The sequence below is a fragment of the Canis lupus genome, chromosome 10 (assembly GCF_048164855.1).
Source record: "Canis lupus baileyi chromosome 10, mCanLup2.hap1, whole genome shotgun sequence".
Classification (NCBI taxonomy): Eukaryota; Metazoa; Chordata; class Mammalia; order Carnivora; family Canidae; genus Canis; species Canis lupus.
The window spans coordinates 875,314-947,402 of NC_132847.1; the positions used below are offsets into that span (position 1 = coordinate 875,314).

The window sequence follows — 72,089 nt, forward strand, 5'->3', positions numbered from 1 at the left end:
CATAACCCTAACCCCAACTCCTAACCTCCTGCCCTAATCCCTAAAGCCTAAACCCTAACCCTAACTCTAAATCCTGTCCCTAACCCTAACCTCTTTCCCTAATCCCTAACCCCCATCCTAACTCCTAACCACTGACCTTTACCCTTATCCCTCACCCTAACCTCTAATCTGTAACCATAAGCCTAATCACTAACCCCTAACATCTAACTTAACCCTAACCACTAACTGCCTCCCCTCCCCTGACCCTACCATTCATTCTACCCATTCACTTACCCTGTGGTTCTGAGTAGTCCCTTCTGATATGGACGTGGCCCCCAACGGCGCCTCCAGAGTCCTCCAGGGGGTCCTGAGGAAGCCGGGCTCCTGTGAGTGCGGACGCGGCCCCATGTGTTCCTGAGTCATAGTCAGCGGGTCCTGAGGACGCTGGGTCTCCTGTCACTGTGGACTATGCCTCACATCCTCTGGAAGCCTCACAGCAGGTCCTCAGGAGGCCGGGGGCTCCTGTCAGCCTGGACATGGCCCCACGTCCCCCTGAAAACTCACTGCGGGTCCTGAGGAGGCTGTAGGCTCCTGTCAGCATAGACGCAGCCCCATATGTCCCGAAGCCAAGTGCATGTCCTGAGGAGGACGGGGGTCCTGTCAGTGTTGACGTGGCCCCACATTTTCCTCAAGCCTCACCATAAGACCTGAGGAGGTTGGGGGCTCCTGTCAGCATGGGCGTGGCCCCAAATCTCCCCAAAACTTCAGAGTGGGTCCTGAGGAGGCCGGAGACCTGTCAGTGTGGATGCGGTCCCCACATCTTTCTTAGGCCTCACCACAGGCCCTGACAAGGCTGGGGTCTTCTGTCCGCATGGACACATCCCCATATTTCCCGAAGTCTACACCGGGGGTCCTGAGGAGGTCAGCGTCCTGTCAGTGTGGACGTGGCCCCACATCCTCCCGAAGCCTCACCGCGGGTTCTGAGGAGGCCGGGGCTCCTGTCACCATGGATGCGGCCCCCATCTTCCAGAAGCCTCAACTTGGGTCCTGAAGAGCCCGGGAGCTCATGCCAGAGTGGACGCAGTGCCACATCTTCCTGAAGCCTCCCCGCGGGTCCTGAGGAGGCCCATGGCCTCCTGTCAGCGTGGATGCGGGCCCACATCTTCCTGAAGCCTTACTCAGGACCTGAGGAGGCCCAGGGACTCCTGTCTGCATGGATGCGGGCCCACAGCTTCCTGAAGCCTCACCGTGGGTCCTGAGGAGACCGGGACTACTGACAGTGTGAACGCGGCCCAATGTCCTACTGAAGCCTCACCGCGGGTCCTGAGGAGGCTGGGGCTCATCAGCGTGGACGCGACCCCACGTCCTCCTCAGGCCTCCCAAGCACAGGTGGGCTCCTGTTACTGCAGGCGGAGGAGGCTTACTGCGCATGCGCGCTCCTTGGGCGGGGCCTGGAGTCGGGCGCCATCTGCGGGACACTTACGCACTGCAGGAGGCCGTGCAGGAGGCGGCGTCCCTGTCCCTGGGGCCGCACCTGCCTCCTTCCAGGCTCTAGCTGAGGCCTGTGAGCTTTGGAAACGTCTCACTGAAACGGAGCCCAACACCCGGCCAGAGTCACCAGGTCCGGGTGAGGACCAAGCAAGGACCAGATTCACCAGGTCCAAGTGAGGTCCACGTGGGGACCTAAGTCACCAGGTATGGGTGAGGCTCCGGTGGGGATCAGAATCACCAGGTCCAGGTGAGGTGCAGGTGGCAACCACACTCACCAGGTCCCGGTGAGGCCCAGGTGGGGACCAGAATCACCAGGTACAGAGGAGGCCCTTGAAAGAACCAGAGTCAACAGTTCAAGGTGAGGCGCAGGTGGCAACCAGAGTCAGCAGGTCCAAGTCAGGCCAAAGTGGGGTTCACAGTCAGCAGGTCCAAGTCAGGCCAAAGTGGGGTTCACAGTCACCAGGTGAGACCCAGAGGGGGACCAGAGTCACCTGGTCCAGGTGAGGTCCAGTTGTGGAACAGTCACCGGGTCCCAATTATGCCCAGTTGAGGACCATGGTCAACAGGGCCAGGTGAGGCCCAGATGGGGATCAGAGTCACCAAGTCCAAGTGAGGCCCAGGTGGGGACCACAGTCACCAGATCCAGGGTAGTCTCAGGTGCAGACCAGAATCACCAGGTCCAGGTGAGGCCCAGGTAAGGACCAGAGTTACCAGGTCGAGGTGAGTCCCAAGTGGGGAACACAATAACCATGTCCCAATGATATCCACCTCAGGACCAGAGTCACCAGGTCCACTTGAGGACCAAGTGGGGACCAGATTCACCAGGTCCAGGTGAGGCCCAGGTGGAGACCAGAGTTACCAGTTAAAGGTGAGTCTAGAAGGACAGCATGGTCACCAGGTCTAGGTGTGGTCCATGTGAGAACCAGATCACCAGGTACAGGTGAGGCACAGGTGGGAACCAGAGTCAGCAGGTCCGGGTGAGGCCAAGGTGGGGACCACAGTCACCAGGTCCAGAGGAAACCAAGCTGAGGACCAGAGTCACCAAATCCAGGTGAGGCCCGGGGGGAGGGGGACTGGAGTCACCAGGTACAGGTGAGGCTAGAAGAACAGCAGAGACACCAGGTCCAGGTGAGGTTCATGTGGGAAACAGAGTCACCAGGTCCAGGTGAGGCCCAGGTGAGGACCAAAGTTAACTGTTCCAGAGTCTCACTTGGGAAACAGACTAAACATATCCCGATGATGCCCAGGTGGGTACAAGAGTCACCAGGTCCAGGTGAGGCACACGTGAGGACCAGAGTCACCAGGTCCTGCTGATACCCAGGAGGGGACCAGATTCACCAGGTCCAGGTAAGGCCCAGGTGGATCTCAGTCACCTGATCTGGGTGAGGCCCAGGTGGGGACAAAAGTCATAAGACCAGTTGAGGCCCAGGTGGGAACACAGTCACCAGGTCCAGGTGAGGCCAAACTAAGTACCAGAGGCACCAGGTCCAGCTGAGGCCCAGTTGGGGACTGGAGTGACCAAGTATAGGTTAGGTTAGAAGGACACCACAGTCATAAAAACGCAGCTAGTTGAAACCTGGCTTCTAGGGATGCTTTCTTGTGAGAGCTGAGCTCAGGGCAGGACCCTCCCGCATCCTGACTGCCTGTAGACATAGCTCCTATCATCCTTAAGTGAGGTGCTGGAAGAGGTTGTGTGAAAAGCATGTGGAAGTGTCAGGCCTGTACTCACGTGTATCTGAGTTCAATACAGGGATTTCCAACAGCCTTGTTCAATTAGAGTCGTGCTAGGTTTTAACTCCCATAAATGAGTGGCAAGCAGACATCTGCCTGCAAGGCATACACATTTCTGAGAGTTGAGCTTATGGCCTGAACCTCCCACATACTGCCTGCAGGTACACTTCGCTCCTAACAGGCCTAGGTTCCATGCGTGACAGAAGTGTTGTGAGAGGTAAGTGGAAGGTGCAGGCCCAAAAGACTAGTCTCTCCAAGCTCAACCCAGTGATTTCCAAGGACTTCCTGTCATAGATTGGTGCTACATATTAAGTTCCATACATGAGAAGCTATTTGAACGCAGTGTCCAAAGGGAACTTGCTTCTGAGAGTGAGCTCACACCCAGTCCTTCACAGTTCGACACTGCCTGCAGATGGAGTTTCGAACATCCTCACTAGAGATGTTTGCCAGAAGCTCGTGGGACACAAGAAACAAGCTGCAGGCTTCAATGGTTATGTCTCCAAGTGCAGTAGAGCGGTATTCATGTAATCTCCTGACTTACAATGATGCTACGTTCTCACGGCCATAAAAACGCAGTTAGTAGAAACCTGGCTTCGAGGCATGCTTCCTTGTGAGAGCTGAGGTCAGGGCAGGACCCTCCAGCATCCTGACTGCCTGTAGACATAGGTCCTGGCATCCTTATGTTAGGTGCTGGAAGAGGTTGTGTGAAAAGCCTGTCGAAGTGACAGGCCTGTACTCACGTGTATCTCAGGTCAATACAGCGATTTCCAACATCCTTGTTCAATTAGAGTGTAGCTTGGTTCTAGCTCCCTTGAATAAGTGTCTAGCAGACATCTGCCTGCAAAGCAGACACACTTCTGAGAGTTGAGCTTATGGCCTTTACCTCCGCCATCCTGACTGCCTGTACGGTCTGCTTCCACAGAATTTCGTTGTATGCGGGACAGTAGCGAAGTGAGAACCAAGTGTCTGCCTTGTCAGTTTCACGCCTAGCAGACGGCTACCTCCAAGGCATGCACACTCCTTTGGATTGAGTTTGCGGCGTTTGCCTCTCACATGCTGACCGCCTGTATGCTTCGCTTCCAAAGGATTTCATTCGATACGGGATGCAAGTTTTGTGAGAGGCAAGTGTCTCTTAGCTCAATCCAGCGACTTCTGAGGAATTTCTCCCTCAGAAGGGAGCTACATACTAACTTCCAAACCTGAGTACCTAGTTTAAAGCTGTCTCCCTGGGGAACTTCCTTCTGCGAGGTGAGCCGACACGTAATCCTTCCCAGATCCACATGGCCTGCACATGGATTTACGAACATCCTCACTAGACATGTTTGTCAGAAGCTCATGGGATGCAAGGGCCAGCTGCAGGCTTCAATTGTTGTGTCTCCATGTGCGGTAGAGCGGTGTACATGGAACCTCCTGACTTACAATGGTGCTACGTTCTCATGGCCATAAAAATGCAGCTAGTGGAAAGCTGGCTTCGAGGCATGCTTCCTTTTGAGAGCTGAGCTCAGGGCAGGACCCACCCGCATCCTGCATGCCTGTAGACTTGCTGCTAACTTCCTGATGTTAGGTGCTTTGAGGTTGTGAGAAAAGCATGTGGAAGTGTCAGGCCTATACTCCCATGGATCTGAGTTGAATACAGCGATTTCCAACGGCCTTCTTCAATCAGAGTGTAGCTAGGTTCTAACTCCCATGTAGGAGTGGGTAGCAGACATCTGCCTCCCAAGACTGATAAATCATGTTGATAGTATCTATCCTTTATATGATATAATAAAAATGGCAGTATATCTCTGTATATGATTCACAATCACAGTTCAATCATGAGATAAACAGACATGTCCCACCTGAGGGAAATTTTACAAAATACTCTACTTCTCAAAGTGTTCCAGTTCAACAACAACAAGGAAAGGCTGAAAAACTGTCACAATCCAGAGGAGCCTAAGAATACATGAGGACAAGTGTAATGTGATGTGAGGGATGGTAACTTAGCAAAAACTAAGGACATCTGAATAAAGTATGGTTTTTGGTTAATGTGAATATTTTAATGTTGATTCATTAGCTAATATTTGTACTGTACTAATATAAGATATCGATAATTGGAGAAATTGAGTCCGAGTCCATGAGAATTCTCTGTACTATCTTCTCAATTTCCCTATAAATCTTTGTGTGTTTTTTTCTAATAAATAAGATTTATTTTGAAAATTGACTTAAATGAATCAGGTCCAAGTGTGAACACATTTTGAGAATAGTTTAATTTTTGCCTTATTCTTAAAGAGTTCCTTCGATGACAACAAAGTAAGAATTTTATATCAGAAGGAAAGAAAAACACTTATGAACACGTATAATGCCTCCTCCACCTGAAAAGCAGGAAAGGATAATAAATAGCAAATATCAGATAAAAATACTTCTTTTATATTAGACACCATATTACAAGTGCATTTAAAATTAGCAATGCATAACATTTATTTCCTGGACATTTGTCTTCCAAAGAGTTCACAGTGTTTCAATGTCAGTTAAAACAGGGGAAGAATCTCAGGGAAGAATCCTTCACATAATAATATGATCATTGGTAATAATGTGTCTCAGTTCTTTCCAAATCCATACAGCTGCATTTCTTGATGAGTGACTGAGCTGTGAAGAAAGAGATGAGAAACCCTCATCCCTCTGAATTACTTGTGTCAGAATATTTTAACCAGAGTACTACGGATAGTAAATTATCCTTATTAACAGGAAATACGTCTCACATTGGAATCTGAGCAATCAGATGGGCAGAGAAAAAATGCTTTGACTGGCTCTTCATCTTCTAAAGACAAAGGAGAGCTTTTCTATGTACAAAGTCAGTTGTCAAGATAGCCTTAGGGAATAAGAGTCTGCAGCATCAAATCCCACTGCACAGCCAGCCAGGACGTCAGCGCTCCAGGTCTTCTTGATCCCAAATCCCTGGGCCTGTCCCCCAACACAGGCTACCACCAGAGGTCATTTGCAATTGCTCTCTTAGGAGCTCTGGGGAAAGGGGAAGGAGCTAGATAGGATGGGACACGTGGAGGCCAAGAAAATTAAGGCCATTCCACTTTAAGTTCAGCGTTAGCACATGTCCAGCCATCCCAGGCCCTTGTGAATAAGAGCTGAAATTTACATTACTTCAGTTACAGGAAAAAAAACAAAAGTTTACAGCTTAATGTACTAGAAAGCCCCACATTACAATAAAAACTGAGCCCAAGCCAAGGGCAGGAAGCCCCTATTAGAATAAGAACAGAACTCAATGCCCTCCAAGGCCCCATATCAAAATGTAAACAGAACTTGAGGAATTGCTCCAGCCCTTCTGGAGGTCCCTGAGACCAGCCCTTAAAACTAAGCTAAAAAAAAAAAAAAAAAAAAAAAAAAACTAAGCTAAAACCCACCTCAGGGTCTAAGTCCCTGCTCCACCCTGTCGGGTATACTTGGACGCAAGCTGGAGTTGGTAAATCAACCCTAGTGTGTTTGCATGGGTGTCGGCTCCTTAGTGGTTTCTGGGATTCACAATCTTGAGCACAACACCCCCATGTCCCCTCCCCACCTGGGCTGACCCCCTGTCCCCTCCCACCCAGGCTGACCCTCAGTCACCTCCCCGCCCACAACAGCTGGGCACAGACCCTCACACAGGTCCCAGGGGCATGGTGGGCACTGCTGCTGTCCCCGGCCTCCCAGGGGAAGGAAGGAGGTTTTGGCAGGACACACTCCCATGGTGGCCCCAGGGCTCCCTGTCCAGGACGGCAGCTGGTGACAGGTCGAGGTCTGTGTCCCTGATGCCGGCTCCTCCTCCCCGGTTTTCCCACAGGAAATGAAGGAGGAGGCCCTGGTCTCCTCCGGGGACATCACACAGATAGGCCTGGACGTCAACAAGACGTTTGGCAGCCACACCATGTTTTGGGACTGCTACGGGATCGGGTGAGGCTGCTGGGCCGGGGGGGGGGGGGGGGGGGGCAGGGGAGCCCCGGGGGCTTCTGGGTAGGAAACACAGGGCTTCTGAGGCCGGGGGGAGCAACAGCAGCCAACAACACACGGCTGCATGGTAGGGTGCTGGGGATGACCCCCGTGCCCCCATCCCCGGGGTTCGGGGATAGGGGGCCACTAGGATGGGACCTCCAGGGGCTGCCATGTGAGCTGAACTCCAAAGGGTTGAGGGACGGCCCCCTGAAAAGCAGGGGGCTGGGGTGGGGGCCGTGGGAGGCAATAAGGGGACTTGGGGGCCAGGCGGCATGGCCGTGGCTGGAGCTCTATTTTTAACTTCTAATTTTTCCTTATGATAGTCACAGAGAGAGAGGCAGACACACAGGCAGAGGTAGAAGCAGGCTCCATGCACCGGGAGCCCGACGTGGGATTCGACCCCGGGTCTCTCGGATCACGCCCTGGGCCAAAGGCAGGCGCCAAACCATTGCGCCACCCAGGGATCCCCTATTTTTAACTTCTCGAGGACCCTCCAGACTGTTTTGCACGGTGGCTGCACCTTTATTTATGTATTCATGAGAGACACATAGAGGCAGATTTATAGGCAGAGGGAAAATGAGGCTCCATGCGGGGAGCCTGATGTGGGACGTGATCCCCCACGACCCCAGAATCATGACCTGAGCCAAAGCAGATGCTCAACCACTGAGGAACCCAGGTGCCTTGCTGATTCAATTTCTTTGCTAGTTATGGGTCTGTTCATATTTTCTATTTCTTCCTATTTCAGTTTTGCTCGTTTGCACATTTCTAGGGATTTGTCCATTTATTCCAGGTCTCCCAGTTTGTTAGCGTATAATCTTTCATAGTATTCCCTTATAATTGTCTTATTTTTCTGGTGTTGATTGTGATCTCTCTTCTCTCATTTGTGATTTTATTTATTTAGGTTTTCTCTTTTCTCGTTGATAAGGCTGGCTAGGGCTTGATCCATTTTATTAATTATTATGAAGAACCAGCTCTTAGTTTCATTATTCCATTCTACTGTTTTGTTTTTTCTGCATTCTTTATTTCTGCTCTCATCTTTATTTTTTCCCTTCTTCTTAGGCTTTAGGCTTTGTTTGCTATTCCTTTTCCAGCTTCTTTAGGTATAGGGTTAGGTTGTGTATTGGAGACTTCTTGTTTCTTGAGGTAGGCCTCTATTGCTATGTACTTCCCTCTTAGGATTGCCTTTGCTACATCCCAGAGGTTTGGAGAAACATGTTTTCATCTTCATTTGTTTTAAATTTCCTCTTTAATTTCCTGGTTGCTCCATTCATTCTCTAGTAGGATGTTCATAATCACCACGTATTTTTGGTCTGTAAAATTTTTTTCTTACTGTCGACTCGAGTTTCATAGCATCGTGGTAAAAAATGTACAGGGTGTGATATCAAGCTTCTTGTACCTGTTGTACCTGTTGAGGGCTGGTTTGTGACCCATGATATGATCTGTTCTAGAGAATGTCCCATGTGCAATTGAAAGAAATGTGTATTCTGCTTTAGGTTGAAATGTTCAGACTATATCTGTTGAGTCCCTGTGGTCCAGTGTGTCAAGGCTATTGTTCCCCTGTTGATTTTCTGCATAGACGATCGGTTCATTGCCATAAGTGGGTGTTAAAATCCCCTGTCATTGTATTATTATCAGTGAGTTCCTGTACGTTTGTTGTTAATTGGTTTCTATATTTAGGTACTCCCATGTTGGCAGCATAAATATTTAGTTATTTGAACTTTTTTTTAAAATAAATTTATTTTTTATTGGTGTTCAATTGACCAACAAACAGAATAACACCCAGTGTTCATCCCGGCAAGTGCCCCCCTCAGTGCCCGTCACCCATTCACCCGCACCTCCTGCCCTCTTCCCCTTCCAGCTCCCTTGTTCCTTTGTCAGAGTTAGGAGTCTTTAATTTCTGTCTCCCCTTCGGATATTTCCCACACATTTCTTCTCCATTCCCTTATATTCCCTTTCACTATTATTTATATTAACCAACTGAATGAGAACACACGTTTGTCCTTCTCCGATTGACTTACTTCACTCAGCATAATACCCTCCAGTTCCATCCATGTTGAAGCAAATGGAGAGTATTTGTCGTTTCTAATGGCTGAGTAATATTCCATTGTATACATAAACCACATCTTCTTTATCCATTCATCTTTCAATGGACACCATGGCTCCGTCCACAGTTTTGCTATTGTGGACATTCCTGCTAAAAACATCGGGGTGCAGGTGTTCCGGCGTTTCATTGCATCTGAATCTTTGGAGTAAATCCCCAACAGTGCAATTGCTGGGTCGTAGGGCAGGTCTATTTTTAACTCTTTGAGGAACCTCCACATAGTTTTCCAGAGTGGCTGCAACAGTTTACATTCCCACCAACAGTGTAAGAGGGTTCCCTTTTCTCCGCATCCTCTCCAACATTTGTGGTTTCCTGCCTTGTTAATTTTCCCCATCCTCACCGGTGTGAGGTGGTATCTCATTGTAGTTTTGATTTGTATATCCCTGAGGCACCTGATGCAGAGCATTTTCTCATGTGCATGTTGGCCATGCCTATGTCTTCCTCTGTGAGATTTCTCTTCATGTCTTTTGCCCATTTCATGATTGGATGGTTTGTTTCTTTGGTGTTGAGTTTAAGAAGTTCTTTATAGATCTTGGAAACTAGCCCTTTATCTGATATGTCTTTTGCAAATATCTTCTCCCATTCTGTAGGTTGTCTTTTAGTTTTGTTGACTGTATTCTTTGCTGTGCAAAGCTTCTTATCTTGATGAAGTCACAATAGTTCATTTTTGCTTTTGTTTCTTTTGCCTTCATGGATGAATCTTGCAAGAAGTTACTGTGGCCGAGTTCAAAATGGGTGTTGCCTGTGTTCTCCTCTAGGATTTTGATGGACTCCTGTCTCACATTTAGATCTTTCATCCATTTTGAGTTTATCTTCGTGTACGGTGCAAGAGAGTGGTCTAGTTTCATTCTTCTGCATGTGGATGTCCAATTTTCCCACCACCATCTATTGAAGAGACTTTCTTCCAATGGATAGTCTTTCCCCCTTTATCGAATATTAGTTGACCATAAAGTTCTGGGTCTCTATTCTGTTCCATTGATCTATGTGTCTGTTTTTGTGCCAGTACCACACTGTCTTGATGACCACAGCTTTGTAGTACAACCTGAAATCTGGCATTGTGATGCCTTGAGAAATCGTTTTCTTTTTAAAATTCCCCTTGGCTATTCGGGATCTTTCCTGATTTCACACAAATCCAAAAAAATAATTTGTTCTAACTCTCTGAAGAAAGTGCATGGTATTTTGATAGGGATTGCATTAAACGTGTACATTGTCCTTGGTAACATTGGCATTTTCAGAATATTAATTCTACCAATCCATGAGCATGGAATATTTTTCCATCTCTTTCTGTCTTCCTTAATATCTTTCAGAAGTGTTCTATAATATTTAGGGTATAGATGCTTCACCTCTTTGGTTAGGTTTATTCCTAGGTATCTTATGCTTTTGGGTGCAATTGTAAATGGGATTGACTCCTTAATTTCTCTTTCTTCAGTCTCATTGTTAGTGTATAGAAATGCCATTGATTTCTGGGCATTGATTTTGTATCCTCCAATGCTACCAAATTGCTGTATGAGTTCTAGCAATCTTGGGGGGGAGGCTTTTGGTTTTTCTAGGTAGAGTATCATGTAATCAGCGAAGAGGGAGAGTTTGACTTCTTTGCCAATTTGAATGCCTTTAATGTCTTTTTGTTGTCTGATTGCTGAGGCGAGAACTTCCAGTACTATGTTGAATTGCTGTGGTGAGAGTGGACATCCCTGTCTTGTTCCTTATCTTAGGGGAAAGGCTCTCAGTGCTTCTCCATTGAGAATGATATTTGCTGTGGGCTTTTCGGTGATGGCTTTTAAGATGACGAGGAATGTTCCCTCTATCCCTACGCTCTGAAGTGTTTTGATCAGGAATGGATGCTTTATTTGTCAAATGCTTTCTCTGCATCTAATGAGAAGATCATATGGTTCTTGGTTTTTCTCTTGCGGATATGATGAATCACATTGATTATTTTACAAGTGTTGAACCAGCCTTGTGTTCCGAGGATAAATCCTACTTGGTCATGCTGAATAATTTTCTTAATGTACTTTTGTTTTTTTTTTAATTTTTTTTTATTTATTTATGATAGGCACACAGTGAGAGAGAGAGAGGCAGAGACACAGGCAGAGGGAGAAGCTGGCTCCATGCACCGGGAGCCCGATGTGGGATTCGATCCTGGGTCTCCAGGATCGCGCCCTGGGCCAAAGGCAGGCGCCAAACTGCTGCGCCACCCAGGGATCCCCTTAATGTACTTTTGGATCCTATTGGCTAGTATCTTGTTGAGAATTTTTGCATCCATGTTCATCAGGGCTATTGGTCTGTAATTCTTTTTGGTGGGGTCTTTGTCTGGTTTTGGAGTTAAGGTGATGCTGGCCTCATAGAACGAATTTGGAAGTACTCCATCTCTTACTATCTTTCCAAACAGCTTTAGTAGGATATGTATGGTTTCTTCCTTAAACGTTTGATAGAATTCCCCTGGGAAGCCATCTGGCTTTGGACTTTTGTTTCTTGGGATGTTTCGGATGACTGCTTCAATTACCTCCCTGGTTATTGGCCTGTTCAGGTTTTATATTTCTTCCTGTTCCAGTTTTGGTAGTTTCTGGCTTTCCAGGAATGCGTCCATTTCTTCTAGATTGCCTAATTTATTGGCATATGGCTGTTCATAATACGTTTTAAAATCGTTTGTATTTCCTTGGTGTTGGTAGTGATCTCTCCTTTCTCATTCATGATTTTATTAATTTGAGTCTTTATTCTCTCTTTTTCTTAATAAGGCTGGCTAATGGTTTATGTATCTTATTAATTCTTTCAAAGAACAAACTCCTGGTTCTGTTTATCTGTTCCACATTTCTTCTGGTATCAATTTCCTTGAGTTCTGCTCAAATTTTAATTAATTCTCTTCTGTTGGGTGTAGGATGTATCTGCAGCTTTTTCTCTAGCTCCTTTATGAGTAAGGTTAGCTTTTGTATTTGAGTTCATTCCAGTTTTTGAATGGATGCTTGTACTGTGATGTATTTCCCCCTTAGAATGCTTTTGCTGCATTCCTAAGATTTTGTACGGTAGTATCTTCATTCGTATTAATTTCCATGAATATTTTTCTTAATAAATTAATTTTTTACTTGTGGTCAATTTACCAACATACATAATGACACCCAATGCTCATCCTGTCAACTGCCCCCCTCAGGGCCCGTCACCCATTCACCCCCTTCCCCCTTCCTTCTCCCCTTCTACCACCCCTAGTTTGTTTCCCAGAGTTAGGAGACTTTATGTTCTGTCTCTATTTCTGATATTTCCCACACAATTCTTCTCCATTCCCTTATATTCCTTTCACTATTATTTATATTCACCAAATGAATGAGAACATACACTGTTTGTCCTCCTCCGATTGAGTTCACTCAGCATAATACCCTCCAGTTCCATCCACGTTGAAGCAAATGGTGGGTATTTGTCGTTCCTAATGGCTGAGTAATATACCATTGTATACATAAACCACATATTCCTTATCCATTCATCTTTCAATGGACTCCAAGCCTCCTTCCACATTTTGGCTATTTTGGACATTGGTGCTATAAACATCGGGGTGCAGGTGTCCCAGCGTTTCATTGCATCTGAATCTTTGAGGTAAATCCCCAACAGTGCAATTGCTGGGTCGTAGGGCAGGTCTGTTTTTAACTCTTTGAGAAACCTCTACCCAGTCTTCCAGAGTGGCTGCACCAGATCACATTCCCACCAACAGTGTAAGAGGGTTCCCTTTTCTCCGCATCCTCTCCAACATTTGTGGTTTCCTGCCTTGTTAATTTTCCCCATTCTCACTGGTGTGAGGTGGTTCTCTTTGTGGTTTTGATTTGTATTTCCCTGATGGCAAGTGATGCAGAGCATTTTTTCATGTTCATGTTGGCCATGTCAATGTCTTCCTCTGTGAGATTTCTCTTCATGTCTTTTGCCCATTTCATGATTGGATGGTTTGTTTCTTTGGTGTTGAGTTTAAGAAGTTCTTTATAGATCTCGGAAACTAGCCCTTTATCTGATACGTCTTTTGCAAATATCTTCTCCCATTCTGTAGGTTGTCTTTTAGTTTTGTTGACTGTATCCTTTGCTGTGCAAAAGCTTCTTATCTGGATGAAGTCCCAATAGTTCATTTTTGCTTTTGTTTCTTTTGCCTTCGTGGATGAATCTTGCAAGAAGTTACTGTGGCCGAGTTCAAAATGGGTGTTGCCTGTGTTCTCCTCTAGGATTTTGATGGACTCCTATCTCACATTTAGATCTTTCATCCATTTTGAGTTTATCTTTGTGTATGGTGAAAGAGAGTGGTCTAGTTTCATTCTTCTCCATGTGGATGACCATTTTCACAGCACCATCTATTGAAGAGACTGTCTTTCTTCCAATGGATAGTCTTTCCTCATTTATCGAATAGTAGTTGGCCATAAACTTCAGGGTCCACTTCTGGGTTCTCTATTCTGTTCCATTGATCTATGTGTCTGTTTTTGTGCCAGTAGCACACTGTCTTCATGACCACAGCTTTGTAGTACAACCTGAAATCTGGCATTGTGATGCCCCCAGATATGGTTGTCTTTTTAAAAATTCCCCTGGCTATTCGGGATCTTTTCTGATTCCACACAAATCTTAAAATAATTTGTTCTAACTCTCTGAAGAATGTCCGTGGTATTTCGATAGGGTTTGCATTAAACTTGTACATTGCCTGGGTACCATTGACATTTTCACAATGTTAATTCTGCCAATCCATGAGCATGGAATATTTTTCCATCTCTTTGTGTCTTCTTCAATTTCTTCCAGAAGTGTTCTATTGTTTTTAGGGTATATCCTTTACCTCCTTGGTTAGGTTTATTCCGAGGTATCTTAAGCTTTTTGGTGCAATTGTAAATGAAATTGACTCCTTAATTTCTCTTTCCTCAGTCTCATTGTCAGTGTATAGAAATGCCATTGATTTCTGGGTATTGAGTTTTTATCTTGCAACGCTACCAAATTGCTGTATGAGTTCTAGCAATCTTGGAGTGGAGGCTTTTGGGTTTTCTAGGTAGAGTATCATGTCATCTTGAAGAGGGAGTGTTTGACTACGTCTTTGCGAATTTGAATGCCTTTAATGTCTTTTTGCTGTCTGACTGCTAAGGCTAGGACTTCCAGACTATGTTGAATAGCAGTGGTGAGAGTGGACATCCCTGTCTTGTTCCTGATCTTAGGGGAAAGGCTCCCAGTGCTTCTCCATTGAGAATGATATTTGCTGTGGGCTTTTCCTAGATTGCTTTTAAGATGACGAGAAATATTCCATCTCTCCCTATGCTCTGAAATGTTTTGATCAGGAATGGATGCTCTATTTTGTCAAATGCTTTCTCTGCATCTAATGAGAGGATCATATGGTTCTTGGTTTGTCTCTTGCTGATATGATGAATCACATTGATTGTTTGACGAGTGTTGAACCAGCCTTGTGTTCCAAGGATAAATCCTACTTGGTCATGGTGAATAATTTTCTTAATGTACTTTTGGATCCTATTGGCTAGTATCTTGTTGAGAATTTTTGCATCCATGTTCATCAGGGCTATTGGTCTGTAATTCTCCTTTTTGGTGGGGTCTTTGTCTGGTTTTGGAGTTAAGGTGATGCTGGCCTCATGGAACGAATTTGGAAGTACTCTATCTCTTTCTATCTTTCCAAACAGCTTTAGTAGGATAGGTATGGTTTCTTCTTTAAACGTTTGATAGAATTCCCCTGGAAAGCTATCTGACCCTGGAGTCTTGTGTCTTGGGTGGTTTTTGATGACTGCTTCAATTTCCTCCCTGGTTATTGGCCTGTTCAGGTTTTGTATTTCTTCCTGTTCCAGTTTTGGTAGTTTCTGGCTACCAATTGGCTGGCCAATTTCCAGGAATGCGTCCATTTCTTCTAGATTGCCTAATTTATTGGTGTATGGCTGTTCATAATATGTTTTTAAAATCGTTTGTATTTCCTTGGTGTTGGTAGTGACCTCTCCTTTCTCATTCATGATTTTATTAATTTGAATATTCTCTCTCTTCTTTTTAATAAGGTTGGCTAATGGTTTATCTATCTTATTAATTCGTTCAAAGAACCAAGTCCTCATTCTGTTGATCTGTTCCAGCGTTCTTCTGGTCTCGATTTCCTTGAGTTCTGCTCGAATTTTAATTAACTCTATTCTTCTGTTGGGTGTAGGATCTATCTGCTTTTTTCCCCTCTAGACTCTTTATGTGTAAGGTTAGCTTTTGTATTTCAGTAGTTTCCCGTTTTTGAATAGATGCTTGTATTGTGATGTATTTCCCCTTTAGGACTGCTTTTGCTGCCTCCCAAAGATTTTGAACGGTTGTATGTTCATTCTCTTTAGTTTCCATGAATCTTTTTAATCCTTCCTTAAGTTCCTGGTTGACACTTTCATCTTTTAGCAGGATGATCCTTCATCTCCACGTGTTTGAGCTCCATTCCAAACTTCTTGTTATGATTTAGTTCTAATTTCAAGGCATTATGGTCTGAGAATATGCAGGGGACGATCCCAATCTTTTGGTATTGGTTCAGACCCTATTTGTGACCCAGTATGTGGTCTATTCTGGAGAAAGTTCCATGTGCACTTGAGAAGAATGTGCATTTAGTTGAGTTTGGCTGTAAAGTTCTATAGATTTCTGTGAAATCCATCTGGTCCAGTGTATCATTTAAAGCTCTTGTTTCTTTGGAGATGTTGTGCTTAGAAGACCTATCGAGGGTAGAAAGAGCTAGATTGAAGTCACCAAGTATAAGTGTATTATTATCTAAGTATTTCTTCACTTTGGTTATTAATTGGTTTAAATATTTGGCAGCTCCCACATTCGGGGCATATATTGAGGATTGTTAAGTCCTCTTGTTGGATACATCCCATATGTATGATTTAGTGTCCCTCTTCAACTCTCACTACAGTCTTCGGGGTAAATTGCCTTTTAGGTTTGGTTGTTTCCTTCACTTTGCGGAAGCTTTTCAATTTGATGAAGTCCCAATAGAATTTTTGCTTTTGTTTCCCTCACCTCAGAGGCATATCTAGAAAGAAGATCCAATGGCCAATGTCAAAGACGTTGCTGCCTATCTTTTCTTCTTTTTATGCTTTCAGGTCTCACATTTAGGTCTTTAATCCATTTTGAATTTATTTTTATATACATGGTGTAAGAAAGTGGTCCAGTTTCATTCTTCTGCATTTGGCTGCCTGGTTTTCCCAACACCATTTGTTCTTATCCTGGGGTCAGGGTTAGGGTTTGTTGAAGAGACTGTCTTTGTGCTTTGGATATTCCTTCCTGCCTTGTTGTTGATTATTGGATCATAGAGTTACAGGTTTGTATCTTGTTTCGGATTTCCATTCTGTTCTATTGATATAAGCGTCTCCTGTTGGGAGATTCTTGATTGCTGATTCAATTTCTCTGCTGGTTATCTGTGTGTTCAAGTTTCTTATTTCTTCCTTTTTCATTTTTGCTATGTTATATATTTCTAGGAATTGATCTATTTCTTCCAGGTTCTAGGTTGCTGGCATATAATTTTTCATAATGTTCTCTTATAATCGTTTGTATTTCTCTAGTGTTGGTTGTTATTTCTCTTTTCTCATTTGTGATTTTATTTGGGTCCTTTCTCATCTTTTTACCTTTTTGCATTTTTTAAAGATTTATTTATGGATTCATGAGAGACACAGAGAGGCAGAGGTATAGACACAGGGAAATTGAGGCTCCATGTGGGGAGCCTGATGTGGGACTTGATTCCCAGGACCCCGGGATCATGACCTGAGCCAAAGCAGATGCTCAACCACTGAGGCACCCAGGTGCCCAGCTGATTCAATTCCTTTGCTAGTTATGGGTCTGTTCACATTTTCTATTTCTTCCTTTTTCAGTTTTGCTCATTTGCACATTTCTGGGGATTTGTCCATTTCTTCCAGGTCTCCCAGTATGTTAGCATATAATCTTTCATAGTATTCCCTTATAATTGTCTTATTTTTCTGGTGTTGATTGTGATCTCTCTTCTCTCATTTGTGATTTTATTTATTTAGGTCTTTTCTCTTTTCTTGTTGATAAGGCTGGCTAGAGCTAGATCCATTTTCTTAATTATTTTGAAGAACCATCCCTTTGTTTCGTTATTCCATTCTACTGCTTTGTTGTTTCTGTATTGTTTATTTCTCCTCTCTTTATTTTCCCCCTCTTCTATAGGCTTTAGGCTTTGTTTGCTATTCCTTTTGTTTTGCTCCTTAAGGTGTAGGGTTAGGCTGTGTATTGGAGACTTCTTCTTTCTTGAGGTAGGCCTGTATTGCTATGTACTTCCCTCTAAGGACTGCTTTTGCTACATCCCAGAGGTTTGAAGAAACATGTTTTCATTTTCATTTGTTTAAATTTCCTCTTTAATTTCCTAGTTGCTCCATTCATTCTCTAGTAGTATGTTCATAATCTCCACGTATTTTTGGTCTGTCCAAATTTTTTCTTACTTTCAACTTCGAGTTTCATAGTGCCGTGGTCCAAAAATGTACAGGGTGTGATATCAACCTTCTTGTACCTGTTGTACCTGTTGAGGGCTGATTTATGGGCCATGATATGATCTGTTCTGGAGAATGTCCCATGTACACCTGAAAGGAATGTGTATTCTGCTTTAGGAAGAAATGTTCAGACTATATCTGTTGAGTCCCTGTGGTCCAGTGTGTCAAGGCTATTTTTCCCTTGTTGATTTTGTGTATAGACGATCGGTCCATTGCAATAAGTGGGTGTTAAAATCCCTTTGTCATTGTATTATTATCAGTGACTTTCTGTACGTTTGTTGTTAATTGGTTTCTATATTTAGGTACTCCCATGTTGGCAGCATAAATATTTAGTTGTTTGAACTTTTTTTAAAAATAATTTTTTTTTTATGGTGCTCAATTTACCAACAAACAGAATAATACCCAGTCCTCATCCCGGCAAGTGCCCCCCTCAGTGCCCTTCACCCATTCACCCGCACCCCCCACCCACCTCCCCTTAAAGCATCCCTAGTTCCTTTCTCAGAGTTAGGAGTTTTTATGTTCTGTCTCCCTTTTTGATATTTCCCACACATTGCTTCTCCATTCCCTTATATTCCCTTTCACTATGATTTATATTATCCAAATGAATGAGAACATACACTGTTTGTCCTTCTCCGATTGACTTACTTTACTCAGCATAATACCCTCCAGTTCCATCCACGTTGAAGCAAATGGTGGGTATTTGTCGTTTCTTATGCCTAAATAATATTCCATTTTATACATAAACCTCATCTTCTTTACACATCCATCTTTCAATGGACACCAAGGCTCCTTCCACAGTTTGGCTATTGTGGACATTCTGCTATAAACATCGGGGTGCAGGAGTCCCAGCGTTTCCTTGCATCTGAGTCTTTGGGGTAAATCCCCAAAAGTGCAATTGCTGGGTGGTCGGGCAAGTCAATTTTTATCTCTTTGAGGAACCTCCACTCAGTTTTCCAGAGTGGCTGCACCAGATCACATTCCCACCAACAGTGTAAGAGGGTTCCCTTTTCTCTGCATCCTCTCCAACATTTGTGGTTTCCTGCCTTGTTAATTTTCCCCATGCTCACTGGTGTGAGGTGGTATCTCATTGTGGTTTTGATTTGTATTTCCCTGATGGCAAGTGATGCAGAGCATGTTTTCATGTGCATGTTGGCCATGTCAATGTCTTCCTCTGTGAAATTTCTCTTCATGTCTTTTGCCCATTTAATGTTTGGATTGTTTGTTTCCTTGAGTTTGAGTTTAAAACGTTCTTTATAGATCTTGGAAACTAGCCCTTTATCTGATACATCTTTTGCATATATCTTCTCCCATTCTTTAGGTTGTCTTTTAGTTCTGTTGACTGTATCCTTTGCTGTGCAAAAGCTTCTTATTTTGATGAAGTCCCAATAGTTCATTTTTTCATTTGTTTCTTTTGCCTTCATGGACTTATCTTGCAAGAAGTTACTGTGGCCGAGTTCAAAAAGGGTGTTGCCTGTGTTCTCCTCTAGGATTTTGATGGACTCCTGTCTCACATTTAGATCTTTCATCCATTTTGAGTTTATCTTTGTGTATGGTGAAAGAGAGTGGTCTAGTTTAATTCTTCTGACTGTGGATGTCCATTTTCCGTGCACCATATATTGTAGAGACTGTCTTTCTTCCAATAGATAGTCTTTCCTACTTTATCGAATATCAGTTGACCATAAAGTTCAGGGTCTCTATTCTGTTCCATTGATCTATGTGTCTGTTTTTGTGCCAGTTCCACACTATCTTGATGACCACAGCTTTGTAGTACAACCTGAAATCTGGCATTGTGATGCCTCTAGGTATGGTTTTCTTTTTTAAAATTCCCCTGGCTATTCGGGATCTTTCCTGATTCCACACAAATCTTAAAAAATAATTTTTTCTAACTCTCTGAAGAATGTCCATGGTATTTTGATAGGGATTGCATTAAACGTGTACATTGTCCTTGGTAACATTGACATTTTCATAATATTAATTCTGCCAATCCATGAGCATGGAATATTTTTCCATCTCTTTGTGTCTTCCTCAATATCTTTCAGAAGTGTTCTATAATGTTTAGGATATAGATGCTTCACCACTTTGGTTAGGTTTATTCCTAGGTATCTTATGCTTTTGGGTGCAACTGTAAATGGAATTGACTCCTTAATTTCTCTTTCTTCAGTCTCAGTGTATAGAAATTCCACTGACTTCTGGGCATTGATTTTGTATCCTGCCACGCTGCCAAATTGCTGTATGAGTTCTAGCAATCTTGGAGTGGAGGCTTTTGGGTTTTCTCTGTCGAGTATCATGTCATTGGCGAAGAGGGAGAGTTTTGTTGTTCCCAAGATTGCGAATCCGAGAAACCACCGAGGAGCCGACATTGATGCAAACACACGAGGGTTTATTTACAAGCTCGGGCTTGGGTCCAAGTGTACCCGACACAGCGGAGCAGGGACTTGGTCCCCGAGACTAAGAGGCGTAGCAGCTTTATAGGGGCCAGTGGCCCATGGGATACACAGAAAGTTGCTCAGTCATGTCAGTCCACACGCAGGTGGCTGATTGAATTACACCTTACCCTATAGTATCCACTTGAGCTAGCCTATTACTTTGGTCAGAATCGGCGCGCAGTTGTGGCAGGCACAAAGCAGGGTTACATTGTTATGAGCCGATTTCCGATTAGGGTGTGCCCAGCGGCTTGACTAGGGTGGGGCAGCGCCTTAAGCAATAATCAGGTCATGTGGGGGTCATACAGGAGGTGGCTGGTGTAGTACAAAATGGAATTAATCCTGCTCTGCTTGTCCAGGGGTAGGGGATTGTTGTTAAATATCCTGGGTCCCGCATTCCCCCATTTTTCAGAGGATCCTATGCAGGACTCAATCATAGGTCCAGGTTGCTCTTAGAGTGAGCCAGGGGGAATGATTAAACCAGGATTCTAACCAGCCTTGTTGCTGTTCTCACTCCCATTTATATTCCAGCGACGAAGCAACATTCTACGTTTAAGGCAGCACATAACCCCACACACACACCCTTTGTTGTAAGAAGACTAAGTCTAATCCCCTTCTATTTTGAAGGACAACCTCAGACTAGGGAGTCTTGGAGGTGCGAAATTAGTGAGAACGGCGCAGTCTTAGCTTTAGGGGATTGTCCTTGTCCGGTTGGCTTTTCCATTCTGGAACAAAGTTCTTGAGAACGGTGTGTGGGTCACCTGGCCGGACGTGGGTGTAGTGGACCCAGGGAGTAATCCCGTCGACCTTGAGAGCGGTGGGAGTGGTCAGGATCACAGTGTGAGGTCCCTTCCAGCGAGGTTGAAGTGTCCGGTGTTGGTATCTCCGCACGTACACCCAGTCACCTGGCCGATATCGATGGGGATCCAGGGGTGGCCCAGTCTCATAGAGGGCCCTCAGCTTAGGCCACACCTGCTCATGGGTTTGTTGTAACCTTTGGAGGGAGAAAAGAATTTGGTGATCATCAAATTCAGCAAGCACCTCAGGTTTTAAATTGGGGATAACAGGTGGTGGAAGACAGAACATGATCTCGTAGGGAGTCAGTCCCATCTTATATGGGGAGTTCCTCACCCTATATAGGGCGAAGGGGAGGAGAGTCACCCAGTCCCTGCCAGTCTCCAGGGCTGATTTAGTTAAGGTCTCCTCTAATGTTCTGTTCATCCTCTCTACCTATCCTGTACTCTGGGGCCTATATGCACAATGTCATTTCCAATTTGCCCCAAGTACTAGGGTCACTCCCCGTGTTACCTTAGAGACGAATCCTGGGCCGTTGTCTGATCCGATCCTAACAGGAAAACCATACCTCGGTAAGATGTCATCTAGCAGTTTCTTGGTCATGGTCTGTGCCATTTCATGTTTGGTGGGAAATGCCTCTGTCCATCCTGAAAAAGTATCTACAAACACTAGTAAATACCTATATCCATATTTTCCAGGTTTTACCTCAGTGAAGTCCACTTCCCAGTAGGCCCCTGGGTGGTCACCTTGGAGCCAGGTGCCCGGGTTAGATCAATGGGTGGTGGCACTAGTTAACTGGCATGCATGGCAGCTTGCCACAATCTGCTTGATCTTTGCTCAAGAGTCTTTAATAGTGATCTTTGCATGTCATATGAGGTCTTCCATCTTCCTTATTCCCATAGGAATACTCGGATGCATTTTGGATAGGACTCACCGTCCTAGTTCCTCTGGCAAGATGATGCTGGAGTCTGCGGCCCTCCACCAGCCACGCAAGCACTGGGTCACAGGCAAACGTTTGATCCAGTTTAAATCAGCATCAGTATAGTTGGGGGTGTCAGGCAGGGTCGGTGCTCCTGGATCAGGTCACGTGGTTTCTAAGACTTCGGTCACCAAAAGGGCTGCCTCCTTTGCTTTTAAATCGGCTAGCCAGTTTCCCCTGGCTACTGGTGTGTCTGCCTTTTGGTGCCCCGGACAGTGGATGATGGCTAGGGCCTTGGGCAGCCAGAGGGCCCTCAGGAGTTCAAGAATCTCCGTTTGGTTTTTAACAGTCTCTCCCTCTGCTGTCAGAAGCTCTCTCTCTCTGTAAAGCGCTCCGTGGATGCGAGCGGTGGCAAAGGCATACCTGTTGTCGGTGTAGATGTTTATTCGTTTACCTTCCCCCATGTTCAGTGCCTTGGCCATTGCGATCAGTTCTGCCTGTTGAGCCGACGTTCCTGCCCCGCCCAGACAGTCTCCGTTTCTGTGGTTACGGCTGCCCCTGCATATCTGACTCCTTCTCGGGCAAAACTGCTGCCGTCTGTGTACCAGGTGGCATCGGCATTCGGCAGTGGCTGGTCCTGGAGATCAGGTCTGATTCCGTACACCTGTGCCAAACTTTCTTGACAGTCATGCAGAGGGGGGTCCTAGTCTGGGTTAGGGAGTAGCGTCGCCGGATTCAGAGTTGTCGGTGGCTTATTTTTTTTTTTTATAGATTAAATTTTTTAAATTTATTTGTGATAGTCACAGAGAGAGAGAGAGAGAGAGAGAGGCAGAGACACAGGCAGAGGGAGAAGCAGGCTCCATGCACCGGGAGCCCGACGTGGGATTCGATCCCGGGTCTCCAGGATCGTGCCCTGGGCCAAAGGCAGGCGCCAAACCCCTGCGCCACCCAGGGATCCCTGTCGGTGGCTTAAATGAAATTCTGGTGGGGTTCAGCAGTAGGCTCTGATAATGGGTCAGACAGGCATTGCTGATCCAGCGGTCTGGGGGCTGTTTGAGTACCCCTTCAATAGCATGTGGGGTGGTAACATGCAGTTCTTGCCCCATGGCCAGTTTGTCTTGCCCCATGGCCAGTTTGTTAGCCCCGGTGTCTAATCATCCCAGGGCCAGGTGCTGCCAACTAGGGACCACTTCTGAAGCCATAGTGACCACCACAGCAATAATTTTTAAGCATGGGGGCCATCCAGCAGCCACCGTGCCCAGCTTTTTGGAGAGATAGGCTATGGGTCTCTTCCAGGGACCTAAGTACTGGACAAGGACCCCTTTTGCCACCCTGCCTTTCTCATCCACATACAGGTAGAAGGGCTTGACTAGATCGGGCAACCCAAGAGCCGGGGCAGACAGTAAGGCCTGTTAAAGGTCATTAAAGGCTCTGTTCATGGGCTCTGTCCATTCAAACTTTTGCTGGTGCCTGGTGGCCCCTTGCACCCATGAAGTTTTGTTTGCCAATTTCCCTTGGGGTTGTAATAAAACCGAATGTTGTGCCCCAGTGTCCACCAGGAATTCAACAGGTTGCCCCTCCACTTTAAGAGTTATCCTGGGCTCGGGGAGGGGTGCTGAACCCTGACTCTCCTAATTGTCCAGGTCCTCCATTTCCAAGATCCTGGCAGGGGCCTTAGATCTTTTGTTAGGGCAGCTTTTTACCCAATGGCCCTCCTCTTAGCAATAGGCATATTGGTTTTTGTTCAGCTTAGGGCGCTCCCAAGGGGGACCAGGGCCATCCTCCTTACCTGTTCCTGAAGCCAGCTTCTTGAGGTGCCTCCATCTTTCCTGTGGGTCGTCCATGGTTGTGGTCAGCAGGATCTTGGCCAGATTTTGGGTCTGCCGGTCACTTTGTTTGTTCTTCCGGACTTTCTCTCATATTATAGACTCGTTCTGCTACTATCACTAAGTCCTGCAAGCTCTTCTCTCCCAGTCTCTCTACTCTTTGCAATTTCTTTTTAATGCCTGGAGCGGCCTGGTTAACAAAAGCCATGATAATTGCGGCCTTTGTTTCTGGGGCTTCTGGGTTCATAGGGGTGTACTGCCTAAAAGCCTCTATGACTCTCTCTAAGAAGGCTGCTGGACTCTCATCCTTACCCTGTCTCACATCATAGACCTTGGCCAGATTGGTAGGCTTGGGCGCGGCAGCCTTGGGATCTGCCATTAGAGTCTGGTGGTGGACCCGGAGTCTCTCCCTACCTTCAGCTGAGTTGTAGTCCCAGGTGGGGTGGGATAAAGGGAAGGCAGCATTTATGAGGTCTGGGTTTTGAGTCGGCTGTCTGTCCTCTCCCAGGACAGACTTCCGGGCTTTCACCTGAAGTTGTTCTCTCTCCTCAGTGGTGAAGAGAACCTGCAAGAGCTGTTGGCAGTCATCCCAAGTAGGCTGGTGGGTAAAGAGAACAGTATCTAAAAGCCTGATTAGATCTCTCAGATTATCAGAGAACTTTGCATTTTGGGCTTTCCAATTATATAAATCACTGGTGGAGAATGGCCAATATAACATTAGCTGTTCACTAGTCTCGTTGGGGGGCCCCATGGTGCGGAGAGGAAGGGTGGTGGAGTCGGCTGGCCTCACATTCAGAGGTGGGGCTGTCAACTGGGTCCAATCGTGTGTCCCCACTGCTGGCCCGAGCACAGGGACTCCCTCATCAGGGAGGGGTGGTGCCCCTTCTGCAGCCCCCAGTGTCTCCAATGGAGGGGCAGAAGGGAGAGGGGGTGCCTGGTAGGGCGGCTGGAGAATCAGGTCCTCCGGGAAGGAATCCTGGAAGACCGGATAAAGGGGCACTTGGGGCGTAGAGTCAATCTCCTTCTTGGCTTTCCGCAGGGCTAGAATCTCAGTGGGTCCTGCTTTGGGGGTAAAAATGTTTTTTTTTTAAATTTTTATTTATTTATGATAGTCACAGAGAGAGAAAGAGGCAGAGACACAGGCAGAGGGAGAAGCAGGCTCCATGCACCGAGAGCCTGACGTGGGATTCGATCCCAGGTCTCCAGGATCGCGCCCTGGGCCAAAGGCAGGCACCAAACCGCTGCGCCACCCAGGGATCCCCATAAAAATGGTTTTAACCAAGGAGGGGGATTCTCGATCATGTCCTGCCAGATCAGGATGTAGGTACCTGGTCAGAGTGGCCATCCGGTTTGTCCCTGAAGACTACAGCCTTAACCTGTAAGATAATAGGTAGGTGAAAAGTTCCTTCTCGGGGCCATCCCACATCAAAGATTGGCCATTCTGATATGCAATAAATTTGGAATCTCTCTCTCCGTATGTCTATGCTCAGAATACGAGCTCTTTCCCTAACATCCGAGAAGTGGGAGAGCATAAGAGACAGGGGAGTGGTTTCTGTCTCCCCCATTGTGTCCCCAATCCACACCAAGACACAGACAGTAAAGACAATTAACAAGGACACAAAAACACAGACAAATGCAAAAAAAGTTAACAAGGACATAGTAACACAGACAAATGTTCCAGTGCGGCCGCAGAGACAAAACAGAAAGCAACCCGAAGGGCTGACAGTCAGACCTCCTTACAGATGAGGACCCCCAACCTCCTTACAGATGAGGACCTCCGTCACCTACAGATGAGGACCTCAGTCCTCCAGGCAGGAGCAAGGGACGTCTCCTCAAGACACCCGGTCGACGACCCACCAGCGCGTCCACCTAAGCCAATGACGACCTAATACAGCTTGGAATTCCTACAGGTACAGTACAGTTCAGAGCTCTCAGAAAATATGCATGCAAAAGGTGGAAAAAGCTGAGTGCACTCACGATGCGTGAAACCCTCAGATGGAGTCCTGGAGGTTTCTTGGATCCTGGACGAGCCACCAAATGTTGTGCCCAAGATTGCGAACCCGGGAAACCACCAAGGAGCTGACACCGATGTAAACACATGAGGGTTTATTTACAAGCTCGGGCTTGAGTCCAAGTGCACCCGACACAGCGGAGCAGGGACTTGGACCCCAAGACTAAGAGGCATAGCAGCTTTATGGGGCCAGTGGCCATGGGATACACAGAAAGTTGCACAGTCCTGTTGGTCCACATGCAGGTGGCCGATTGAATTACACCTTACCCTATAGTATCCACTTGAGCTGGCCTATTACTTTGGTCAGAATCAGCACGCAGTTTTGGCGGGCACAAAGCAGGGTTACATTGTTATGAGCCGATTTCCGATTAGGGTGTGCCCAGCGGCTTGACTAGGGTGGGGCAGCACCTTAAGCAATAATCAGGTCATGTGGGGGTCATACAGGAGGTGGCAGGTGTAGCACAAAATTGAATCAGTCCTGCTCTGCTTGTCCAGGGGTAAGGGATTTTTGTTAAATTTCCTGGGTCCCACACTTGCAGCACACGCACCTGGGCCACCCTCACCAGGTGGACTCAGCGTGCACACCTTGTGGTGCTGGATCTCTCACACCAGCGTGTGGAGGGCACCCTCCTCGCCCTAGTGAGTATGGGCTGGGTGAGCATGGGGCTCGGCCTGAAGGCCAGGCAGCACTGGGCCTGAGGAACCCCAGTCCCATCCCCACCCCGACTCCCACACACAGGCAGCCCCAGGGCTCCCCGTCATGTGCGCCCAGCTCCTCAGGAGCTCCCCCCAGGGCGGCCCAGAGATCTGGCTCCCTGCTGGAGAGGCATCGGGGAGAAGAGAAGCAGCCGGCGCTCGGCAGGACCCACTGCCGCACGTGGGAATGTGGCCGAGCCGGACTTTCCAGCTCAGCTGTCCCTCCAGCAGAAAGTCACTACACAAGCAAGCCCCGGAACGGCCAGGAGAGCCCAGCTAGCTTCCCAGCGCCAGCACCAGAAATGATGTTGTGCCAACCATTTTGGCGTTAGGGTGACATGCCAGAGATCAGACAGCTGCACGTGATAGCTGCATGTGATAGACACACACACACACACACCCCAAAACCAACAAAAGTCGGAATCCCCCCAATGTTGCCAAACAGCAGCCAGATGGTTATATACACGACTGTGGTTCCCAATAGGATACATGGAAGACGCTATAAACCACAACTGCAGAGGTGCTGGAGGCACGGAGATGTGCCTGCTGGGTTCCAACAAGGAACGCAGAGGGGCAGGAAGCATCCTACAGACGGGGGGCCCCTCCTAGGAAAGGACACCAGGTCCCTGTGAAGGCTACAGATGGTGAAATCTGTCCTCCTCTCTTTCAGCTTCTGGTTTTCCTCCTCTTTTGTTCTTCCTAATTCTAGTTTAGCCTCCACCCTGCATCCAAGACAATGACCAAAGAGGCTTTGTTATGACATCGAGTCCTAAAAGGAGGCCGAGCTCTGGCTACCGGGTTCGGGAATGATCATTGCCTAGGTGTACGCTGATCCCCGGAACTCGTGCCTTCACGGCTCTTCTCTCCCTGCAGCATGAGGGGAACCACAGGTCTTACAATGAAAGACGCCCACTTCCACTCGGGCGGGACTGTCCCTTGTGGAGGACGCCCACTTCCACTCGGGCGGGACTGTCCCTTGTGGAGGACGTCATCTGGGCCAAGTAGCGCAAGCGGGGCGATCAAGAATAGGTTGCAGGTGAGACATAAGCAAGCACTTACCTTTGATGTCATGCTTTATTTGTTCATCCACTTATTATTTGTTAAATATTTTATTTTTTTTTATTTATTTATTTTTTGTTAAATATTTTAGATTTAGGTCCTCTCTATAGCCAACATGGAGTTCAAACTCACAATCCAGAGATCAAGATCCCCCAACCAGGCCAGCCAGGCACCCCAGTGCCATGTTTCATAACTCTTTGCTTCCTTGCCTATCTCTGCATCGAACTGGAACATTGAGTCCTTGACAGGGAGCTTTAGTTACCTCCAAATCCTAGAATGTTCTCACTGTATCCCAATCCTAGATTGACATTTACCATTGAATAGCACTTTAAGTAAATAGTCAGTAAAATAACTACTACAGTAAAGGAAATTATCAACTTTTCACGTGTGTGGGCCCTGCTCCTTGGGCTCCCGGGAAGCTATGGTTTCTTTAACATTGATCAAGGTCCAAATGACTCCACCACACCTCAAAGCGTGGGCTCAGTTTCTGCCCTGACACATGCAACACCCCTGCTTCAATTAACATGTATCAATCAATCAAAGGAGGCCTGACCAGCTTGGTATGGTTCGTAAGAACATGGGACTCTTGTTCTTGGGGTAGCAAGTTCAAGCCCCATGTTGGATGTAGAGATGACAGAAAAATAAAATCTTAAAAAAATATCAATCAGTTGATTTTGGGGAGACACAGCCCCAGATCCCACAAGGGCAGGGAGACAGCTAAGGGGTCTATGCACAATATTATAAGCAGCAGAGCACAAAATCTGAACTTTCAGAAGTCTGCTAGAGTGGGGGACACACCAGCCTTAAGGTGTTCAGGTGGAGAAATGGGGGGCAGTCCCTGGAGTGACAGGGAGGGCTCAGGATCCCAGAGGTCCCAAGGATGGTGGCGCCAACTGTTCCCAGGCACAGGAGCGGGAACCCAGCTGAGAGCAGTGGGACTTGGGCCAGCTGTCTGCCCTGTGTGGCCATAAGCTGCAAACCCCTGTGCAGTCACGGGACCGTGTTCCTGGGACAGACCAGCAAAGGCCCGGAGTGGGAGGACACCCTCCCGGGCAGGAAGAGCACAGGTCTCCACCAGGGCAGCCCCAAAATTTGGAGTTTTAAACTTCAGTCACTTGTCTGTGTGGAGGCAAGAAAATTAAGGTCGTTCCACTTTAAGTTCTGTGTTAGCACAAGTACTGCCATCCCAGGCCCCTGTGATTAAGAGCTAAAATTTACATTACTTCAGTTACAGGAAAAAAAAGAAAAAAAACAGCTTACAGCTTAAGGTCCCAGAAAGCCCCATATTAGAATGAGAACAGAGCTCAATGCCCTTGAAAGCCCCATATCAGAATGTAAACAGAACTTGAGAAATTCCTCCCCCCGCTTCTGGAGGTCCCGTAGATCAGCCCATAAAACTCAGCTAGAACCCACCTCGGGGTCCAAGTTCCTGCTCCGCTGTGTGGGGTATACTTGGACACAAGCTCGAGCTTGTAAATAAACCCTCATATGTTTGCATTGGTGTCGGCTCCTTGGTGCTTTCTCGGATTCGCAATCTTCGGCACAACAGTCTGAGATAAGAAAACAAAACCAAAAGAAGCTCGGACGTAGGCAGAGTGAAAGCAGGGTTCTGAGAGAAGCGGCGGAGACCCAGGGGCTTGGGGGCTCTTCTGTGGAGGCCCCTGCAGACTGGGGGGTGGGATGCTCAGCCCCAGAGCCAGAGGACCCAGCGTCCCCACCCGCATCCCGCCCATCAACACCGAGTCTCAGGGAGCAGCACAGCGCTGCCCGCTGGAGGCCAGAGGCGCTGACGTCCACCCCGCCTCTGACCCTGCAGGTGCATCTCCCAGGCAGATGTGCACCTGACAATCAGTGCCACGGGCCAGTCCCCAGACCCCACACAGACCACTCGCTGCCACCAAGTGGTGGGACCACAGAGGCTGCAGAGCTTCAGCTCTGCCTGGAAAGTAGAGTCTAGCTTCCTTTGTACTTTGTGCTTTATTTTCATTTCTTTGATTCTTTTTTATTAATTGCTTTATTTTAATTTTTATGTATGTACCTTATATATTTCTTATTTCTGTTTACTTTCATGGTACTTTGTGTTTCTTATTTTGGGATTTAGAATCTTTTAACAAGCAGGCCAAAATAAACACAGAATCTGGTGTTTTTCTGGGAGGGCAGTAGTTATTGTTTTTCTTGGTTTTTCTTTTTCTTCCTTCTTTCTTATCTGGAAAAAATAATGAGATGGAGAAATTCACCTCCATAAAATAACATGAGGTAGTACTTACAGCCAGGAAGTTCATCAATACACATATATGATGTCTAACTACAGTTTAAAACAATGATTAGAAAGATAGCAGCTGGGCTGGAAAAAGAGCACAGAAGAAAACTAGAGAATCCCTTACTGTAGAAATGAAAGAACTAAAATCTAGTCAGGCCAACGTTAAAAATGCTATAACTGAGATGCAGTCCCAAGTGGAAACCTTAAAGACAAAAAAGGTTATAGACCACAGAGGCAGACTGAGGGAACTCAGCCACTTATTAAAACAATAACATTCATATCATAGGAGACTCAGAAGATGAAGAGAGAGAAAAGGAGACAGAAGTATTATTTGAACAAATTGTGTAAACTTCTCTAACCTGGGGAAGGAAACAGACACTGAAATCGAGAGCACAGAGAACTCCCAATAAATTCAACAGAAGCTGACCATCACCCAGGCACATCTGAGTCAAACTCACAAAATACACAGACAAGAAAAGAATCCTGAAAGGAGTGGAGATGGGGCTTGGAGGGGGTAGTCCTTAACCTACAAGGGAGGATGAATCAGTTTGCAGCAGATCTGTCCACAAACTGGGCAAGCCAGAAGGAAGTGGAAGGAAATATTCAATATGCTGAATGGGAAAAGTATGCAGCCAAGAATTCTTTCTTTTGTTTTTTTAAGAATAATCATCAAAATTTATTTAATCTCCCTAGGAAGAAATTAAAAATTTCTGAACATAAAATGCCATTTTCCTCAATCATAATAGCAAAAATTTATTTTATGTTTTTAAATTTCTTTTTATTGGAGTCCAATTTATATGAATTCTTTCTTCAGCAAGGGTGTCATTCAGCATAGAAGGAGAGATAAAGAGTTTCCCAGACAGGCAAAATATAAAGGAGTTCATGACCACTAAACCAGTCCAGTAAGGAATTTTAAGAGGGACTCTTCTAGTGGGGGAAAAAAAGAGACCAAAAGCAACAAAGACTAGAAAGGACCAGAGAACGTCACCAGAAACACCAACTCTACCGGTAACACAAAGGCACTAAGTTCATATCTTTCAATAATCACTCTGAATGCTGATAGACTAAATGCTCCAATCAAAAGATATAGGCTATCAGAGTGGCTTAAAAAACATGATCCAGGATGCCTGGGTGGCTAAGGGGTTGACCTCTGCCTTTGACTCAGGGTGTGATCCTGGAGTCTGGGATCGAGACCCATATTGGGCTCCTGGTGGGGAGTCTGCTTCTCTCTCTGCCTAATTTTCTGCCTCTCTCTCTCTCTCACTCTCTCATAAATAAAATCATTATTAAAAAAACAAGATCCATCTGTATGCTGCCTACAACATGCTCACCTTAGACCTATAGACACCAGCAGATTGAAAGCCAGGGGATGGAAAATCATCTATCACGCTAATGGACATCAAAAGAAAGCTGGAGGACCTATACTTATATCAGACAAATGAGATTTGAAACCAAACTCTGGGGGACACCTGGTGGCTCAGTGGTTGAGCATCTGCCTTCGGCTCAGGGTGTTATCCTGGGATGCCAGTATCGAGTCCCACATCGGCCTCCCTTTGGGGAGCCTGCCTGTCCCTCTGCCTATGTTTCTGCCTCTGCTTCTCTGTGTATCTCTCATGAATAAATAAATAAAATATTTAAATTTCAAAAAAGAAAGAACAAATACTGTAAGAAGCGATGAAGAAGGGCATTATTTCATAATTAAAAAGACTATCAAGATCAAACAACTAAATATTTATGCTGCCAACATGGGAGTACCTAAATATAGAAACCAATTAACAACAAACGTACAGAAAGTCACTGATAATAATACAATGTAGCGGATTTTCACACCCACTTATGGCAGTTGACCGATCCTCTATGCAGAAAATCAACAGGGGAACAATAGCCTTGACACACTGGACCACAGGGACTCAACAGATATAGTCAGAACATTTCAACATAAAGCAGAATACACATTCCTTTCAAGTGCACATGGAACATTCTCCAGAACAGATCATATCATGGGCCACAAATCAGCCCTCAACAGGTACAACAGGTACAAGAAGGTGGATATCATACCCTGTATATTTTCGGAGCATGACGCTATGAAACTCAAAGTAAACAGCAAGAAAAAATTTGGACAGACCAAAAATACGTGGAGATTATGAACATCCTACTAGAGAATGAATGGAGCAACCAGGAAATTAAAGAGGATATTTAAAACAAATGAAAATGAAAACATGTTTCTCCAAACCTCTAGGATGTAGCAAAGGCAGTCCTAAGAGGGAAGTACATAGTAATACAGGCCTACCTCAAGAAACAAGAAGTCTCCAATACACAATCTAACCCTACACCTAAAGGAGCTGGAAAAGGAATAGCAAACAAAGCCTAAAGCCTACAGACGAAGGGAAAAACTAAAGATGAGAGCAGAAATAAACAATGCAGAAACAACAAAACAGTAGAATGGAATAACGAAACTAAGAGCTGGTTCTTCAAAATAATTAATAAAATGGATCAAGCCCTAGCCAGCCTTATCAATGAGAAAAGAGAAAAGACCTAAATAAATAAAATCACAAGTGAGAGAAGAGATCACAATCAACACCAGAAAAATAAGACAATTATAAGGGAATACTATGAAAGATTATACGCTAACAACCTGGGAGACCTGGAAGAAATGGACAAATCCCTAGAAATGTGCAAACGAGAAAACTGAAATAGGAAGAAATAGAAAATGTGAACAGACCCATAACTAGCAAAGGAATTGAATCATCAAGGACTTGGGTGCTTCAGTGGTTGAGCATCTGCTTTGGCTCAGGTCATTATCCCCGGGTCCTGGGGGATCAAGTCCCACATCAGGTTCCCCGCATGGAGCCTCATTTCCCCTCTGCCTATACCTCTGCCTCTCTGTGTCTCTCATAAATACATAAATAAAATCTTTAAAAAAGTAAAAGATAAAAAGATGAGAAAGGACCCAAATAAAATCACAAATGAGAAAAGAGAAATAACAACCAACACTAGAGAAATACAAACGATTATAAGAGAACATTATGAAAAATTATATGCCAGCAACCTAGAACCTGGAAGAAATAGATCAATTCCTAGAAATATATAACATAGCAAAAATGAAAAAGGAAGAAATAAGAAACTTGAACAGACAGATAACCAGCAAAGAAATTGAATCAGCAATCAAGAATCTCCCAACAGGAGACGCTTAGATCAATAGAACAGAATGGAAATCCGAAACAAGATACAAACCTGTAACTCTGTGATCCATTAATCTGCAACAAAGCAGGAAGGAATATCCAATGGCACAAAGACAGTCTCTTCAACAAACCCTAACCCTGACCCCAGGATAATAACAAATGTTGTTGGGAAAACCAGGCAGCCACATGCAGAAGAATGAAACTGGACCACTTTCTTACACCATATATATAAAAAATAAATTCAAAATGGATTAAAGACCTAAATGTGAGACCTGAAACCATAAAAAGAAGAAAAGATAGGCAGCAACGTCTTTGACATTGGCCACTGGATCTTCTTTCTAGATATGCCTCTGAGGCAAGGGAAACAAAAGCAAGAATACTATTGGGAAATCATCAAATTGAAAAGCTTCTGCAAAGTGAAGGAAACAACCAAAGCTCAAAGGCAACATACAAAATGAGAGGAGAAATTTGTAAACAACACATCCAATAAAGAGTTAGTATCCAAAATACTTAAAGCAAATATAAATCTCAGCATCCTAAACACAAATTATCCAACTGCAGATGGCCACCAGACACATGGAAAGACACTCAGCGTCACCCATCATCAGGGAAAAGGAAACCAAAACCACAATGAGATGTCACCTGACAGCCGTCAGAATGGCTAAAATTAACAACACAAGAAACAGCAGGTGTTGGGATCCCTGGGTGGCGCAGCGGTTTGGCGCCTGCCTTTGGCCCAGGGCGTGATCCTGGAGACCCGGGATCGAATCCCATATCAGGCTCCCGATGCATGGAGCCTGCTTCTCCCTCTGCCTGTGTCTCTGCCTCTCTCTCTCTCTCTCTGTGACTATCATAAGTAAATAAATAAAAATTAAAAAAAAAAAAAAAGAAACAGCAGGTGTTGGTGAGGCTATGGAGAAGGGGGACCCCCTTACACTCCCGTGGGCATGCAAACAGGTGCAGCCACTGTGGAAAACAGTGTGGAGGGTCCTCAAGAAGTTAAACGTAGAGCTACCCTACGATTCCAAAATTGCACAGCTAGGTATTTACCCCGAGGATAAAAAAGTAGTTTAGTAGATTCGAAGAGGGACACGCAGCCCAGTGTTTGTAGCAGCGTTATCAACAACAGCCCAACTGTGTATACAGCCCAGATGTCCATCGACAGATGAATGGGCAGAGACGATGTGGTTAATATACACACTGCAACATCACTTAGTCATCAGAAGGGATGAAATGAAGCCATTTACAATGACGTGGGAGAAGTGGAAAGGACTTATGCTAAATGAACTCAGTCAGAGAAAGACAGATACCAAATACCACACAATTGCATTCACATGGGTATTTTAAGAAACCAAACAAACTGGCAAAGGGACGGAGGGGTGGATGAGAGAAGCAAACCAAGAAACACACTCTTAACCACAGAGAATAAACTAATAAATACCAGAGGAAGGTGGGGCAGATGGGGAATCAGGGGATGGGGATAGTGGAGGGCACCTGTGACCAGTACCAGGCGTTGTATCCAAGGGTTGAATCACTATGTGGTAAACTTGAAACTATATCATACTGTGTTTACAAACAGGAATTCAAGTAAAACTTTAAAATAATAATTGGTAGTATTGATGAAACATGTGTGCACAAGAGATAAAATCAGAAAGGCAACTGAAAATCCAAATAAAGAGTATTTAGAGCCACAAATCCCCTCCTTAGCTCAGCTCAGGAGAAGCCTGCCATGTCTATTCTGACCCCAGCAGAAGCCTAGATTTTGATTCTCTGGGGAGGCCACTGACTTGGTGGCGTCAGGCTATCTTTGAAACCAAAACCTAAATAGAGTGCATAAAACTAAACTGCCCAAGATGCTAGGAGTCCCAGTGCAGGCACATGTCAAGACTCAAACTCTACCCATACACAGACATAACCCTAACCCTACACTTAAGCCTAATGTTAACCTAACCCTTAAACAAGACCTATCACTAATCGAAAACCAAACACAAACCCCAAGACCGAAACACATTCACTGAGCCTTCCTGCCAACCTTCACCCTAACTTGTAAACCTATTCTAAACCCTTAACCATGACCCCTAACTTAAATCTAACCCTAACCCTAACCTCTAACCCTAACCTTAACTTAATGTACTCAAATCCTATTCCTAACCTTAACCTGTACCCTAACCCTAACCCTCTAATACTAACCCTATCTCATACCCCAAAGTGTACCCTAACCAGTACCCTAAAACTAACCCCTAACCCACTCCCTAACCCTATCTCTTACCCTTTTCCAAAACCGTACCCTGACCCTGACCTGACCCTAACCCTAACCCCTAACCAAACACTAACCCTAACCCTAGCTCTAATCCCTATCCTAACCCTAACCCTCACCCTAACCCTAAAACTAGCCCTAACTTTAACCCTAACCCCTAACCCTAACCCCTAACCCTAACCCCTAACCCTAACTCACACCCTTACCCCTAACCCTAACTGCAAACGTAAGCCCAACCCTAACTCTAACCATAACCCTAACCCCAACTCCTAACCTCCTGCCCTAATCCCTAAAGCCTAAACCCTAACCCTAACTCTAAATCCTGTCCCTAACCCTAACCCTAACCCCTTTCCCTAATCCCTAACCCCCATCCTAACTCCTAACCACTGACCCTTACCCTTATCCCTCACCCTAACCTCTAATCCATAACCATAAGCATAATCACTAACCCCTAACATCTCACCTAACCCTAACCACCAACTGCCTCCCCTCCCCTGACCCTACCATTCATTCTACCCATTCACTTACCCTGTGGTTCTGAGTAGTCCCTTCTGATGTGGACGTGGCCCCCAACGGCACCTCCAGAGTCCTCCAGGGGGTCCTGAGGAAGCCGGGCTCCTGTGAGTGCGGACGCGGCCCCATGTGTTCCTGAGTCATAGTCAGCGGGTCCTGAGGACTCTGGGTCTCCTGTCACTGTGGACTATGCCTCACATCCTCTGGAAGCCTCACAGCAGGTCCTCAGGAGGCCGGGGGCTCCTGTCAGCCTGGACATGGCCCCACATTCTCCCGAATACTCACTGCGGGTCCTGAGGAGGCTGTGGGCTCCTGTCAGCATAGAAGCAGCCCCATATGTCCCGAAGCCAAAGTGCAGGTTCTGAGGAGGACGGGGGTCCTGTCAGTGTTGACGTGGCCCCACATTTTCCTCAAGCCTGACCATAAGACCTGAGGAGGCTGGGAGCTCCTGTCAGCATGGATGTGGCCCCAAATCTTCCCAAACCTTCACAGTGCGTCCTGAGGAGGCCGGAGACTCCTGTCAGTGTGGATGCGGCACCCACATCTTTCTTAGGCCTCACCACAGCCCTGACAAGGCTGGGGTCTTCTGTCCGCATGGACGCATCCCCATATTTCCCAAAGTCTACACCGGGGGTCCTGAGGAAGTCAGTGTCCTGTTGTGTGGACGTGGCCCCACATCCTCCTGATGCCTAACCGCGGATCCTGAGGAGACCGGGACTCCTGTCAGCATGAACACGGCCCAATGTCCCCCTGAAGCCTCACCTAGCCTGTCCACCTAGCTTCTGAAAATCTTACGTTAGCAACGAAGCTGGCTGAAAGCAGGTTTCACCACATTCTTATTTGTCGGAGCTGAGAACATAGCCGGACCCTCCTACAACCTAAATGCCTGTCGATCTTGCTTCTGAAATCTTATGTTGGATTCTGGAAGAAGTTGTGTGAAATGCATATGGAAGTGGCAGGTCCTGTAGTCATGTGCATCCTAGTTCAAAAGGGTGATTTCTGTGTAATATCTTCAATTAGAATGGAGTCGCTCCTTACTCCAATCAATGAGAGGTTACCTTATACCTGCCTCTGAAGTATACATACTTCAGTGACTTGAGCTTCTGGCCTGAACCTCTCACATCCATATTGCCTGTACACTTAACGTCGGAAGAGCCTATCTTTGAGGCTAGACCGAACTTGTGTGAGAGGCAAGTGGAAGGTACAGGCCCATAAGTTTTGCGTGTGCAAGCCCAATACAGCGATTTCCCAGGAACATCTTCCCTTAGAGTGGAGCTACATGCTAACTCCCATAAAAGAGAGGCTAGTTGAAAGCTGTCTTCAAGGCGAACTTCCTTCTGCGAGGTGAGCACACGCCATGTCCCTCGCAGGTCTACAGTTCCTGTGGATATATAGCTTCGACATCATCATTTCAATTGTTTGTCAGAAGCTCGTGAGAGGCAAGTGGCAAGCTACAGGCTTGAAGACTTGAGTCTCCCAGGTCAGGACAGCGCTATTCATGGAATCTTCTCACGTACAATGTTGCTACTTGTTATCAGGAAGAGGAACGAAACTAGCTGAAAGCAGGCTTCAAGGCATTCTATGTGAGAGCTGAGCTCATAGCATGAGCCTCCCGCAACCTGAATGCCTGTCGACCTAGCTTCTGAAAATCTTATGATAGCAACAAAGCTGGGTGAAAGCCGGATTCACAGCATTCTTCCTTGTGACATCTGAGCTCATAGAATGACCCTCCCGCATCCTGAATGCCTATCTTTTGTTGGATTCTGGAAGATGTTTTGTGAAACGCATGTGGTAGACGCAAGCCCAGGAATCATGTGCATCCGAGTTCAATGGAGCGATTTCCTAATAATATCTTCAATTAGAAAGGAGTTGATCATTACTCCCATAAATGAGAGGCTACCTTATATCTGATGACACAGCGTACTTACTTCAGATAGTTGAGCTCTGGCCTGTACCTTCCACATCCATATTGCTTGTAAACTTAGCTTCTGAGAAGTCTATTTTCAAGGCTAGACCGAACTTGTGTGAGAGGCAAGTGGAAGGTGCAGGTCCGTAAATTTTTGTTTCCAAGCCAAATACATTGATTTCCCAGGAACATTGTCCATTCGAATAAAGCTACATGGTAACTCCCATAAAAGAGTGCCTAGTTGAAAGCTGTATTTTTTTAAAGATTTATTTATTTATTCATAGAGACACACACACACAGAGAGAGGCAAAGACACAGGCAGAGGGAGAAGCAGGCTCCCTGCAGGAAGCCTGACGTGGGACTCGATCCTGGTCTCCAGGGTCACGCCCTGGGCTGCAGGTGGCGCTAAACCGGGGCTGCCGGGAAAGCTGTATGGAAGGCGTACTTCTTTCCTAGAGTTGAGCACCCTTCATGTCCCTCGCAATTCCATATTTCCTGCGTATATAATTTCGAACATCTTCATTTTAGATGTTTGTCAGAAGCTCGTGAGAGGCAAGTGTCAAGCTGCAGGCTTGAAAACTTGAGTCTCCGAAGAAAGAACAGCGCAATTCATGGAACTTCTTCCCCTACAGTGTTTCTACATCCTATCTCCAATAGGAACGAAGCTGGCTGGAAGCAGACTTCACAGCATTCTTACTTGTGCCAGCTGATCTCATAGCATGATCCTACCACAACCTGAATGTCTGTCGACCTAGCTTCTGAAAAATCTTACGTTAGCAACGAAGCTGGCTGAAAGCAGGCTTCACGGCATTCTTTTTTGTGAGAGCTGTGATCATAGCAGGACCCTTCCACAATCTGAATGCCTGTCGACCTTGCTTCTGAAATCTTATGTTGGATTCTGGAAGAGGTTGTGTGAAACGCATGTGGTAGAGGCAGGCCCAGGGTCATGTGCATCTGAGTTCAATGGAGGGATTTCCTAGTAATATCTTCAATTAGAATGGAGTTGGTTCTAACTCCCATAAATGAGAGGCTACCTTATGGCCTGGACCTCCCACATCCATTTGCTTGTACACTTAACTTCCCCCAAGCTTATTTTCGATGCAAGACTGAACTTGTGTGATAGGGAACTGGAAGTTGTAGGCCCATAAGTCTTGTGTCTCCAAGCTCAAAATAGCGATTTCCCAGGAACATCGTCCCTTAGAATGGAGCTACATAGTAACTCCAATATAAGAGAGGCTAGTTGAAACCTATCTTCAAGGCATACTTACTTCTGAGAGTTGAGGACATGTACTGTTCCTGCAGTTCCACAGTTCCTTTCAATGTAGCTTCTAACATTCTGCTTTTATATGTCTGTGAGAAGCCTTTGAGAGGCATGTGGCAAGCTGCAGGCTTGAAGCCCTGTGTCTACAAGTACATTACAGAGCTTTTCATGGAATCTCCTCACCTAGAATGTTGTTAGGTTCTAACTCCAAGAAGTACAGAGCTCTTACAGAGCAGATGGCAGAAGAGTAGTTTCCCCAAGTCACCTGTCCCCACCAAATTACTAGATAACTTTCAAATCATCCTGAAAACTCTGAATTCGGCCTGAGATTTAAAGATAAATCAGGTGTAATGCTACAGTGAGAAGATTTCGCGCTTCTCTCAAGAGATGAAGACTGAAAAATATATAAATAAAAGTATCCAAGGAGGAGGGGCCCCATTAGGAACCATGCTAAGGCCACGCGCTGTGTGCTCCCAGGACAGGAAAGCCCCATCCCGGAGAAGCAGGAGCTTCACCAATCTTCTTGGATGCAAAGGTGCTTGTAGGTAGGTGGAGCAGGATTCCAGGAGAGCCGGGGATGCCCTCAGGCTCCCAGGGACACTAATAGAGGACCTGCGCCACGGGGGAGAGGGGGCCACACACCGGGGCCAAGCTCCATCAGGGTTGCAGCATGTGCCCCGCTGGGCTTGGGAGGAGCTTGGAGGCCACTTCTCATGGAGGGAGCTGTGGGGCCCCTGGAGTGCGATTCCAGCAGCGCAGACCCCAGAGCTCAGGGCACCGGGGGACACAGCATAGGATCCGGGCTCATTTGACACTCATCTATGGGAGTTTGAAGGTAGCTCCAAACTAGGTGAGGAGGTTCCATAGAAAGGTGCTCTACTGAACTGACACACAGGCACTCCGGGCCTGCAGCATAGTTAGCATCTCATCACGGGATGCACAAGCTATCTGCACAGGAGTGGAAGCCCATGGAAATATTATGTAGTGTGAAAGGTGAATCCAACTTTCCTGAAGAGCAGTTTTACACTTCCCTTTGACCTACCAGCCTTAGAACCTAGATCAAATGCATGTGTGGAGGCCCTCAGGAATTGCAGTCTACTGTACTATGACAAACCAACATTCATTGCAGGCAGCTTCTGACAAGCCTCTAACATAATGGAGTCAGAGACTATTTCCACAGTAGGCGTGCTGGTCCTATGCTCAACTCTCAAAAAAAAAAAAAAAAAAGAATTCCTTGAAGGCAGCTTTCAACTAGTCTCTCACATATGGTATTTAGAAAATGGCTCCATGCTAGGGGAAGAGGTGCCATGGAAGGGCGCTGTGCTCAACTCTGAGACAGAAGCATTCCAAGCCAGCTGCTTACCACTACCCACTCACCCATGGGAGCTAGAAGCTGGCTCCAAGAGTGGAAGGCCCATGGAAATGCTATGTAGTGAACTGTGAGCAATCACCATTCCTGGAGAGCAGCTTTGCACTAACCTCTCACTACGGTTCTTAGAACCGAGATCAAAAGCACATGAGGAGGCTCTCGGGAAGTACGGCCTACAGCACTCAGAAACAAGGGTTCCTTGCAGGCACCTTCTGGCAAGCCTCTAACAGTTATATGGAGTTAGAAGTACCTATGGATGGAGTACCTATGGAGCCCTGAGGGAGAGGTCCTGTGCTTAAGTCAGAAAGAAGCATTCCTTGAATGCAGCTTTCAACTAGCCTCTCACATATGGCTGTAGAATCTAGCTCCAATCTACCTGAGGAGTTGCCTTGGAAAGGTGCTGTACTAAATTCTGACACACAAGCATTTTGGGCCTTCAGCTTGCCACTAGCCTCTCACTCATGGAAGGTATCTGCACAGGAGTGGTGGGACCATGGAAAATTGTGTCATGAACTCGGAGAAACCAGCATTCCTCAAGAGCAGTTTGGACTACTGTCTCACCACTGGCCTTAGAATCTAGATCAAAGGCACCTGTGGATGCTCCCAGGAAATGAAGCCTACTTCACTCTGACAAACAAGTGTTCCTTGCAGGCAGCTTCTGGCAAGCCACTTACAAAGGGGAGTTAGAATTTATGTCCACAGTAGGTGGGAGGGCACAAGGGACAGGCTCTATGCTCAATTCTCAGATAGAAGCAAGCATTCCTTGACTGCAAAATTTCACCTAGCCACACATCTATGGGAGTTTGAAGCTAGCTCCACACTAGGTGAGAAGGATCCATGGAAAGGCGCTACTGAATTCTGACATAGAAGCATTCTGGGCCTGCATCTTGCAACTAGCGTGTCACTCAAGGGATGTACAAATTCTCTACACAGCAGTAGAGGCCTATGGAAATGCTATGTAATGTCCTGGGAGAAACCAGTGTTCCTGTAGAGCAGTTTTGAAATTCCCTTTTACCTACCAGCCTTAGAACTTAGATTATAAGCACATGTGGAGGCTCTTGGGAATTGTGGCCTACTGCAATCTGAGAAACAGGTATTCCTTGCAGAGAGCTTCTGACAAGCCTTTAACATAAGGTACTTAGGAAATATTTCCACAGTAGGTGTGTTTACATGTGCTCAACTCTCAAGCATTCCTTGAAGGAAGCTTTCAACCAGTTTCTCACCTATGGTATTTTGAAACTGGCTTTCAACCAGTTTCTCACCTGTGGTATTTTGAAATAGGGGAGGAGGTGCCAAGGATAGGCGCTGTACTCAACTCTGAGACACAAACATTCCGAGCCAACTGCTTACCACTACCTTCTCACCCTGGGAGGTAGAAGCTAGCTCACAAGAGTGGAAGGTCCATGGAAATGCTATGTAGTAAACTTTGAGCAACCACCATTCCTAGAGAGCAGCTTTGTACTACCCTCTCACTACTGCCCTTAGAACTTAGATCTAAAGCATGTGAGGAGGCTTTCAGGAAATGTGGCCTTTTGCACTCTGAGAAGCAAGGGTTCCTTGCAGGCAGCTCCTGACAAGCCTCTAACATAAGGGAGTTGGATGCTATGTCCACAGTAGCTATGAAACCCCAAGGGACAGGCCCTGTGTTCAACACTCAGAAAGAAGCTTTCCTTGAAACCAGCTTTCAACTCACCTCTCAGCTATGGGAGTTAGATGCTAGCTCCACTCTAGGTGAGGAGATGCCATGAAATGGCGCTGTACTGACCTCCTAGATGCAAGCATCCTGGGCCTACAGCTTGTAACTAGCTTCTCCCCCACTGGAGTTACAAGCTACCTGCACAGTTGTGGAAGCCCCATGGAAATGCTATCTAGTGAACTGTGAGCAATCAGCTTTCCTGGAGAGCAGCTTTGCACTACCCTCTGACCTACTGACCTTAGTACCTAGATCAAATGCACCATTGGAACACATGGGAATTTGTCCCCCTGCATCTGAGAAGGAAGCATTCCTTGCAGGCAGCTTCTGACCACTCTAATATAAGGGAGTTAGAAGCTATGTCCACATTATGTATGGAGCCCCAAGGGACAAGCCCTGTGCTCAAGTCAGAAAGAAGCATTCCTTGAATGCATTTTAACTAGTCTCTCACATATGGCTGTAGAAATTTGCTCTGATCTACATGAGGAGGTGCCTTGGAAAGGCGCTATACTGAATTCTGACACACAAGCATTTTGGGCCTTCAGCTTGCCACTAGCCTCTCACCTATCTGCACAGAAGTGGTGGGCCCATGGAAATTCTATGTCATGAACTGAGTAAGCAGCATTCCTCAAGAGCAGTTTGGACTATCGTCTCACCACTGGCCTTAAAATCTAGATCAAATGCACCTGTTGGGTTTCCCAGGAAATTAGGCCTACTTCACTCTGAGAAACAAGTGTTCCTTGCAGGAAACTTTTGACAAGCCTCTAGCACTGGGAGTTAGAAACTATGTCTGCAGTGGGTGGGGAGCCCTCAGGGACAGGTCCTATGCTCAACTCTCAAATGGAAGCAATACTTGAACACAGGTTTCAACTAGCCACTCATCTACAGGAATTTGACTAGCTCCACACTAGGTGAGGAGATTCCATGGAAAGGCTCTGTACTGAACGCTGACACACAAGATACATGGCCTGCAGCTTGCCACTAGAGTCTCACCAATGGGAGGTACAAGCTATCTGCACAGGAGTTGAGGGCCCATGGAAATACTATGTAGTGAGCAGGGAGCAACCACCATTCCTTGAGAGAAGCTTTGCACTACCCTCTCACATCTGCCCTTAGAACCTAGATCAAAAGCACGTGAGGATGCTCTCGGGAAATGCAGTCTACTTCACTCTGAGAAAGAATCATTCCTGGAGGGCAGCTTCTGACAAGTCTCCAACATAGGGGAGTTAGAGTCTATGTCTGCAGTAGGTGGAGAGTCCCAAGGTACAGGACCTGTACCGAACTCTCAGAATGAAGCATTCCTTGAATGCAGCTTTCACCTAGCTGCTCATCTATAGGAGTTTGAAGCTACCTGAACACTAGGTGAGGAGGTTCCATGGACAGGCACTGTACTGAACTTTGACACAGAAGCATTCCAGGCCTGCAGTGTGCAACTAGCATCTCACCCACAAGATGTCCAAGCTATCTGCCCAGGAGTGGAGATTCCATGAAAATGCTAAGTAGTGAGCTGCAAGAAACCAAAGTACCTGGAGAACAGCTTTGCACTTCCCTTTGACCTACTGGCCTTAGAAGCTATCTCAAATGCACATGTGGAGGCTCTTGGGAATTATGGCCTACTGCACTCTGAGAAACAAGTGTTCCTTGCAGGAAGCTTCTGACAAGCCTCTAACATAAGAGAGTTAGAACTGTTTCCACAGTAGGCGTGCTGGCCCTTTGCTCAACTCTCAGAAAAAAAGCATTCCTTGAAAGCAGCTTTCAACTAGTCTCTCACCTATGGGAATTAGAAGGTGGCTCCACTCTAGGGGAGGAGGTGCCATGGAAAGGCACTGTACTCAACTCTGAGACACAAGCAAGCATTCCACACCAGCCGAATGCCACTACCCACTTATCCACGGGAGGTCCAGGCTAGTTGCACAAGAGGGAGGACCCATGGAAATGCTATGTAGTTAACTGTGCACAACCACTGTTCCTGGAGAGAAGCTTTGCACTACCCTCTCACTATCGCCTTTAGAACCTATATCAAAAGCACCTGAGGAGGCTCTTGGGAAATGCGACCTACTGCACTCTGAGAAAGAAACATTCCTTGAATACTGCTTCTGACAAGTCTCTAATATATGGGAGTTAGAATCTATATCCTCAGGAAGTGGGAAGGCCCAATGTATAGACCCTATGCTCAACTATCAGAAAGAAGCATTCCTTGAATGCAGCTTTCAACTAGCCTCTCACCTTTGGAGGTTTCAAGCTAGTTCCACACTAGTTGAGAAGGTTTCACGGAAAGGCACTCTACTGAACTCTGACAAACAAGCATTCCAGGCCTATAGCTTGCCACTAGCATCTCACCCATAGGATGTACAAGATATCTGCACAAGAGTGGAGGGCCCATGGAAATGCTATGTAGTGACCTGGGAGAAGCCAATGTTCCTGGAAGCAGCTTTGCACTTCCCTTTGACTACCAGCCTTAGAACCTAGATCAAATGCATGTGTGGAGGCTCTTGGGAATTGCAGCCTACTGCACTCTGAGAAACAAGTATTCCTTGAAGGCAGTCTCTGAAAAGCCTCTAATATAATGGAGTTAGAAACTATTTCCACAGTAGATGTGCTGGTCCTGTGCTCAACTCTCAGAAAAAAAGCATTTCTTGAAGGCAGCTTTCCACTCATCTTTCACCTATGAGATTGAGAAACTGGCTCCACTCTAGGGAGGGCATGCCATGGAAAGGCGCTGTACTCTACTCTGACACACAAGCATTCTGAGCCAGCCACTTGCCAGTCACCACTCACCCAAGGGAGGTACAAGCTAGCTGCACAAGAGTGGAGGGCCCATGGAAATGCTATGTAGTGAACTGTGAGCTACCACCATTCCTGGAGAGCAGCTTTGCACTACACGCTCACTACTGCCCTTAGAACCTAGATCCAAAGCACGTGAAGAGGCTCTTGGGAAATGTGGCCTACTTCACACTGAGACACAAGGGTTCCTTGCAGGCAGCTTCTGATAAGCCTCTAACATAAGGGAGTTGGATGCTATGTCCACAGTAGCTATGGAACCCCGAGGGACAGGCCCTGTGCTCAACACTCAAAAAGAAGCTTTCCTTGAACTCAGCTTTCAACTAGTGTCTCACCTATGGGAGTTAGATGCTAGCTCCACTCTAGGTGAGGAGGTGCTGTGAAATGGCTCTGTACTGACCTCTGAGATGCAAGCATCCCGGGCCTGGAGCTTGTCACTAGCTTCTCCCCCACCGGAGGTACAAGTTAGCTACACAGTTGTGGAGGCCCCATGGAAATGCTATCTAGTGAACTGTGGCAATCAGCTTTCTGAGAGCAGCTTTGCACTACCCCCTGACCTACTGACCTTAGAAACTAGATCAAATGCACCAGTGGAACTTATGGGAATTCCTCCCCCCACCCCCCGCATCTAAGAAACAAGCATTCCTTGCAGGCAGCTTCTGACATGCCTCTAACATAAGGGAGTTAGAAGCTATGTCCACCGTACATATGGAGCCCCGAGGGGCAAGCCCTATGCTCAACTCTGAAAAAAACCATTCCTTGAATACATCTTTCAACTAGCCTCTCACGGATGGCTATAAGAATCTAGCTCTAATCTTCAGGAGGAAGTGCCTTGGAAAGGCGCTGTACTGAATTCTGACACACAAGCATTTTGGGCCTTCAGCTTGCCACTAGCCTTTCACCCATGGGAGGTACAACCTAGCTCCTCAGGAGTGGTGGGCCCATGGAAATTCTGTTATGACTCGTAGCAAGCAGCATTCCTCAAGAGTAGTTTGAACTATTGTCTTACCTACCGGCCTTAAAATCTAGATCAAATGCACCTGTGGAGGCTAAGGGGAAATGAGGCCTACTTTGAGAAATAAGCGTTCCTTGCAGGCAGCTTCTGACAAGCCACTAACATATATCCGCAGTAGGTGGGGAGGCCCAAGGGACAGGACCTATGCTCAACTCTCAGAAAGATGCATTCTTTGAACACAGCTTTCAACTAGCCAGTCATCTATGGGAGTTTGAACTAGCTCCACACTAGGTGAGGAGATTACATGGAAAATCTCTGTACTGAACTCTGACACACAAGCCTTCTGGGCTTGCAGCTTGCAACTAGTGTCTCAACCATGGGATGTACAAGCTAGGTGCACAAGAGTGGAGGGCCCATGGTAATTCTATGAAGTGAGCTGGGAGAAACCAACGTACCTGGAGAGCAGGTTTGCATTTCCCTTTGACCTACCGCCCTTAGAACCTAGATCAAATGCAAGTGTGAAGGTTCTTGGGAAATGCGGCCTACTGCACTCAGAAACAAGCGTTCCTTGCAGGCAGCTTCTGACAAGCCTCTAACATAAGGAAGTTAAAAGCTTTGTCCACAGTGGATGTGTAGGCCCAAGGGATTGGCCAAATTCTCAAACTCCTAGAAAGAAGCATTCCTTGGACGTGGCTTTCTTTTTTTTTAATAATAAATTTATTTTTTATTAGTGTTCAATTTGCCAACATACAGAATAACACCCAGTGCTCATCCCGTCAAGTGCCCCCCTCAGTGCTAGTCTCTCACATATAGGAGTTTGAAGCTAGCTCCACCCTAGATGAGGAAATGCCATGGAAAGGCGCTGTACTGAAATCTATGGCACAAGCAACGCGGGTCTACAGCTTTCCACTGTCCTTTCACCCACTATGGTAGACGCTATCTCCATAGGAGTGGTGGGGCCATGGCAATGCTATGTGGTGTACTGTGAGCCACCAGCATTGCTTGAGTGCAGTTTTTCACTCCCCTCTCACCTACAGGGTTTAGAACCTATATCAAATGAACTTTTTGAGGCAAGATCTTCAGCTATACGATATACTTAACTCTGAAAAAAAAAAAAAAAACATTCCTTGCATGCAGCTTCTAACTAACCTCTCACATAAGGGAGTTAGATCCTATGTCAACAGAAAATGTGGAAGTGCAATGGAAAAGCACTGTACATAACTCTGAGAATAAAGGGTTCCTTGAAGGCAGCTGTCAGCTTGCCTCTAAGAAAAAGGAGCTTGACTCTATCTCGACTTTATCTCAACAGTAGGTGGTGGAGGTGCACCAGAAATGAGCTGTACTTTAAAAAAATTTTTTTTTGTTATTTTTTTTATTGGAGTTCGATTTGCCAACATATAGTATAACACCCAGTGCTCATCCTGTCAAGTGCTCCACTCAGTGCCCACCCCCAGTCACCCCATTCCCCTGTCCACCTCCCCTTCCACTACCCCCTGTTCATATCCCAGAGTTAGAAGTCTCTCATGTTCTGTCACCCTCTCTGATTTTTCCCAATCATTTTCCTTCTTTCCCCCTATAATCCCTTTCACTATTTTTTATATTCCCTGTATGAGTGAAACCATATGTTTGTCCTTCTCCAATTGACTTACTTCAATCAGCATAATACCCTCCAGTTCCATCCACATTGAAGCAAATGGTGGTCATTCGTCGTTTTTAATGGCTGAGTAATATTCCATTGTATACATATACCACATCTTTATCCATTCATCTTTTGATGGACACCGAGGCTCCTTCCACAGTCTGGCTATTGTGGACATTGCTGCTATAAACATTGGGATGCAGGTGTCTGGGTTTTTCACTGCATCTGTAACTTTGGGGTAAATCCCCAGTAGTGCAATTGCTGGGTCATAGGATACCTCTATTTTTACCTTTTAACTTTGAGAAAGGAGCATTCTCTGAATGCATCATTCAAGTAGCTTCTTACATAAGGGAGTTAAGAAGTATCTTAACTGGAGGTTCAAGGGAAAGGCCTTGGGTTAACTCTGAGAATTGGTCCTTCCTTGAATGTGATTTCCACTAGCCTCTCACATACTGGTTAAGAACCTATCTGAACAGTAGGTGTGGGGACACAATGGAAAGTGCTTAAGTCTCAGAAACAAGCATTCCTTGAGTGCAGCTTTCAACTAGCCTCTGACATATGGTTCCCTCAGGAATGCCCTGACTTGGGGAGGAACCGATGCTCGGTTCCCTTGGAGCAACACTCTGGTCTTTGGTTGGTTGGTTTGTTGCTGAAGCTTTTGGATCTTTGCAGGAAACTGACCCTGTTCTGATTGGAAACTGAAAACAGTGGATGGAGGGGATCCAGACATGTTCACACTACCTGGCATCTGGAGTTGTTTTCATAAAAGGAGGATATTGGAATATTGGGTCTTTCATGACCTCTCCACAAATAGAGGTGACATAAAGGACAGAGTTCATTGGCATCTTGTTGGTGTCTGTATGTGTTCTCTGTGGGAGAGGTTTCCTCTGCTTCCGGATGCTATTGCTAAAATCTGTTTGTAAAGAAACTCTAGTTTATGAATTGAAAGGCAGACACGGGTAAAAATCAGGCACCGTACAGCTCAGAAATTTAAAGATGAGCCCCAATGTTTTATAAGTTCCATGATCAGGTGGCCAACATGCACATGAGAAAATGCTCTGCATCACTTGCCATCAGGGAAATACAAATCAAAACCACAATGAGATACCACCTCACACCAGTGAGCATGGGGAAAATTAACAAGGCAGGAAACCACAAATGTTGGAGAGGATGTGGAGAAAAGGGAACCCTCTTACACTGTTGGTGGGAATGTGAACTGGTGCAGCCACTCTGGAAAACCGTGTGAAGGTTCCTCAAAGAGTTAAAAATAGATCTGTCCGGGATCCCTGGGTGGCACAGCGGTTTAGTGCCTGCCTTTGGCCCAGGGCACGATCCTGGAGACTCGGGATCGAGTCCCACGTTGGGCTCCCGGTGTATGGAGCCTGCTTCTCCCTCTGCCTATGTCTCTGCCTCTCTCTGTGTGTGTGACTATCATAAATAAATAAATAAAAAAATTTAAAAGAAAACTTAAAAAAATAGATCTGCCCTACGACCCAGCAATTACACTGCTGGGGGTTTACCCCAAAGATACAGATGCAATGAAACGCTGGGACACCTGCACCCCGATGTTTTTAGCAGCAATGTCCACAATAGCCAAACTGTGGAAGGAGCCTCGGTGTCCATCAAAAGATGAATGGATAAAGAAGATGTGGTCTAGGTATACAATGGAATATTACTCAGCCATTAGAAACGACAAATACCCACCATTTGCTTCAACGTGGATGGAACTGGAGGGTACTATGCTGAGTGAAATAAGTCAATAGGAGAAGGACAAATATTATATGTTCTCATTCATTTGGGGAATATAAATAAGAGTGAAAGGGAATAGAAGGGAAGAGAGAAGAAATGGGTAGGAAATATCAGAAAGGGAGACAGAAGATAAAGACTCCTAACTCTGGGAAACGAACTAGGGGTGGTGGAAGGGGAGGAGGGCGGGAGGGCGGTGGGGATGACTGGGTGACGGGCACTGAGGGGGGCACTTGAGGGGATGAGCACTGGGTGTTATTCTGTATGTTGGCAAATTGAACACCAATAAAAAATAAATTTAGTATTAAAAAATAAATAGGAGGAGGGGCAAGATGGCGAAAGAGCAGGGTTCCCAAATCACCTGTCCCCACCAAATTACCTAGATAACCTTCAAATCATCCTGAAAATCTACAAATTCTGCCTGAGATTTAAAGAGAGAACAGCTGGAATGCTACAGTGAGAAGAGTTCCCGCTTCTATCAAGGTACGAAGAGGGGGAAAAAAGAAATAAAGAAACAAAAGGCCTCCAAGGGGGAGGGGCCCCGCGGGGAGCCGGGCTGAGGCCGGGGCAAGTGTCCCCAGGACAGGAGAGCCCCGTCCCGGAGAAGCCGGAGCGGCACCAACCTTCCCTGGCAGAAAGGGGCTCGCAGGGAGTTAGAGCAGGACCCGGGAGGGCGGGGATGCCCTCGGGCTCCCCGGGACACTAACAGGCACCTGCGCCCCGGGAGAGTGCGCCGAGCTCCCTAAGGGCTGCAGCGCGCACGGCGGGACCCGGAGCAGCTCGAGGGGCTCGGGCGGCGGCTCCGCGGAGGGGGCTGCGGGGCGGGAGCGCGAATCCAACAGCGCAGGCCCCGGAGCACAGGGCACCGGGACACAGCCCAGGATCCGGCCTCCCCCGGGACAGGCAGAGGCCGGGAGGGCCCAGGACAGCGAGGACGCTCCTGCCCCGAGCTGAGCAGATCAGCGGCCCCGCCCCGGAGCCTCCAGGCCCTGCAGACCGAGAGCTCCGGAGTTCCTGCGGGAGCTGAATCCAGGGCTCCGGAGCTGGCCCCGCCACTGGGGCTGTTCCTCCTGGGGCCTCACGAGGTAAACAACCCCACTGAGCCCTGCACCAGGCAGGGGCAGAGCAGCTCCCCCAACTGCTAACACCTGAAAATGAGCACAACAGGCCCCTCCCCCAGAAGACCAGCTAGACGGACAAGTTCCAGGGGAAGCCAAGGGACTTAAAGTACACAGAATCAGAAGATACTCCCCCATGTTTGTTTGTTTGTTTGTTTTTGCTTTTTGATTTCTGTTTGCTTCCCCCACCCCTTTTTTCCCCTTTCTTTCTTTTTCTTTCTCTTTTTCTTCTCTTTTTTCTTCCTTTTTTCTTTTTTCTTTTTCTCTTTTCTTTCCTTTCTTCTCTCCTCTCTTTTTCTTTTTTTTTTTTTTTCTCCTCTCTTTTTCTCCTTTTCCCAATACAACTTGTTTTTGGCCACTCTGCACTGAGCAAAATGACTAGAAGGAAAACCTCACCTCAAAAGAAAGAATCAGAAACAGTCCTCTCTCCCACAGAGTTACAAAATCTGGATTACAATTCAATGTCAGAAAGCCAATTCAGAAGCACTATTATACAGCTACTGGTGGCTCTAGAAAAAAGCATAAAGGACTCCAGAAACTTCATGACTGCAGAATTTAGATCCAATCAGGCAGAAATTAAAAATCAATTGAATGAGATGCAATCCAAACTAGAAGTCCTAACACCGAGGGTTAACAAGGTGGAAGAATGAGTGAGTGACATAGAAGACAAGTTTATGGCAAAGAGGGAAACTGAGGAAAAAAGAGACAAACAATTAAAAGACCATGAGGATAGATTAAGGGAAATAAACGACAGCCTGAGAAAGAAAAACCTGCCCCTGCCTCAGCCCCCCTCCCCCCACTTCCCTCCCCCCTCTCCTCCCCCGTCTCTCCTTCCTCCTCCCCTGTCTCTGCACCACTCCATGGCTGGAGTGGTCAACCCCTCTGACATCCCAGGTGCCTCTGGCACCATCTCCTCCCCACCTCCCCATCTCCCCACCTCCCCACCCCACCAAGGGTCAAAAATCACCCCAAGCTATTGGGCCACCTCGTTCTGAGGTTCATATTGGAGTACCTCCCAAATCAGCAGGCAGGATGGGGCCTGAGGGATCCCCTGGACTTAAACCACCCACTTCAGACTTTCCCATGGGAGCCTGACACCGGGAGTGGGGGACAAATAAATTGAATTTTTAGTGGACACAGGGGTGACATATATGGCTCTTGAGCCAATTCAAGGTTGTTGGTTTATTTTAAAAAGACATGTCTTTGGAGTTATCAACATCACACATCATACTTTATGTGTGATAAAGCTTTATCATACTTTATGTGTGATAAAGCTTTATCTCCCCCCTCCCCACCCCCTCGAGTTGTAAAATCACTTAATTTTCAGTTCTGTCTGCCTTACAAGCCATTGGGGTGGGCGGTGGGATGTGTTGCACTCGCGTCACATTTTGTGAGCCTCGAATGGTGGTAATTGAAATAGACCACTCCATCACCTTTATACAAAGAAACCACATTTGCTGTCTTGTTATACAACAGGCACAAAAAGAAAATGAGAACTACTTATTCCCTTTTTCCACCTGGGCTGACCTAGATGCTGGAGGGTCCAGGTCCGAGGAAAGCCTTACTCAACTTTGCTGTTAACTCAGTGGATTAGATAAATTGTACCTGTTGTGATTTGTCCACAGAAACTACTTAAAATGGTCAATTTTGTTTGTCTTGTATACTTTTCATTGTTAAGAGAAAATAGGTAAAATAATAGAAAAAAGGTTTATAGGTAAACCTTTATAATAGCTTCCAAAATCTTTGGTGACCTGAAACTTTGAAGTTGTGCTAGGTTAATTGATAAATTGGGTTGAATTCATCAGATACCTATGTCTTTTGAACATAAGGTAAAATACTAAAGCATGAATCACTAAGACACCCAAGGTGGTTTTTTGTCTTGTTTCATTGTGTTTTCCTTCCTCCCCCACCTTTTCTTCCTCCCCTTTTCTCTTTTTATCTTTTGTCTTATTCAGGAAAACTGCAGATACTTGGGTGCATTAATAAACATGTCTCGTGCTTTCTTAAAAATTGTATTATAAACACACACACTCAGACATGCTGTATTTCTAAAAACTATGATATGTATTCATACATTTGCCAATCTAAAGAAGTTTGGTACAATAGACAGTGTGCCATTGGTTCCTCCTGACTTTTCATCAGAGACTGAGGTTCCTAGCAGTTTAAATCTGCCACATGGGGGATGCCTGGGTGGCTCAGTGGCTGAGCATCTGCCTTTGGCTCAGGGCATTATCACGGGGTCTGGGATCCAGTACCGCATCTGGCTGCTTTCAGGGAGCCTTCTTCTGCCTATGTCTCTTGCTGTTTCTCTGTGTGTGTGTCTCTCATGAATGAATAAACAAAATAAAAAAAAAGATTCTCCCTCTCTCTGTCTCCCTTCATCCCCCTTCCCTCCTTCACACAAGTGCTCTCTCCAAAAAATGTAAATAGATCCAATTTAAAATAAAGTCTGCCACATGGAATCAAGACTGCTGAAAAACAATAAGGAAAACAACTCCATGTGTGAGAAGACAGAAACATGTAGAAGAGGTCCAAGGCAAGAGAATATATATTTTGAGGGAAAAGAAAATAATTTTGTCCTGAAATGAAATGAACCTGGCTATTTTTTAAAGATTTTATTTATTTATTCATGAGAGACACAAAGAGAAGGCAGAGATATAGGCAGAGGGTGAAGCAGGCTTCCTGTAGGGAGCCCAGTGTGAGACTATGTCCCAGAACTCCAGGATTAAGCCCTGAGCCTAAGGCACAGGCCCAACTGCTGAGCCACCCAGGTGTCTCTATTTTTTAAAAAGACTTTATTTACTTATTCATGAGACAGAGAGAAAAGCAGACAGAGAGGCAGAAATGGGAGAAGCAGGCTCCACACAAGGAGCCCTATATGGGACTGGATCCTGGGACTCTGGGATCATGCCCTAAGTCTAAGGCAGATGCTCAACTGCTGAGCCACCCAGACGTCCCAGAGCCTGGCTGTTTAGAGAAAGAAAACTTAAGACTGACTCCAAATGAAAAAGGACGTTGTAGAAGGTGTTTCTGAAGGACACTTTAAAAAAAAAAGATTTATTTATTCATGAGAGACACACAGAGAGAGGCAGAGACATAGGTAGAGGGAGAAGCAGGCTCCTCGCAAGAGCCTGATATGGGACTCAATCCCAGATCCCAGGATCACGACCAGAGCCAAAGGCATCTGCCCTTCCGCTGAGCCACCCAGATATCCCTTGAAGGAGACTTTTTGTAAAGGAATTATATGCATGGTCAGGACTGACTGAGATTGGGAGAAGTGAGTTTTACAAGTACACTGGTATAATATAGAGATTTGCCTTTTCTCTCAGTTAAAATGACAAGATTTTCTTGCATTGTTAGTCTACTCTTGATAAGAGATTGTAACAGAGAAGAAAAGACATTTTTTTCTTTTTTTTTTTTAGAATTTTTTTAGATTTTTATTTATTTACTCATGAGAGACACACACACAGAAGCAGAAACATAGGCAGAGGGAGAAGCAGGCTCCCTGTGGGGAGCTTGATGAGGGACTCAATCTCGGGACCCTGGGATCACGCCCTGAGCCAAAGATGGATGCTCAACCTTTGAGCCACCCAGGTGCCTCATGATGTGAACTTTTTGTTTTGTTTTGTTTTTATATAATAAATTTATTTTTTATTGGTGTTCAATTTGCCATCGTACAGAATAACACCCGGTGCTCATCCTGTCAAATGCCCCGCTCAGTGCCCATCACCCATTCACCCCCAACCCCCGCCCTCCTCCCCTTCCACCACCAGTTCGTTTCTCAGAGTTAGAAGTCTTTATCTTCTGTCTCCCTTTCTGATATTTCCCACACATTTCTTCTCCCTTCTCTTCTATTCCCTTTCACTATTGTATTCCCCAAATGAATGAGAACATATAATGTTTGTCCTTCTCCTATTGACTCATTTCACTCAGCATAATACCCTCTAGTTCCATCCATGTTGAAGCAAATGGTGGGTATTTGTCACTTCTAATGGCTGAGTAATATTCCATTGTATACATAAACCCCCTCTTCTTTATCCATTCATCTTTCAATGGACACCGAGGCTCCTTCCACAGTTTGGCTATTGTGGACATTGCTGCTAGAAACATCGGGGTGCAGGTGTCCCGGCGTTTCAATTGCAACTGCATCTTTGGGGTAAATCCCCAACAGTGCAATTGCTGGGTCGTGGGGCAGGTCTATTTTTAACTCTTTGAGGAACCTCCACACAGTTTTCCAGAGTGGCTGCACCAGTTCACATTCCCACCAACAGTGTAAGAGGGTTCCCTTTTCTCCGCATCCTCTCCAACATTTGTGGTTTCCTGTCTTGTTAATTTTCCCCATTCTCACTGCTGTGAGGTGGTATCTCCTTGTGGTTTTGGTTTGTATTTCCTTGATGGCAAGTGATGCAGAGCATTTTCTCATGTGTGTGTTGGCCATGTCTATGTCTTCCTCTGTGAGATTTCTGTTCATGTCCTTTGCCCATTTCATGATTGGATTGTTAGTTTCTTTGGTGTTGAGTTTAATAAGTTCTTTATAGATCTTGGAAACTAGCCCTTTATCTGATATGTCATTTGCAAATATCTTCTCCCATTCTGTAGGTTGTCTTTGAGTTTTGTTGACTGTATCCTTTGCTGTGCAAAAGCTTCTTATTTTGATGAAGTCCCAATAGTTCATTTTTGCTTTTGTTCTTCATATCAGCAAGAGAAAAACCAAGAACCATATGATCCTCTCATTAGATGCAGAGAAAGCATTTGACAAAATACAGCATCCATTCCTGATCAAAACTCTTCAGAGTGTAGGGATAGAGGGAACATACCTCGACATCTTAAAAGCCATCTACAAAAAGCCCACAGCAAGTATCATTCTCAATGGGGAAGCACTGGGAGCCTTTCCCCTAAGATCAGGAACAAGACAGGGATGTCCACTCTCACCACTGCTATTCAACATAGTACTAGAAGTCCTAGCCTCAGCAGTCAGACACAAAAAGACATTAAAGGCATTCAAATTGGCAAAGAAGAAGTCAAACTCTCCCTCTTTGCCGATGACATGATACTCTACATAGAAAACCCGAAAGCCCCCCCCCCCCCAAAGATTGCTAGAACTCATACAGCAATTTGGCAGCGTGGCAGGATACAAAATCAATGCCCAGAAATCAATGGCATTTCTATACACTAACAATGAGACTGAAGAAAGAGAAATTAAGGAGTCAATCCCATTTACAATTGCACCCAAAAGCATAAGATACCTAGGAATAAACCTAACCAAAGATGTAAAAGATTATACCCTCAAAACTATAGAACACTTCTGAAAGAAATTGAGGAAGACACAAAGAGATGGAAAAATATTCCATGCTCATGGATTGGAAGAATTAATATTGTGAAAATGTCAATGTTATCCAGGGCAATTTACACGTTCAATGCAATCCCTATCAAAATACCATGGACTTTCTTCAGAGAGTTGGAACAAATTATTTTAAGATTTGTGTGGAATCAGAAAAGACCCCGAATAGCCAGGGGAATTTTAAAAAAGAGAACCATAGCTGGGGGCATCACAATGCCAGATTTCAGGTTGTACTACGAAGCTGTGGTCATCAAGACAGTGTGGTACTGGCACAAAAACAGACACATAGATCAATGGAACAGAATAGAGAATCCAGAAGTGGACCCTCAACTTTATGGTCAACTAATATTCGACAAAGGAGGGAAGACTATCCACTTCAAGAAAGACAGTCTCTTCAATAAATGGTGCTGGGAAAATTGAACATCCACGTGCAGAAGAATGAAACTAGACCACTCTCTTTCACCAGACACAAAGATAAACTCAAAATGGATGAAAGATCTAAATGTGAGACAAGAGTCCATCAAAATCCTAGAGGAGAACACAAGCAACACCCTTTTTGAACTCGGCCACAGTAACTTCTTGCAAGATACATCCACGAATGCAAAAGAAACAAAAGCAAAAATGAACTATTGTGATTTCATCAAGATAAGAAGCTTTTGCACAGCAAAGGATACAGTCAACAAAACTCAAAGACAACCTACAGAATGGGAGAAGATATTTGCAAATGACATGTCAGATGAAAGGCTAGTTTCCAAGATCTATAAAGAACTTATTAAACTCATTACCAAGGCCTTGACTGGAATGGCATCCCATGCCCCTTCCTACCCCACCCGCCTCCCCCCTCGGTTTTATTTTGTAAAGTAATGTCTACTCCCAACATAGGGCTTGAACTCACAACCTTGAGGTCAGGAGTCATGCTTTCTACTGACTGAGCAGGCCAGGTGCCCCTGGAATCTCATCCTTAAGACACATGCATAGACTTGGATAGGATCTCAGACAGCTTTAAGAAACTCAGATGGACTTTCTGGAGCCAGTAAAGCCCCCTTGGAAAATGTTGGCCGGATACCTTCCTTGCAGAGTTCCCCACAGCCTTACCGGGTGAGTCAAGAGCGCCACCTCCTGGCAGATGAAACCAAGAGTCAGATGCTCAATCTGACTGCTCCTCCCAGATACCCCTAGAAGGTGCTTGAAAGGCTGAAGTTCTTCCTTCTTGCCTTGCCTTTACAGGGATGACATCAGTGACCACGTCTGTCTACATGGAGAGGAAGAAAATATTCCAGATTGCTGAACCCTGCTTTTTCCACACTGTGGATGACAGGACCCCCTCCAACCTGACCCAAGAACTCCCTTACTCTGAGCCAAGGAAAGAGAGTCCTTTTTAAAGTTGTGGTTAAAAATAGACATCACCTACAATGGAGCATTTTAGGTAGGTTCACATCCTTCTCACCACATTATCTTTCCGTCCCATTTTTAAAATTTTTATATTTTTTAAATTTTATTTCTTATTCATGAGAGACATACACAGAGAGAGGCAGAGACAAAGCCAGAGGGAGAGAAGCAAGCTCCCTACAGGGAACCTGATGTGAGACTCAATCCCAGGACCTCAGGATGACACCCCAAGCTGAAGGCAGATGCTCAACTGCTGAGACACCCAGGTGCCTCATACATACTTAATGTTTTAAAGTTTGTTCATTCATTTTTCATTACCTCTAGACACAACATAGGGCTCAAACTCATGACCCTGACTGAGATCAAGTGTTGAGTGTTCTTCTGACTGAGCCAGCCAGGTGCTCCTTCCATTTCATTTTTTCAAGAACTGGCTTCTGCAAATCAATTCATTCTGGGAATGTTTTATTGTTTCTGCTGAGTTGGCACTTGCTGAGAGGAGCAAAGCTAAACTCTTCCCATTGCCTAATTCTTAAAAAGCCTGATTTTCCTGCTTTCTCAGTGAATGGACTGACCCACACCCTCCCATCCTGCCAGACCCTGTGTGCAAATACTTCCACTTGAAGAGTTCTTTCACCTCTTCCAGAAAACAAACAACAGCCACCCACACCCACCCCATTGCCACAGATACCCAACCAACAAAACAAAAACCTAGCTGGCCTCCTTCTGCCTCAATCTACTGTAGAGAGTCACTCTTTTATACATGACTTAGGCCCAATGACTTGATGCTGTCTCCCTTTCTCTGGTACAATTCCATCCCCCATATTATAATTTCATGACCACACTGCTCACTTGAGCCGGAGACAATATGCTAAAGTAACTGGAAGTAACTGTCAATTTGAAAGGACATATACGCCAAGGCATCTATAAACATGGTCCCCAGAAATCTTTGACATTAACATGCCTCTGATGAAATCATTGCTCTGGAAACTCCAGCATCTATAATCAATCTTGTCAATGTTCTCTAACCTTTACTCACCCTCTGTTCGCCTGATATTTTGCCTGACTGTTGACAGAAAAATTAGATTCCATCCTTCAAGAGCTGAATCCAAATCCTCTGCTCACCCCAATGACAGAAAAGAATATGCACAGGTCTGAGCCCATCTTATCCTTCTCCACCATGGCAGAAGAAAATGTGGCCCACCCTCCCTCCTTCCATCAAAAGTCAAATCAAAGATAAGACTTGAATATAAAGGCAACCAGAATACTTTTTTGAATTATAGACACTTAAAAAGTAGCTGCAGCAGCAAAGAAACACAAAAAGTACACCACCTCTCCCCAGCAGGTGGAAAGAGAGTGTGCTGACTCCCCTACTTTTCCTCCCAAGAAGCACACCCCCTCCCATGCCCCTGGAAGATGACTTGGAGGGGAGTGTCAGGAGGGGAGTAGTAATGACATTCTTATCTTCAAGGACAGGAAGTTGAGCATGAGAATGAGAATTCTGGACAAACATCTTGTTATTTAAAAAAAATAAGAAAATCATTATGTTCTTTTAGCCTCCCCACATAGTTGAGTTACTTTTCCAAAATCTCGTCATCTTGTTCAACCCAATAGACAAGCATTTAGGGTTTGCCACTGCTTGGGGTCTTTGCTCAGGAAGGTTCTGCCACCTGAAGCTTGTTGGGGATAAACTCTTCTGCTCCCCCGCCCCAGTTTATAGGGCTGACACCAAGGTCAGTCATCCTCAGGGTCAGGCCCCAGACGCTGAGAGGGTGGAGGTTAAGGTGGTGTCTCTGGGACATCCTCCTTTCCAGCGTCTTTGGATTCTACCTCCTTCGTGGCCTCCCTCCCTCCCTTCAGGGTGTTGCCCCGCTCTCCACCGCCACCTCAAGAACTGCTTTTGCAAGCTGCACTTGCTCTTACTGGAGGATCCAACAATCCCACACCCTGGGATCAGTCCTGGGTCACCCAAAGGAGGCAAAAGGGGAGGGCCATAGTGTCTCTAAATCCTCTGCCTGTCTAGCTTGTCGAGGTCATCTCTACACCCATCTGACGTGGTGCTGGCACTCAGGAGGTGCACCAATCATGTGTGGAGGCACATGCCTCTCTGACTGTTGGAGCCACAGCCAGGAAATACATGTCCTTGAGAAACCAACGTGAAGTCTTCACCTTTCTTCTGCTGAGCAGCCTCCTGCTCAGTTGCCTTCCAGGTGGAGGAAATACCAGGAATCCACGTAGTTTAGCCAAATGAGGAAGGATTCCTTTGAAAGAAAATCCTTCTTTTCAAGTTTCTGATGTTTGGTCAATGCTTTCAACTCGCTAGATGCTAGACTTAACTGCCTTCTGAGTCACATGACTTGCTTCATTGATCTCTTGTGGGTGTCTCATCAGTAGCTTTCATAGTGCTCAGGATGTAGGATTTACAGGGAACAGTTTTCATCCTGGGGTGGGTGGATGCTGTGAAGTGGGATCAGGGATTCATACAGGTGAGAAGGCCAAGAGAGGCTCAGAAATGAAACCCTTAAAAGCCAATGGCCAATTGATGCTAACGTGATAAAGAGTTAACCTTTAATCAGAGGAATTCTTGCTGGAGGGGCTTGTCTGGATTGGAGGGTGAAGTTTTTGAAAGGTCCCTACTAGTCCCAGAAAGCATTAAAGTGCCATAGCACCTAGATGGGATGTTTTGTCACCTCTGGGGTCCTATCCTCTGCCACCACTGTTTAGGTTTTCCTATGACTTCTTAATGCTTGCAGGTGTATATCTTTGATAGTTATTGCTTTTCCTTGTCCTGTGGCCTCTTTTGTTTTTCAAAGCTTTTTATTGTGATTGATTTTTTTAAATTACCTTTTTCATGAGAAACACACAGAAAGAGAGGGAGAGATAGAGGCAGAGACCTAGGCAGAGGGAGAAGCAGGCTTACTGCGGGGAGTGCAATGTGGGACTTTATTCCTGCACTCTGGAATTACACCTGGAGTCAAAGGGAGAGCCTCAACTGCCAAGCCACCCAGGTGTCTGAAAGCTTTTTACTTTCAAGTGATCTCTACACCAATCCAACAGACATGGTGCTGGCTGGAACTCACCACCCCCACCAATCAAGAGTCACATGGAGCCAACCAGGTGCCCTCAAATACCTGGACTAGAAAAACAAAACAAAACAAACTAAAAGGAGAAAGAAAAATGTTTTGAACAAAGGGAGTTCTGCCCATTGTTTCCCTTTTATATCCTAAACAAGATCATGATCAATAATTACCTCTTTTTCAGTGCTCCTCACCCCAAGAGGCACTATATGGATATCCCAGAACAGGATTTATGTAGTGAATGGCTATTTTAACCCCCTTTCTCACATCAGCTTTCCCAGACTAAGCTCACACTAGGCCTCTCTCAGAGGCCTGTAAGACCCTGATTACCCAGGAGCTGTGGGGGCATAATGGAAATGAGCTGGCCTGAGTTCTGAGGCTTAGGCCTTCCCAGAATGATAGCTTCTCAAGGAAGGGAGTTTAAACCTTTCCCCCCAGAATGTTTGGAGGGGTAGTCCAAAAAAGCTCTGTAGGGCCTCTGGGATACCACAGTTCCTTGACTCCTGCTCTCCACTGGCCCCTTCTGTGAGGAGGATTGAACCTCTCCACTCAGCAGACAAGGCTGGGCAGTGGCAAGGCTGGGGGCTTCAGTCTGAGAACCAAACCCTCCCTGAGGGAACTTTACAAGGAGCCCTCACAGCTGAAGGAGGTTAGCAGCTAGCTCCACCCTAGGTTGGCGAGGGGCAAGGGCAGAGGCCAGGTACTTTTCATTGAGAAAGCAGATTTCCTGGCTTGCAGCTGACCAGGAGTCTGTCATGGGACTGAGTTAGCACACCCTCTCCACACAGTTTGTGAAGGTGAAATGACTCTGCAAGCTTCTGAAAGCTGAGGAGCTAGCCTTCCTTGAGGGAAACTTTCAGCTAGCCCGCCTCCCTAGTTGGGAGGTGGCTCTGGCCCCACCTCAGGCTGCAGACCCAATGGAAGAAGCTGTCCTGAACCCTGGGCCGAAGGTCCCGAGAGGGCCACTTTCCACTGGCCTCTCCAGGAAGGGCTTGAGAAGCCAGGTGCTCAAGATGTTTGGGGGGCCTGGAACGTGCTGTCCACCCCTAGGGGCCCTAGGCCTTTCTGGAGCATCCCCTGAAGACTAGCTTCTCATCTCTAGTTGTGGGAACAAGTATCTCAGCAGTGATAGTGGCACCAAGGGAAACCAGGCTACTTTCCTCTGAGGACAAAGCTCCCCCTGACTAAGCTCACCCCCTAGGTCTCTCCCAGAGGCCTGTGAGACCATGCCTCCCCAGCAGCTGTGGGGAGAAAATGAAAATGAGCTGGCCTGAGTTCTGATGCTCAGACCTTCCCAGAAGGCTAGCTTCTCGATGAGGGGAGTTCAAACCTATCTCTCCACAAAGTGTGGAGGGGCTGTCCCAAGTGCTGGAGGGCCTCTGGGACACCACAGTACCTGAGTCTAGCTCTCCACTGGCCCCTTCTATGAGGAAAGTCAAACCTCTCAGCCCAGCAGACAGAGGACCCTGGACAGTGGCAAGGCTGTGGGCTTCAGTGTGAGAACCAGACTCTTCTGGAGGGAACCTTTCAACATGCCAGCCCTCACAGCTGAGGGAGGTTAGCAGCTAGGTCCAACCTCAGTGGGGGAGGGGCAAGGGCAGAGGCCAGGTACTTTTCAATGAGAAAGCAGCTTTCCTGTAGCTGACCATGAATCTGTCACCGGGTGAGTTAGCACAACCTCTCCTCAGTGGTTGTGGAGGTGCATATTCCTTGCAACCTCCTGAACACTGAGGAACTAGCATCCCTTGAGTGGAACTTTCAGTTAGCCCCTCCCAGGCGGGTGGTAGGCTCCGGTCCCACATTAGCCTTGAGACGCAATGGAACTGGCTGTCTTGGACCCTAAGCAGAAGCTTACCTTAATGTCAGCTATCCACTGGCTTCTCAATGAGTGGTTTTTGAATCCAGCTCCTTAGTAAGTTTGGAGGGGCCATGTAAGGTGCTGCTCACCCCTAGGGGATATAGGTCTTCCTGGAATGCCCCTCTGATAAGCTTTTCACATCAGGGAGTTTAAATTATATGTCTCAGCAGTGGTGCTGGTGCAAAGGGAAAGCAGTCTACTTATCTCTGAGGACAAATCTTTCTCTGAGGGAAGCTCTGCACTAGGCTTCTCACATAGGTGAGATAGACTCTACCCCCACAGCAGCTGTGAAGGATCAGTGGCAATGAACTGGCCATAATTAGAGACTCGGCTTTCTAGATGGCTAACCCCTACATCAAGGCAGTTCAAAACTATCTCAACAACAGATTTGGAGGTGTGGTACATATGCTCCAGGGTGCCTCTGGGACACCACATTTCCTTGAATACAGGTTTATACTAGCATCTTCAAAAAGAAGGTAGAGCCCTCTCCACAGGGTTGCATATGGGCAGTGGAATGTTGTCTGCTTCACTTTGAGAGCCAAGCCCTTAAAAAAAAAAGAAGAAGAAAGCCAACTCTTACCAGAGGTACCCTTCAACGAGCACTCACCCTGAGGGAGCTTAACAGCTAACCCCACACGTTGGTGTGTTGGCAGAGTGGAAAAGCCAGGCACTTAACACTTAGAAAAAGCTTTCCTGGCCTACAGCTTGCAACTAGTCTAACACCAGAATGAGTTAGAACCTCTCTCAAATGTTGGTGTGGAGGTGCAGGTACAGGGAGATATAGGAACTCTGTGACACAGCCTTCTATGGAGGAAATTTCATCTAGCCTTTGTCTTTAGGGAGGTAGGCCTTGGCTCAACGATGGACGAGACCCAATGAAACTTGCTGTCCAGTACCCTGGGTACGAGCATCCTCTGAAGGCAGCTTTTCACTCACCACTCAATTAAGGGGTTAGAAGTTACATAGTGTGTTTGGAGGAGAACTAAAATGCACTGGAAAACACACTTGGAGACAAGGCTTTCTAGAATGCATCTTCCAACTAGCTTCTCACATCAGGGAGTTGAAACCTAGTGTCCTCAGCTGTGTTGGAAGCACAAAGGGAAAGCAGTCTACTTATATCTAAGGACAAAACTTTTCCTGAGGGAAGCTCTGCATTAGGCCTCTCTTATAGGTGATTTAAACCTTACATTCCCAGCAGCTGTGGAGGCACATTAGAAATGAGCTGGTATTAATTCTGTGACTCAGGCATTCCTAGCTGGCTAGCTTCTCGATCAAGGAAGCTTAAACCTACATCTATGGCAGTTTTGGAGGCCTGGTAAATATGGAATGGAGGGCCTCTGGGAAGCCACAGATAATTGAATGTAGGTTTCCACTGGCCTCTTCAAAAAGAAGGTAGACCCCTCTTCAAGGGTTGCTTACTGGCAGTGGAAAGGTGGTCTGCTTCACTTTGAAACCAGCCTTCTCAGATGTACCCCTCAATGAGCACTCACACCTGAGGGACATTAAAAGATAGCCCCACACTTCGGTGTGTTGGCTCAGTGGAAAGGCCAGGTGTTTAATACTGAAAGAATCTCTCCTGGCCTGCAGCTTGCAAATAGCCTATCACCAGAATGATTTAGAACCTTTCTAAAATTTTCACGTGGAGATGCAGTGACAAACCGATATTGTTAACTCATAGACACTAGCGCTCTAGGGTTAGGGTCAGGGTCAGAGTCAGGGTTAGTGGTTAGGGTTAGGGGTCAGGGTTAGGGTGTAGGGTTAGGATTAGGGTCAGTGTGGGGGTTAGGGGTTAAGGTTAGGGTCAGGGTCATAGTTATGGTTAGGTTTTGGTCAGGGTAGGGTTAGAGTCACGGTTAGGGTCATGGTCAAGGTCAGGGCCAAGTTCATGGTTAGGGTTACGGGTTAGGGTCAGGGTTAGGGTTAGGGCTGGCATTAGGGTCGGTTGTATGTCTTAGGGGTTTGTGGTTTGTGTTTGGTTTTCTGTTAGTGATATATCTAGTGCTATGGTTAGATTAAGGTTAGGATTAAGTTTAGAGTTAGGGTCTTTAGAATTTGAGTTTGTGTCTCGGCATGTGCCTGGCATCTGGAACTCCCCGTATCGTCGGTGGGTTAGTTTTAAGCACTATATTCTGATTGTTGTTTCAAGGATGGCCTGGCTCCACCAATTCAGAGGCCTCTCCAGAGAATCACACTCCAGGCCTCTGCTGGGGTGAGAAAAGACATGGTAGGGATCCCCTGAGCTGAGATAAGGAGGGGCTTTGGTCTCTAAATACCCTTTATACAGTTATACGATTTACTTTGTTTTTTTCTTTTTTTAAGGAGGAAATTTTTTTAAATAATAATTTATTTTTTATTGGTGTTCAATTTGCCAACATACAGAATAACACCCAGTGCTCATCCTGTCAAGTGCCCCCCTCAGTGCCCGTCACCCATTCACCCTCACCCCCCGCAGTCCTCCCCTTCCATCACACCTAGTTCGTTTCCCAGAGTTAGGAGTCTTTCATGTTCTGTCTCCCTTTCTGATATTTCCCACACATTTCTTCTCCCTTCCCTTATATTCCCTTTCACTATTATTTATATTCCCCAAATGAATGAGAACATACACTGTCCTTCTCCAATTGACTTATCTCACTCAGCATAATACCTTTCAGTTCCATCCACGTTGAAGGAAATGGCAGATGTTTGTCGTTTCTAATGGCTGAGTAATATTCCATTGTATACATAAACCCCATCTTCTTTATCCATTCATCTTTCGATGGACACCGAGGCTTTTTCCATGGTTTGGCTATTGTGGACATTGCTCTTAGAAACATCGGGGTGCAGGTGTCCCAGCGTTTCATTGCATCTGAATCTTTGGGGTAAATCCCCAGCAGTGCAATTGCTGGGTCGGACGGCAGGTCTATTTTTAACCCTTTGAGGAACCTCCACACAGTTTTCCAGAGTGGCTGCACCAGTTCACATTCCCACCAAACAGTAAGAGGGTTCCCTTTTCTCCGCATCGTTTCCAACATTTGTGGTTTCCTGCCTTGTTAATTTTCCTCATTCTCACTGGTGTGAGGTGGTATCTCACTGAGGTTTTGATTTGTATTTCCCTGATGGCAAGTGATGCAGAGCATTTTCTCATGTACATGTTGGCCATGTCTATATCTTCCTCTGTGAGATTTCTCTTCATGTCTTTTGCCCATTTCATGATTGGATTGTTTGTCTCTTTGCTGTTGAGTTTAATAAATTCTTTATAGATCATGGAAACTAGCCCTTTATCTGATATGTCATTTGCAAATATCTTCTCTCATTCTGTAGTTTGTCTTTTAGTTTTGTTGACTGTATCCTTTGCTGTGCAAAAGCTTCTTATCTGGATGAAGTCCCAATAGTTCATTTTTGCTTTTGTTTCTTTTGCATTCGTGGATGTATCTTGCAAGAAGTTACTGTGGCTGAGTTCAAAAAGGGTGTTGCCTGTGTTTTCCTCTAGGATTTTGATGGACTCTTGTCTCACATTTAGATCTTTCATCCATTTTGAGTTTATCTTTGTGTATGGTGCAAGAGAGTGGTCTAGTTTCATTCTTCTGCATGTGAATGTCCAATTTTCCCAGCACCATTTATTGAAGAGACTGTCTTTCTTGAAGTGGATAGTCTTTCCTCCTTTATCGAATATTAGTTGGCCATAAAGTTCAGGGTCCACTTCTGGGTTCTCTATTCTGTTCCATTGATCTATGTGTCTGTTTCTGTGCCAGTACCACACTGTCTTGATGACCACAGCTTTGTAGTACAACCTGAAATCTGGCATTGTGATGCCGCCAGCTATGGTTTTCTTTTTTAAAATTCCCCTGGCTATTTGGGGTCTTTTCTGATTCTACACAAATCTTAAAATAATTTGTTCTAACTCTCTGAAGAAAGTCCATGGTATTTTGACAGGGATTGCATTGAACGTGTAAATTGCCCTGGATAACATTGACATTTTCACAATATTAATTCTGCCAATCCATGAGCATGGAATATTTTTCCATCTCTTTGTGTCTTCCTCAATTTCTTTCAGAAGTGTTCTATAGTTTTTAGGGTATAGATCCTTTACCTCTTTGGATAGGTTTATTCCTAGGTATCTTACGCTTTTGGGTGCAATTGTAAATGGGATTGACTCCTTAATTTCGCCTTCTTCAGTCTCATTGTTAGTGCATAGAAATGCCAGACTTCTGGGCATTGATTTTGTATCCTGCCACACTGCCAAATTGTTGTATGAGTTCTAGCAATCTTGAGGTGGAGTCTTTTGGGTTTTCTATGTAGAGTATCATGTCATCAGCGAAGAGGGAGAGTTTGGCTTCTTCTTTGCCAATTTGAATGCCTTTAATGTCTTTTTGTTGTCTGATTGCTGAGGCTAGGACTTCTAGTACTATGTTGAATAGCAGTGGTGAGACTGGACATCCCTGTCTTGTTCCTGATCTTAGGGGAAAGGCTCCCTGTGCTTCCCCATTGAGAACTTTACGGTCAACTAATATTCGATAAGGGAGGAAAGACTATCCACTGGAAGAAAGACAGTCTCTTCAGTAAATGGTGCTGGGAAAATTGTACATCCACATGCAGAAGAATGAAACTAGACCACTCCCTTGCACCATACACAAAGATAAACTCAAAATGGATGAAAGATCTAAATGTGAGACAAGATTCCATCAAAATCCTAGAGGAGAACACAGGAAACATCCTTTTTGAACTCGGCCACAGTAACTTCTTGCAAGATACATCCACGAAGGCAAAAGAAACAAAAGCAAAAATGAACTATTGGGACTTCATCCAGATAAGAAGCTTTTGCACAGCAAAGGATACAGTCAACAAAACTCAAAGACAAACTACAGAATGAGAGAAGATATTTGCAAATGACGTATCAGATAAAGGGCTAGTTTCCAAGATCTATAAAGAACTTATTAAACTCAACAGCAAAGAGACAAACAATCCAATCATGAAATGGGCAAAAGATATGAAGAGAAATCTCACAGAGGAAGACATAGACATGGCCAACATGTACATGAGAAAATGCTCTGCATCACTTGCCATCAAGGAAATACAAATCAAAACCACAATGAGATACCACCTCACACCAGTGAGAATGGGGAAAATTAACAAGGCAGGAAACCACAAATGTTGGAGACGATGCGGAGAAGAGGGAACCCTTTTGCACTGTTGGTGGGAATGTGAACTGGTGCAGCCACTCTGGAAAACTGTGTGGAGGTTCCTCAAAGGGTTAAAAATAGACCTGCCCTACGACCCAGCAATTGCACTGTTGGGGATTTACCCAAAGATGCAGATGCAATGAAATGCCAGGACACCTGCACCCCGATGTTTCTAGCAGCAATGTTCACAATAGCCAGACTGTGGAAGGAGCCTCAGTGTCCATCGAAAGATGAATGGATGAAGAAGATGTGTTCTAGGTATACAATGGAATATTACTCAGCCTTTACAAATGACAAATACCCACCATTTGCTTCGACGTGGATGGAACTGCAGGGTATTATGCTGAGTGAAATAAGTCAATTGGAGAAGGACAAACATTATATGGTCTCATTCATTTGGGGAATATAAATAATAGTGAAAGGGAATAGAGGGGAAGGGAGAAGAAATGGGTAGGAAATATCAGAAAGGGAAACAGAACATGAGAGACTTCTAACTCTGGAAAAGGAACTAGGGTGGTGGAAGGGGAGGTGGGCGGGGAATGGGGGTGACTGGGTGGCAGGCACTGAGGGGGGCACTTGACGGGATGAGCACTGGGTGTTATTCTGTATGTTGGCAAATTGAACAACAATAAAAAATAAATTTATCATTAAAAAATAAAATAAAATTTTGAAAGCTCTTCCTGAATAGAGGGAAAGAAGGCATGATCATAGTAGGAATAATGTGACAGGATTGAGTGCAAGTCCCTTTGATTTGAGAACCCAAAAGTGTCAAACTGCTGGATGAGGGTTTTCTTTGAGTTTCTCTGAGCACTCAGGTGGTTGGAAGACATGGGAGAGAGCTCTCGTGAGGGTCATCCAGTGCCCCCATTCCCATATTAATTGAACAGCTCTGCTTTGGTTGATTTCGGTTTCAATTGGGCAGAGACTTTAGTTGCTATAAAGTACACATCTGAAAACTTTTAATTCAGCTCAGCCCAGTCACCCAAAATAGGGACATTTGGGAAAAATGATTTTTTATAAGATTTTATTTCCTCATTCATGAGAGACACATACAGACTGAGAGAGAGAGAGAGAGAGAGAGGCAGAGACACAGGCAGAATCAGGCTCCATGCAAGGAGCCCGATGCGGGACTTGATTCCCAGGTCTCCAGGATCACACCCTGGGCTGAAGGCAGACGCTTAACTGCTGAGCCACCCAGGCATCCCACATTTGGGAAAAATGATTTCTAAAGCAGGAGGCATGGTGGTCCCCACGAAGGCTGAGAAAATCACCTGCTTGCCTGCCTGCCCATGTCCTGTAGTCAAGGTTTGCTGCCTCTCAGGAAGTCCAGGCTGACTGAGGGGGTGCAGAAAGGACAGGCATATGGGAGATCCCTCATCTGTCCTGGTCCTTCTGGAAAGAGGCCCACTCACCAGGAAACTTTGGCCCATGTCTTCTTTAGGCAGTGAATTGAGGCACTCTGCAGAGCAGAGAGGATGGCATGCAGTGAGTAGCTCCACAGGATTTGACAGGCTTGGGAAGGGAAGATAATGAGCTGTCAGGTGGGTAGCAAGAGCCCTATTTTCCCAAGAGCTACAGTACCCTCAGTGTCAGTCTCCCCTCCTGGATGAGACAGATGTCCAGGGACCTGCAGAAGGGCACACGGAAGACCCAACGAGTAGCACTGCTAGGGAAAGTGGGCATTTTACCTCACTCAAGGAAGGAGCCAGGTAGGAACTGAGCATCCCAACATTGGGCCATGCAAGTAAAGGTCAGCATGTCCCTGGAAGGAAGAGCTTAGACCAGAGACTTCAACCTTGAGAACTGATAAAGGGAAGAGCAGTTCCCCAGGCTCAGGAGAGCATGTTAGCTAGACCTCCCATAGCATGCTTTGGCCACCTTGATTCAGTGCTCCACCACCATGGACCTGTCCTGGGATGTTATGCTTGGGTTGTCAAGGCAGGTGGTGATGATGCAGTTGGCCAGACCACCGAACTTGATGATGGTGGCACAGACTGTGTGTGCCAGATGCTCATTGCCAGGCTTATTCTGCTTGGACCAGATGGAGCCCAGGCACTGATGGGGCAGCACCTTCCTGAACAGATCCTAGAGAATAGGGGGATGTTCACTCACACAGCCATTTCACAGGCAAGACTAATGGCCTCAGGTCAGAGCTGGAGCTCAGCAAGCTGAGAATGTAGCCTGAGCCCGGTTGCAGTCCCTGGATTGCATTTCATTCCTCTTCAATGAGGGAACCCAGTACAGGATGAGCCAGAAGATACTGGCAGGGGATGGAAGGAGGGCATTTGCATCCTGATCATTCTCCCTAACTTCAAGCTCCAGGTAGCAGTTCAAGGTGGCTCCTCACAAGGGGGCATCTTCCCCTCCAACTGTTCATCCCTCTGGTCCTACTTCCCTTTCAGCTGCACATTCTCACAGGATAGCTAAACCACAGGTTTGTCTGCCTTTCCTGTACTTAAGCACACATCAGTTGCCTAATAAGTGCAGAGGGTGCTCGGCCTCCAAGGCAGATGGATGTCTGACCCGTGGACTTGGACACACACCATGAATTTCCCTCCCCCACCCAAGGACACAGTCTGCAGCTGAACGGTGAAAGCTTGGGTTTGAGGAGTTGGACAGGTTGATGTGGTTGATAAGTGATGGAACTGAGATTTGGACCCAGGCCATACAAGCCCACATCAGGGAAAGGCAGATCTGGGGCAGAGGATAGCAGAAGAAAAGTCTGCCCTAGCCCTGCCCTGAGAACCCAGCTGCTCATTGCATCTATGGATGTAAATTTCTCTGCCACCAACTTGGGAGGGAAGTCCGTGAGGCCGGGCTTCTCCTCATGCAACTGGTTCTTGGGAGTTACCCACCAGTGACAGGTAGCCTCTGGGGCTGGAGTTGCCTCTCTCTAGTTTTAGGGTTGGAGTCACAATTCTCAGGAAATCTGGTGGTCAAACTGACTTCAGCTCAGGACCAGGCACACATGCAAAAGAATATGTAATCCCTTGTTCCAGATTGGGAACAACTGATGGAGGTGATGTTGGCTCTGACGTTTGAGGTGATGGTTGAAACAGAGCTAGGGGTGTCTCTAGCTCCATCGGAGACCCTTTCTCTGGTTCTGCAGCTGGAAGGAGCCATGGAGCTGGCACTGGCACAGGATAAAGAGAAATGTTAGTCCACATGACTGACTTGCCCTGTGCCCTTCCAAAAACAGGACAGATCCCATGTCTGTTAAAGGAACAACCACCCCTTGAACCCCATCCCAGATAGTCTTCCCAGCTTGCAATCCTTCTTACCCTCTGCCTCTGCCTCAGTGAGCTCCAGAAGTTCCCACAGCATCAGGATAAGGAGGGCATGGTATTTCAGGTCCCAGTCATGCAACTTCGCATGCACACAGGCCTCCTTTACTTTGAAACAGGCATAGTGCAGGTATCCTGCAATTTCTCATCAGGCCAGGTATCCAAGATGGGAGAGAAGGTGCTGGGGAGAGTCACATGTGGAGTAGCGTCAGAGGCCTGGTCTTTCCTTCCACACGGTACTCCCATAGCACCATTCTTTCTGTATGGGTTCCAGAGAATGGCCCCAGCCTGACTTCCAACCCTTCTATAGCTGTCCTTGCAGTGGAAGGTCTGGTCATCCAGAAAACCTATATGAGTCTTGTTTTTCTACTTATCCTTTTCTCGCCATGGCCAAGGGCCTCGTCTACTCCATACTCCATGCAGAACAGTACCAGGGCTTAGGTTTGTGGCAGATTGGTGAGTGGTCTGCTCACCACAGCTTCTGTTCTTAGCCCCAGGTGTGGTGGTCAGCAGAGGTGGTATGGAGAGGGGCAGGTAGAGCAAAATAGGACAGTTGAAGGGATGGGTGTTTGGGGCACCAAATCAGCCCAGACTGTGCTCTGCTTCCCAGAGGGCTTGGAACCCCATTTGCAGCTCCCTTTGATTCATTTGCCTCTTCACAGGAAGTCCCCAAAATGAAGGCTTCCCAAATGGAAATCAAGAGATCTGGGAGTTCCATGGCTCTGAAAGTCCCTCCCCAGCCACAACCCCTGTAGTCTCCCAATGTGCTCTGTGGAGGCAGCAAGGCCCTCCTTCTGGACCTAAAGATCAATCAAAGTTTTACTTGATCTTTAAAAAAAATTTAAGTATATTTATTTATTTGGAGAGAGAGAGAGAACACAAGCAGGGTAAACAGCAAAGGGGATGGGAAAAGCAGACTCCCTACTGAGCAGAGAGCCCAATGTAGGGCTCAAACCCAGGACCCAGGATCATGAATTGACCTGAAGGCAGAGTCCTAACTGACTGAGACACCCAGTGCCCTTACTTGATCTTATCGTCCATTATAATGGCCCAAATACAGGTGGATCCATTCCTCACTCGAGATGGCCATGAAGATGTCACATCTAACAAACTATGGACATGGGTGCTTATGGCGTGTAGAGTGATTGACCGTCTGACCCTCTGATTAGAATTGAGACCCAGACATTGTATCTACTTTATTCCTTCAATTATCTTAGTGACTAGAAATGTGTCTTCAATACTAGATGCATAATATATATTATTGGATGAAGGAATTCCAACCAGTACTTTCCATATACTGAGTGGACTTTGAGCTCTTCTGCCTGCCCCCAGTGACCTCTAATCTGGTCACTTAAAGGACAAGTAGCAGGACCAGTTAGATGGAATCCCAGAAGTCCTTTACAAATAGGAAAACTGCCTCCTTCCCATGCACTTCTGTAAAGGCGGAAGGGCCACAGGCCATGAGGGTTGATGTCAGAGCCTCTTCACTGGGGAGAGAGAACTACTACACATGCCCAGCATGTCCAGAAGCCCTTTCTACTGAGCCAGGCACCAGGTAAGTCTATGCCATGTTTTTCTCCCATGATTTCCCACAGTAGCCCCATGAAGTTCATCTTCTTACTACATCACATTTCAGGAGAGGAAAAGGAAACTTAGAGAGGTGCAATGACATTCCCAAACATACCAGTAGTAGAGGCAAGCCTCACCCCCTGTGCTGTGCATGGTGTGGTCACTTACCTGTTGAACTGCTGGCCCAGAACCTGTTGGGCTGTGATGAACACCTGGTATATGCAGGTAATTATTGAGATGTTTGAGAGGTTTCTATACTGGAATATGGAATATGGAATATACAGGGACTGT

General features: G+C 46.0%; 1 long non-coding RNA gene across 1 annotated transcript; it reads right to left on the bottom strand.

Moving 5' to 3' along the window:
* Positions 1-20,074: 20,074 nt before the first annotated feature.
* LOC140641069 (uncharacterized) lies at positions 20,075-29,181 on the bottom strand. Its single transcript, XR_012037597.1, has 3 exons — positions 28,858-29,181; positions 25,007-25,054; positions 20,075-24,740 (listed from the first exon to the last, which is right to left on the bottom strand). It is a non-coding gene; the product is annotated as an uncharacterized lncRNA (long non-coding RNA).
* Between the last annotated feature and the right edge of the window lie 42,908 nt (positions 29,182-72,089).